General features: G+C 41.9%; 1 protein-coding gene across 1 annotated transcript; it reads left to right on the top strand.

Moving 5' to 3' along the window:
* Positions 1–9,285: 9,285 nt before the first annotated feature.
* Positions 9,286–43,718, top strand: LOC133131689 (homeobox protein aristaless-like 4). The gene is made up of 4 exons (XM_061247094.1): positions 9,286–9,631; positions 31,701–32,017; positions 41,221–41,349; positions 43,404–43,718. Exons 1-4 carry the CDS (start codon positions 9,286–9,288, stop codon positions 43,716–43,718), a joined length of 1,107 nt encoding a protein of 368 aa, XP_061103078.1.
* Positions 43,719–72,089: the final 28,371 nt, after the last annotated feature.

Here is a 72,089-nt window from a genome sequence, read left to right on the forward strand (position 1 = left end):
CGTCATTTTTTAATATTTATTGTATCCCTTTCATCGCAATCACCCCTCTGTCTATATGCAACATGTTTGTCCTCGATTCCATACAGCGCGAGGGCGACTCTGGTTTTTATAATACAACAATTACTGTGAGTGAGCCACCAAGACACGTTTTTTCTCTGGAATAAAACAAGCTGAAAAGGTGCTTGCGGCCAGGCGGAACCACACTGTGAACAGGCCTATATACCAGCGGAAATACAGAACATACGTTTATTTCATATATCGGCCGGGGTATGTAATGTAACGTGTTATTTAGCACAGAGCAACGCGTATCTAATCCTTCTTAACAGCAGCCAGCACAATAAAGGTTTCAATCTGAAGTAAGAGAGCATTGCCCATCAAAAGCCTTTTCGGAGAGTTAATGCATGCGATTGGCTGTCAGTGCCTGATTGGCAAGCATGTGTACAATATACCAGCATGGCACGCAAGATTAGTCAACAGAGACATCCCATTCTGTTAACTAATATGTTTCTGACGTTTATTGAGACAACAAAGCTGGCCCCTGGTGTCAAAAAATGTTGTGAACAGAACGCAAGTGGACCAACAATAAATGGCTAAAGCTGACATAAAAAGTTTTCACCTAATTTATATTACATTTAGAAATATGACCAGACCACCAAAGCGGCCTGAGAAGGGCCTTCTGTGGAGCCCCGAAGAGCGAACTGAAAACCCATGGCATCTCTGCCCAAAGAAGCCGTTAAATGGTGTTAGGGGCAGAAATTCGTACACAGTTCAAGCCACTATTCAGGCCTTTCGCGCATTTGGTATGCGAACATTTCGGCGCACACCCGGGGGAAATAGAGAGCAGAGGTGAGACTGTGCCTCTTTCGGTAGCAAGGTCAGGAATTAATGTCAGAAATGAACGCAACAGGCGACGTGGGTCGTGTTTTTCCCGCCTGTTTTCAATTGCTTTCACACTTAGGGAAAGTCTGATTGCTGACTGACTGTGGTATAGCCAACCTATCTCGCATCGGGCCTTTGATATGACAGCGGCACAGAGAACAACTCATTATATGTATTGGAATCAATTATTTACACTCACATATGATGACTAATAGGGAAAAACTGTCGTATTTTTGCTTATTTTGCTTAATTTGAAATCGTTTTAAATTATTTTTTAAATATCCTAGACGTTTTTGCTTTCCATGCCATAGGCCTACAATTTCTGTAATTAATATTTCCGTTAATGTAGACTATGTTATTTTTAAATATCAATTTCCAGTAGCCTTTTCAGACTCAAATTTAGACCAGTGACTTCCAGCACTTCCGACCAAGCTGAAAACACTCACGTGAGCTTACACATATAAGGATTATTTAGAAATAGACTAGGTTTAAATTATATTCAACCGATTAGGCCTATACATCATCTAATAGATAGCCAATGCTAAATCAGTTTCCGCACCGTTTTACACAACTTTGACAGAAACACAATACATAATATTTGCCTTAGTTCTTCACTTTGCAGCATTTTTAAATTCACGTTTTCATTCTTCTGCACTATTTCATTGAAATAATATTTGTCACTGGGCCGCGTGCTACAGTTTGTCCATCAGTTTCGGCTTTGCTCACTAAAACAGAACCATTTGCGATTAGCTACGTTTCACTGACTGTGGTAAGATACAGCAGACGAGGTCATATAGCCTAGATGGAGGAGTGTCGAAAATGCACTTAGCACTCTCCTCTACCCTACCCTATACCCCTAACTTCCTGTTCGCGCAATATGTCCACGTGCCGGTACAGAACATTTTACTCACCCCCTACGGTCGTCTGTCAATCAAATAAAATGTTCTCATACGAACATGAAAAAACAAGATTGTGTCCCTTGGGAATAAAACATTTCGCGTGTGAAATGAGGACTGTCTTTCACTGAATGTAATTAGCAAAGGCATACAGAGACAGCAACGCATAAACATGCAGGCACCTTTTTAGTTCAATGGCTGGCCCGTCATACGCAATCAGGGAGAAAGTGAGTCTGTGTGAGTCTGATGATGTGTGTTGAACTGCCTGGCTGGTTCGCATTTGTTCTGCTGGAGCGTGGGCCCTCCATGCGCGTCCCGTGTTTAATGTATACATTCATTCCCTGTCAAGAAAAGCGCTTTAGCCTATACGCTAACAACATGGCTACACCACCGTGCTGTGTATTAACACAACACATCCTTGACTGCGGTCAATAATGCAAGTGACATTTTATTTACCAATTATGTCCAGGTAGCAGGGGGATTAGTTAGTTGTCTGTCCCATCCTCAGCACATAGTACACAGTGCCACATAATCTTTATATCCTTCTTCGGCTTGAACACACATAGCCGAGTATAAACATCCTGTAGCATGGCGAATCCGCTCTTTACCACATAAGCTGGTGTTTCTCTGATAGTTCTCTTAAAACTCTCGGAGTATGGCGGCAGGATATGTTTGAGGGAGGCACATTTGTGTTGCACCATGCTTAGACCAAAAGGCAATAAACAAACAGTGTGGGCATAGCCGATAACAAAAACTACTGTTCAAAGTCATTTATATGGCCCATAAACCTGAAAATGCAACCATCCAGTGCAAATGTATTATGATACTCACGAAGCAAACACTCAACAAAACAGTGCAGAAATAAACTGTTCCAAAATGACTGTGTATTCCCAGTTATTTGCGAGTATCAGAAATGGGGAAAAAAAAAACACATGGATCTATGAAACAAGCTTAATTCAGTTCAAGGTTACATTTATAATTATTTGATATATTGGAAGCATTGTTTGAGGGTATTTGAAACATACTTATTTTCTCATCACAACTGAAGAGAGCTTGTGTATTACATATGTCAGGATTAAAAACTTTAGTCCTATATTGAAATAAGAAAATAATGGCATGTTACTACCATTCAGAAACCATTGAATCAAATATTTTCAGTTTTCCTATTGAACTTTACGAACATAGTTGAATGTTAGTAAATTATTATTATTATTATTATTATTATTATTATTATTATTATTATTATTATTATTATAGTTCTTTTTATTATTTACACGTAGCTAAATATATTGATTTCCCCAAACAAAAACAGTGAAGTTTAGCAAGTAATACAAAAAGATTACACTGCAAAACTTAAAATGTATAGTTAAATAGTTAAATAGTTTAAGAAATACATTTTAAAATACCATTAGCTACACATATTGTACTTATCATGACCAGACAACAACAAACAAAAATCAATCAACAGTGGGTGTTCAGTGAAGTGTGTAACTAATGCACGTATACACCTATCAATACAAAGACAGAAACATGCACCTTTCACCTCGGTGACCTCTGATCTATTCAACATATCAAGCATGACTTAAAAAACATTGCCTTGGGGGTAAACCTAATCTGATTTACTTGAGTATTTTATTTGTTCCTCGTGCTCAGCCTTTAACCTAACTTTGAGACCATGACAATAAGGTTGTTAAAGTGTATATCGACACGCAGTAATATATGCGTCTGCCAACATCACTCGATGACGGTATAGGCCTACACATAAAAGTGAATTAGAATTTTAACGTGCGTTCAGCTGGATCACTAAATATGCTTTTTCATTTTTCTTTAGTTGGCTATATCGCAGGTTATCGCCACTTAAATTAGTCGGTTCATGCAAGGACTGCCCCGTCTCAGCCGGCCCCATTCCGCATAGTACATGCGTTGTTTGAAGCTGATCTGTCAATGCATCTTTTTCTATGTAGCAACTATCTGAAAGTATTTTTCTCTTAACGTCTGAGACTAAATATTAAACAGCATACAGTGTGTATAGGCTAGCCATTACCTGCTGTTCAAATTCAGATAGCCCTGTGCACCAAATGCAGATTATGGTCGATATTGTATTTTTTATTAGTTTCATTTTGCATTTTGAAATAGTCATTTAACAAACACACCAATTTGCACCGTTGTGAAATAGCCTATATGTGAATATCACCTGGCGATGACCACTCCAATTTGCAGCAATGACTAAATCCTAGACTAAATGCCTAACTGGCATTGCTGTGCTTATTCGTAATCATTAAGTATCATTAAGACATGTAATAATATGTCTAATGATAATAAAAATAATAATATCAATGATAATGATAATTATAATGAGTAATTATGCATTGAATTTCTGGCTCCGTTTGAGCCATTTCCGGAATTGCATCCTACCGACGGAACAGATTTGAATTTATTCAAAATAAAAATCAAATGCTGATGCAGAAAAAAGACACAATCAAATTACATTCAAGTTCATCTTAGAATTGATAAGAAACCTAAATAATCACAATCACCATATACACTGACAGAAAACACAGACAGATATTATAGGCTACGCCACAATTATTGAATTATTGTGAAAAAAGAATTTAGGCGATTATTATTGATAATACGAATAGGATAACTATGAAATAATAACAATACGAATGGTGTTGTTGTTGTTATTATTATTATTATTATTATTATTATTATTATTATTATTATTATTGTTATATTATTATTATTATTATTATTATTAGTAGTAGTAGTAGTAGTAGTAGTAGTAGTAGTAGTAGTAGTAGTAGTAGTAGTAGGAGTAATAGTAGTATCAACAATAGGTTCATTCATAATAATTAAATCATAAAAGCGACAACAAGTGAATTATTGCTTGAATTAAGTTTGTGAGGGAAGGCTGTATTTGAATAAAATGCAAAATATTATTTATTTATTTATAATATAAGATATTATATTATCAGTGAAACAGATATGTAATTTTTTTGGTAAAGTGTATCAGAGAAGGAAATAGGCTATCAAAACGTACATGAATGGAAGTTTTTGTTATTTATTTATTTTACAATTTGCGGGCTCCATTTTTAAAAAGATGATCCAGTTTTATGATTTTATTTCCTGGGGCAAAGAGTCAACGACAAGGGCTGAGAAGTAGAATGCAAAAAAAGTAGACAACTAGCGATTAGTGAGCATTTACGGGAAATTTGAAAAGCGCTCGTTATAAATCTACAAGACTAAAGGGTGGGAGTAAAGTCAGCACACAAATCAAACCCACATAAGCACCCAGAAATCGCCAGTCCAAGGGTGGGATACACGCAACTGATATTTTCCGATATTTAACACGTGCTAAAATGGAAATTGTAGAATTAGTTCAATTTTAGATTGGACATTCCCTATGGTTGGACTTCTGCGGATTATCAGGGCATGCAACAAATCAAATTAATCAAGCTGTCCAATTATTGTAGGCTATGTAGAATAGGGCATACAGGCATACTTGCATTTGTGAATTCAAACGTTATATAATGCAATTCTCATTACGAATAGATAATTGACTATTTGGCCACTGGGCGTTTCCATCATGAACACGACAGATATTGAATTAAACGGTCCAGACGTTTAATACAGTGCAAGTAGTACCAGATAGTGACGTTTTAATTTATTTTCTTTAGGAAATTGAGGAAGATTGCTGCGCTAAAGTCTTGTAGATACACTTTGTAGATTAGGTGCAGGTGCTCGGAGCTGGACACTAGGTATAGTCAAGACAATAGAATGCTGTCCACGCGCTGTTCAGGGGTGAGTTCGCCCATGGCGACATGTCTTGGAAATGCACGACATACTACTTGAGAATCTCTTGAGAATTTCACTTGCGTTTTTCTCGAGTAACTCGAAAGAGTTCATTGGAAATAACCCTCGCTTCAGTTAACTCTAGAGGTGTGTTTACAATACAGAATCAAAATTATATCAAGATTTGTTAATAAATTGCACTTTCTTCAACATAATTGAAATTAGACAGGCTACCAAATTTACTGAGGCAGTTCGAATAGCTTTTTAATCAACACAAATTAAACATGCAGAACCAGTTGAACATAAACTACTGCTACGAACTATGAACTACGGCTACGAAATTCTTCGGGAAACTCACCCCAGCCTGACCAAACTGAAATTGCCATTATCCTCAACAGTGAAAGAAGAAAGAAATGGTGTTCTGTGACTTTAAACTGCCTTTAAGTGCACAAAGCACCTTTTCACTGTTCCACTTCATATTCAACATTCTTTTCTCTTGACATTTACATTTAGCCAGTTTTATTACTGAGGTATGTAGCTCACATTTTAGGCAGCAATATTGCATATAACTTGTCGGCATGTTGTCTAAACAAGACAACATTGTTTTCATTGTTGGCGTCTGGTTCTATCGTTTTATTTCAGGCGGTTATCTGAATCAGTACAGTTAAGAATATATAGCTAATTATTTTATAACAGCTGACAGCTGGCGCTTATTGGGGAACTGTGCCATCGATCACCTGCTTGTCCAAAGAGGGAAGTAGGCCTGCTCACTGGATATGCGCACACAAGCTCATGTTGCACTAGCCTCGCCAGAAGATTACACTCAAATTCTGCCGTGACAGCACAGGCGACAACTATTTCCAACGGCCAGGGGACACTATGGAACTTTTGAAATTGGATGGGGTGTTGTGGAATCAGTTGCCGTTGCAATAGCAAGTTTTTTTATATAGCCAACATCATGATATTAGGTACCATCATCCTTCATTCCGACTCTGACACGACCTCTAACGTTGGCTGCTATGACTTCTACACCGTACATAATCATCACCTCAGCCTCTCCAACGTTGCAAACTTAAATGTTGCCATTACACATATTTCAGATAGGCTACGATACATTTTGATAGTTTGTATATGGTTACAAAGTAATGCAATAGGATTGGTTTTATTTACAATGTAGTCAAATTAAAATGCTAATCAATATTAAATGGGAGCTGAAGAACTGTCAGTGTTTTAGCCTAAAACAATTACTGCATAGCCTACTATAGACCTATGCTTGCGACTGTGCTATAAAAACTGCTAATAGACCACTATAGGATACTATGTACAGGCATTGTAGTAAACAAATAAAAAAAACAGTTTATTTCAGATATTGTTATTGCTATCGTTTTTGATAAGTCAGTGCAAGCCTATATTGTACAGTATAGTGCGATATGGAAGAGGTAGTCTATATTTTCAATAGCCTATCTACGTTCCATACATTTTATTAAATGTACTTATCTGACCAAATGTACCATTTGGATGACAAAAGGTCAGTTTACCTTCACGCAGGGGATGTCGCAGGGAGAAAGGCAAGCCTTCGGTTCTGACGGACTATCGAATTCATATGGCTTTCAATCAGTGAGTGAATTGGCTGTCAGATTATGTGGCACCATACAGGGTATTGGATATTCATGTAGGCACTAATTTAAAACTCAGTAATCATGTAATTTATTTTTTGTAAATGGCGCAGCAGTTCTTTTTCCTGCAAAGAACAGTTAACGGGCGATTAGGACAGTATGTGAAAATCAATATTTATCGCCCGGAAAGCAAAAGTAACATAGGCTATTGTTAATATTACACCAAGAGTCTAAGGCAATAAACCACGAATCGGCAAAAGACATGTCAGAGAGGAAAAGGTGAAATAACTTTAGAGCGCTTATGGTTACGAATATATGCAATTTGTTGGCGTTTTATTATTGTATACGTGCCGTGGTGCATTTAAAAACGCAACGATCGATTTAAGCAAATGTAAGGTAGGCTATTGCATAGGCCTACGCTATATATATGCCCACAATATACGTTAACCAAATTGAAATGATGGGATGTAATTTCAATGCAATTGTAAATGTAATTTCTAATCAATTTAAAAAACGATCCAATTGGTTTTTTTTTTTTATAATTCTGGAAACACGACAGTTGCAATGGAAACGCAACAATGAATGTACAAACGGAACATATTTCCCCCCCGTTTAAACCAGTGTTACCTATCATGGCTTCCTCTGATTTAAACCGAGACATTCTGTTCCACCTGTTCCATTGTTTCTGCCTCTCAAAAGGCAGTTGTTGCATCTTCAATTGATCTACATTCAACCATATGTGCAAAGGGTTAAACCTACAATATGTAATACGACTTGACAAAATAAGAATATTAGGAACCAAAAACACAAGAACCTTTAGAAAGCCACGTGTAATTACTGCAACAATCCAATCTATTACAGCCTACCATAAATACTTCGTCAATAATAATAATAATAATAATAATAATAATAATAATAATAATAATAATAATAATAACAATAACAATAACAAGAATACTACTACTACTTCGACTACTACTACTACTACTACTACTATTACTACTACTACTACTAATAATAATAATAATAATAATAATAATAATAATAATAATAATAAGAAGAAGAAGAAGAAGAAGAAGAATGCATTGCTGCTGTAGTCCTTACTACTACTGTTATTATTATTATTATTATTATTATTATTATTATTATTATTATTATTATTTGTATTTATTATTATTTGTATTTATTGTTGCTTTTGCTATATCAAAAAATTAACTGAATTCAGGTACACCAACTGAAAATGACATGGGGCGCCACGGGGGGTTTTGGGCCCCATGAAAATATCTCGCATGAATGGTTCTGCCTTTTGCATCGTTGTGAAGTTACTCTTTTATCCTTCTTAAATGCAAAATTAATCGTAGGACGCACACCAAGAACTGGTGATGCCAAATAGCCTAGCCCGTATATCATTAACGGTCGTTTTTCGGAATGATTTGTCTCATCAGGGTTCACTTTAATTTGAAGTGACGGAAATATATTTAAACAGCACACAGATAGACCATAGCCTTTTTAGTGCAGTTCAAATGATATGAAATATCTAGCACGGACAAAATCTCACAACAAGACCATCGTTAACTAAACATTAAATCAGCGGTCTCTTCAAATCCAATCAGTTATAGTCTATTCATATCCCAATTATAGGCATGTATTTCCCACATATTTACAACGAACACGTTTCTTCTTATAATCAGAGATTGATGAACGAGTTGTCCTGACTTAGGCTGCTAGTTATTTGTTATTTGTTTTCTTCATTACTCCTCTAAACCTTAAGGGGCATTTTTAGCATTTGGTCAGCTTGGGGGTTCTACAAAACACACGAACCTCTTTTATAATCAAGTGTGTGTGTTTGTGTGTGTGAGAGAGAGGGAGCGGGAGAGAGAGAGAAAGCGAGAGAGAGAGAGCGAGAGAGAGGGAGAGAGAGAGAGAGAGAGAGAGGGCGCGCGCGTGTGTGTGCGTGCGTGCGTGTGAGTGTTTGCTCGTCTGAGTGTGGAAGAGGGAGATGAGAGGAGGGTGAGAGCGTCTGTTTGCCTCACTCTACAAAAAAGGAAGGGAAGACAGAAAAAAGTTTGGACGTCTTTTTCCCCGACTTTTTTCTAGGAATGAACGCTGAGACGTGCATTTCATACTGCGACATGACATCCATGGATACATATTATAACCCGTCTGCGCCGCAAGGTAGGGACCACCAAGCAAACCCCTTTCGGACATTCCAAACGAGTGACACCAAGTACGGCCCTACTTTCCTCACCAACAAAGGTCAGGCTTATGGGGAAAAGTCGCGGAGCCCGTTCCAGCAGGAATGCCAGTCATTGGATGCCACTTCTGGGGAAGGCACCTTTAACAAATACCACCTCTTCATGCAGAGATCCTCTTGCAAAACTCCCCCCGAAGGAAGCAAACTCCACCAAGAAAACGAGCACAACGGAGCGCTCATCTCTTGCTATGGTAAGTTCCTACCGCAAAAATGTTTCAGGTGTTCGGGTCCGTTTTGTAGCTGTAGAATCTCCACTGCATTAGCCTTGAGCACAGAAAGTGTTAATTAATCTCTAACAGAATACAGACGAGTCCAACAGGCACCATATTTAGGCTACCCTACTAGAGCTTATTTAACACTGAACATTTTACTGTGTGCCGCGTGCATCCAGTCATTATATGCACCGCTTCTTTTAACGGAATATTCACTAACAATGTATGACACTGCAAATAATCGGCAAACGCGAGTAGGTCACTCCAAGTTATAATCGAAAAGATATAATTGACAAGAACTTTACGAGACTTTGGTATATAAATTACAGTAAAAAAACACAATAGGCTACTTGCGGAGCTATACGAGTATGCGTGTGATATCATGTGAATAACATTGATTTATCCGAGCAAATTTAAAAGCAAAGAGATGTAGGAGTTAGACTTTTAAGCGAGATTGTTTTAGGACGCCCGAAGTCGCTTTCATTTGTAGTAGGCTACACATCAGCCTACTTCAGTGTGTACAGATGCCTTCCCTGCCTCAACTAACTTAAACCGTAATTGTAAGTTTATTAGGTTCTTAAAATCTCCATATATCAGATTAAGGATGATTGTTGCTTTTAATGACCGTATTGCTACAGGTGTAAACTAATAGCCAACAAATGGCACCGAAGTCGTTGAATTATGTATTTTTATTTTGAAAGCTTAACAACGTAAGTTACAACCATTATGCTATTACAGTCATACGCAGTATAATTTCATGAATACAAAACGTTTGTACTAAAATGTCATTATCACGACTGAATTAAATTATGTTTAATGTGATAATCTACATTACAGTCCGTAATACTGGACGACAATTAACACTTTTACTGATGGCCGTAATACTCGGATCATCACATTCAGTTTGTCTCACATTTAAAAAGTAGATCGATTATTTACCCAGTAGTGTTTAATTACACTACATTACATCAATGTATTTACTCACTTTGTTTTATTTTACTGAAGTTTAAGGACGCAGTGAACAGCGATAAATTCCCTTTTGAAGCTAATTTTTGGGAAGGGGAAGGGGATACCAGCCCCCCACCCCCCCGCTTGGACAAGGCTGGGGTTAAGTTAACAAGCCATTGATCATTACCATGCATAGTAATGGCTGGCCGAAACAATCTGACACAAAAATATATCCGCCCATTGCAATATTAGACTAAATGCATAGCCTATTGACAAAATCATGGCCATTTCAGCAACAAAGCCAAAATGAATAGGCTAATAATAATAGTTATATAATTACAAATAAGAAACCGGCTCCAACTCCTTTTGAGGAACAGAAATGCTTACATGTCAGTGTTTTATCCGGTAATAACAGATATATTAAAATCATACATGTTAAGCAGGATTTATAATCAAGAAAAATATGAGAACTCTTGCAAGTGAAGTAGTCCGACTATTTTCTCCAAATAACATTCGCCACTTCTCCACATACTTTGTCCAAATAGAAAACAATTATAGGCCTATTAAAATCAGTCTATCTCGAACAGATTCACTGTAAGTGCACACAGTAATTTCATTATACACTTATGGTTTAACTTGTGTGGGAATAATAATAATAATAAACGATAGGCCTATATATGCAATCAGTATTGCACTATGGCAAGGATTGTTGGCCTACTTCATTATGATTCTATCGGCTACTCCCATACGCCTCCAAAGCACAAATTTATTTTACAATTTTATAGGCTATGTAATGGTAATTCAGACCAGATACAATATTTGGGGTGTAAATACACAGGCCCAGCTACAGAGCGTCAACGTGTGGGTAGCTCAATATAGGCCTACAACATTCAAAGACATAGGCCACGTTAACTTTAACGACCAGCACGTGTATTCAGGCTACATTTTGCTCCCTCCATAAATCTGAACCAGAATATGTTGTACTAATTTGTCCATTACGAAACCTTGTCTTTTATTAACTTTTAAATGCCTTCAAAACGCGACTGAGCCAACTTGAGCTGTGGAAAATCCATTGATCTTGCCATAAATCTAATACAACTGCCACAATATCAATCAATGCTTTCCACAAGTACTGGCGAGCAGATCGGTAGGGCGCAACTGACAGTGATATAATGGTGTGGTTTTTTATATATGGTGCAAGTGGGACAGTCAATCTAACCACAATAGCACGTTGTTCTTTATTTGGAGTTCACGGAAATGTACGCTTTTTTAAATTGACTTGCAATACTTTTAGACTTAATATTTTTCGTTAGGGTCACTGATCACCAAGCACACGATCATGTCCCTGAAAAATAACACCAGTTTTAAGTCGACCCTGCTCAAGTTCAAACACAAAGCGCCATATTAGGTAGATTGGACGCTCCAGTAGTAAAATTGTCAAAACACATTAATGTATCATATTTATGAAGTATGTCATCGGAGGTACATAGCCTATTAACCAGCGACGGTTATCAATCTTCAGATTAAACGTTTTACAGACTATAGGCCTGTAAAAAAAATAACAATGAATATAGTGAATTTATCGATGGCAATATAGTAATTGTAGCAGATAACAATGGAACGGGCTATTAATAGCAGTGAGTCAACTTTTAAGCATACAAGTAACCGTTTGAGATCGTGGGGTTCTTTGGCACAAGTTTTGATCTCTGCTGCCAATGTCTTTAACAATTTTAACAGCACGGCATAAGGACTGTTTCTAAAATTTGAAAATAGGCTTCTTCCATGACTGCTATCTTCAATAGCCAACCATTAATTCCAAAAATAAATATAGGTCTAGACATTTACAATTGGTCGGAAAGTTAATCGAATACCCATTTATTTTTGGTCGCGCATTTTGTAAATTGATGTTTACTGTATACATATACATATTTGCTAGTTCATCTTTACAGAAGACAACTTCCACAGGTGTTTTGTTTTTCCTGATACCGGGAATTACGGCAATCACGTGGCAAAGCAACTCATGCAAACAAGGGAACTATAGCCAACAAATTAAGGGTTTCATCTGTTTTAATATATAACGAATAGGCTAGTTTATGTCCAAATAATTGTTCTTACTGCAACCGAAACAGCTAGGCTATCATTTACTGTGCGATTTATCCCTCTCCCTGTGTTAGGCCCACTTGTTTAGTATGGCTATGAGGGACAGCAAAACATATTTAATCCAATACAGTTTTCCTTTCAGTGAAATCAAAGCACCTACCTGTGTACTGTGCAAATGATAGCCTACACCAGTGAAATTAAGGTAACCGACTATACTAAGTATTATTATTGAATACATATAGCATAAAATAATTTATTAAATTGACACAGCATGTAATATTCGTCATATTATATTAATTTAATTGAGTAAATTTGGGTGCAATATTTTACAGCGTAGTTTTGCGATGTAATTACATCCATACACTGCATACCTATGTGATACATGCTGTTTCAAACGTTTCCGATAAATATTGAAAGCGCTCCGAACAATTTATTCCAATCTGAAAAAGTGAAATAGCTGAAGTCATGTATCCCTGCATTAAGAAAGCCGACAAATAAATCATGAATAAATGTGCAAATCCGCGGGGTCGCATGTTTTACTTCAACACTGAAAACTAAATTTACCATTTGCCATCCACGTGTGGAACAGAATGTTTAAAAGGAAAGTTTGATACCCATAGCATCTGGCGCTGAAATAACATCTTCCATGTGTTTCCATCCTGAGACCCCAAAATGAAGTGAATTCTCCCCCCCCCCAAAAACGCGCGCACTAAATGTTCAAAGGCTCAAACTATATAATAATAATAATAATAATAATAATAATAATAATAATAATTGCATGCTGATTTCAAGAAAGTACAATAACCAAGCTTGGAAGGCGTGACGCCTATTATAAAACTATTTTTCATTTAGGTTGAATCCCAAATAATTAGGCTAATTGATTCCTGTATCCACGTAAATCATAACCATAATCATAAACTTAATGAATCGCATAGGCTACTAATAAAACTGATATATAACTTTACTACAGACCATGCACGAATAAAGCATAGGCCTATAATGAATCATGATCAAGGTCGTGCCTCTGTTAATAATACAATGTCACTAACACCCGCAACATCAATATATCCACAAGGTAATTGGAAAAGTGTACCAATATAATAATAATAATAATAATAATAATAATAATAATAATAATAATAATAACAACAACATATATATGATGAATGCAATAAACAATGCAGTTTATTGCATAGGCTAATGCTTAATCGTATGTGGACAATGTGGAACCATTTGGTGAGAGATTTTTTTCCAATTGTCCACTATGTGACAGACATTAAATGCAACAGACATTAAACGGTGTCACATTTAATCTCACGTCATCAATGCATCTTTCCCTCATTCAGTATTTGTCGCAACGAGGCCGAGTTAGCGAAATTATTATTATCTTAATCGTCTTTAAATAAGAGAGCAAATTAAAAACCTCTAATACAACCTACTAGAACGCCTACTAAAATGTTCAAACTGAATTTAGTTTGCACTTTGTCCTGAAGTAAAGGAAAAAGTGCAAAGCGATTAGATTCAATCTAGGTCTACGTTTTTGTTTTCAGAGCTATGAAAGTAGTTTGGTAGGTCCTGAAATGCAACAACGCAAAACCTAAAACGAGCCAGTGCTGGGTTTCATTTAACTTTAATTAAAACACAAGGCCGTAAACTAATCGAGGCTTTCTGCGCTTTTGGCTTTCTTGATTTATTGAAACGGGCGGCTCATTTAAGTATTTAAATGAATGAGGTTTAATGACTGCCTGTTGTACAGATGTTATTAAACGGTTTAGGTTTATTCAACAAATATACTGTAATCCCTTGATAACAATGCGCAAACCGGCTCGTTTCAAATTATTTTGAGCCAATGGGCAGGAAACAGTAGAAGCACAAGAGTGCTGTTATTCAACAGAGAGGACCCAGGGACTATATGACACGTAGATTATTATTTTTTTTAGTTGATCAGTTATTCGATAAAACAAGGCTAAACTACAGTAAGCAAGGAGTGTTTTGCATGATGATAATAACAATGGTGATGGGCCAAAACACAACAGAAACATAAAAAAATAAACATACAACCTTGCAGGGGTGAGTTTGAGTAAAATTCCACAAACTGCAGGCCCTTAAAGGGGCAGTTCGCTTTCTGGAGTTTCTCCATATTATTTCAGTTCTTTCATGTGTTTTCGATCGACCAAGACAGTTTTTCTGCGCAATTAAAGCTATTTTAGAGACCCATAGAAATGTATTTTGTATTTATGATGATGGGTAGCGTATCGGGGCATTCATGGGGTTCGTTCTCTAAATCAAGATAATTTCAAGTAACTCAAAAACTGCGTGTACAGCGATGTTCTATGCCTATGTGTCTTTACATTGTAAAAATAGTTTACGCGTTTTAATTTTAATTTTAATTTATTCCCAATTGTAAACATCATCTGTATAAATATCGCGCTTGTACTTCTTTCCTTCCCACCTTCTCTGTTCCCAAGCAGCACAATCTCTTCACTCCCAAGGACCCGCGTATTAAGGGCGGTAGGACGCCGTGACAATTAGGCTACACTGAGCACAGGATGCATGGCAATAGAAAATATGTCCAACCAAAAAATATTAAAAAGGGGCTGGGTTGAGACCTTCGCCTAGGACTGTTTAACGCAAACGCCATACATTCGCTTTATCTGATAATATACACTCAGTGAGTGCTTTATTAGGCACTGATTAGACTTATTGTAGACTTATTAAGTTTTCTGCTGCTGTAGCTTATCCACTTAGAGGTTTGACGCGTTGTGTGTTCAGAGATGCTCTTCTGCATACCACCGTTGTGATGCGTTTATTTGCGGTACTGTCACCGTTTTGACAGCTTTTACCAGTCAGGCCCATCTCCTCTGACTTCTCTCATTAACAACCCATTTCAGCCTGCGATACTCAAACCATCCTTCCTGGCACCAACAATCATTCCACGGTCAAAGTAACATAGATCACATTTCTTCTCCATTCTGACATTTGATCTGAAAAACAGCTGAACCTCTTGACCAGGTCTGCATGCTTTTATCCATTCAGTTGCTGCCACATGATTGGCTGATTAAATATCGCATTAACAAACTGGTGTACAGGTCTACCTAATAAAGTTATCAGTGGGTGTAATGGAGTGGGCTAAATGTGAATATTGATTTATGTGGTTCTCATTTCTCATTAACTAGGGGGCACTGAGAGCAATGTGTTTGAATAACAACACCTATTTCAACTTCCTGCAGCCAAGACCAGCCTAATAATTGTGCATTTATTATGAACCTGACTGTAGGTCTGTAGGCCTTTCTGAATGGGGTTATAAGTTTAAGTGGCAGAAGACTTAAAACAACTTGGAAATATCAGACAATAATAAGCCAAAAAGATGACAATGTGGCATACAATTAAAATAAGTAAAACGTGTATTTAAAAAACGAAAATATGGCATGATCCCCCTGCTTCTGCCCTAAGTATCAGCTTACTGCGACATAGGTCTTGCCGCACCAACTTGTGTCAGCCGTTGGGTATCAGGCCGCGAGCCATCCTTTTCCCCTCCTCAACTTTTATACGCGTCCACTTAGGCCTACTGCGGGCTACCGTGCAACCTCGCCACAGTCCGCTAACTCTGCCATAATATATTCGATAATTAACGGTCTATCATAACTATGATTTTTTTTCTCGCAATGCTTTTCTATAGCCTAGCCTAGTGTTTGTCACAGTTACATACGTTTAAATTATTAAAGATAACATACACTATTACATCCGTTTTAATTTATTAATATTATTATTATTATTATTATTATTATTATTATTATTATTATTATTATTATTATTATTAATAATAACAATATATTATTAATTAATTAATTAATATATTAATAATAATAATGATACTAATAATAATAATAATAATAAATACAAAATTGTATTCTTACAAATTAAGGCATAAAATCATGACTGGTCAAATTTTAGTTTGATAGGCCTATGCTAAATGTCGTAGGCTATAGTGTTAATAAACAATAGGCTACACAGTCAAAGGTTTCTGTCCCTTCCTTTATAAGCCCCTTATCTTTCCAAATTACTGTAGGTCAATTGAACTCATAGTTAAAAGCAAACAATACTTTCCTTAGTTTGGAATTAATCCAATAAATAATATACCCTAATTTGGCAGCAACATTCTAAGTTTAAACATTTTTCACAAAATAGTCAGCTAAAATAACTAGGCTGTATGTTTTCATTTTTAATCTATTTAAGTGAATGCACAAATTTGTAATGCAAGCAGTAGTCTATCTAATGTATTATGTCTAAACTGTGAAAGCTTGTGCAGCTGAACGACTGAATTAATTTCTGAGTAAAAATGCAGAATATGGCTGAGGGGCTAGTGCTGACAGCTAACATGGGTGAAGGATTCGCATCAGTGTGTTTCTGTTCCTGATACACCATTGCAAATTTGCACGTCAGGAAGACAGTGTGCGTATGCGATGACGTCATGTGTCCCTGTGCATGTGCGATGTCATTGGATATTGTCTCAGAGAATGACCTGGGACCTATCTTCAATCTTGGAGGTACTGTCGAAGTGTCCCTGAGTGAGACACCTGGCCCCCCGATTGCTCCTGAGCAGCTGATTGGTTCCTTGCATGGCAGCAGTGTCTGTGACCATATGAATGGGAGAAATCAGTTGTACAGTGCTTTGGTTAAAAGCGCTGTAGAAATGCAGTCCAAATTGTAGTGCTCTCCTGGTATTCAAGGAGTTTACATCACATTACGTCCCAATCCCATTTTGCAGCACCAGAGAAGATTCTGGAAGAATTTGGAAACACATTTTTCTAATTTATTCAGAACCTATAAAATATGAATGATGCAAACAGCATCATTCACACGCTACAAAAGTGAACTATATGACAGTGAAACAGTGGGTAAGTGTCTGGGTCACACCTTGCTTGGAACACATAAAAAGTAATTATTTTCCTCAAAACCAGGCCATGCTGGAGTTGAAAGGTCAGGCGCCTTTGTTGTATTTTTGAAATAGAATGGGAGTCGCGCTTTGTGCCACAAACTATAAACCCTCAATAGCTGTTTGTGGGCGTGGGTAACAAAGCACATGCTGTGTATTTTTGATAAGATATCAAACCATTTCAATGTAGGCAATGTACAACGACATGTACCAGATGTGGTTGCATAAGGCTGTACACATAAGGCTGTACACACACACACACACACACACACACATCGAAATGAGCTACGCTATGACTTCTTGGCAATATTATGTTTTGATATAAACTGGCAAATTGCTTATCTGCTCATTTCTTTGTCTGTTGTCCTTAGCAGAAACATTCTATGGGGGCATTCTGAGTTATTACTTCAATCAGCCTTCAGCAGGTATGCTGAAATTCCTAAAGTCATAAGAGTCTTTGCTTTATTTCCCACTAAGACCTTACAGCCCTTTGAAGATAATACCCAATGCTGCTTTGGGAGATTTCTGTGTTGACTTGAACTTGCCACTGACCCATGTATTACATCTCACTGTCCACTGATGTTTAAGAGAAGAGGCTTTACCAGTAAAAAACCAAAGCAAATCAACAATATAATGTTCAAGAATGTAGAACAATATCCCTTAATGACTGAGCTGATTACTGTCAGAAAGGGAAAAGGGAAGTTGCAGTATTCCCTCTCATAGGTCTTTCTAATTAAGTGTTTAGTCACACTAAACTACATAGAGGCCAAAATGCATGATTAGATGAACAGCATCGCTCCAATTGTTTCTAATACGAGTGAAACAATGTTCCAAACTGAAGGGAAACAGTAATACAATATAGATGAACCCCATTTGTTTCCCCTTGACATTGCAAAACATGCAGTGTCTGAGGTGGTCATTGGCAGGGCAGATATAAACTCACTTGTAAGTAATTTTGGAGTATTACAAAGGATTATGAAACATATTAGACTACAATGATGGGACTGGCTTTTAAGTAACTTTTTGAGTAACTTTCTAAAATAAATAAAAACAGTAAAAGGCAGACAAAAAAGATTGATGAACTGTTCCCATGGCACTCAGTAAATGTTTATCTATTTTTTCATTTCACTAAATGACTGATGACTGAACAAAGTACATTATACTTGACATGAAGCAGTTTGGGATTCCAAAAGAGGGGGTTTCTTCAGATTTTCAGATGCTGAATTGAGAACCACATTACACTCCTCAGCAGGGGCTGCGAAAGGACTAGCTTTTTACTTTGCTTTATTAGCAGATACTCTTTTCCACTGCCACTAGCACTGCATACAGTATCTTATACACTCAGTTTCACCAGATGGATTTTCCAAATGAATGGATCAATTCAAAATTAATCCTTACTTGGGATTTGAAGTAAAATCCAAAGTTCCCTCACTACTACTCTGTTATGCACAATGCTATATGTGAACGAATATTACATCACATTACATTAATGGCATTTGGCTGAGGCTTTTATCCAGAGCAACGTACAGTTGATTAGACTAAGCAGGAGACAATCCTCCCCTGGAGCAATGCAGGGTTAAGGGCCTTACACAAGGGCCCAACGGCTGTGTGGATCTTATTGTGGCTACACCGGGGATTGAACCACCGACCTTGTGGGTCCCAGTCATGTACCTTAACCGCTACGCTACAGGCTGTCAGACGAAAATGAAATAAAAGTGCCAGAGCCCCCAGCAGATCTGTATCTGAAGAGGACTGAGTGCATCATCAGAGAGCATCATCAATATAGTAGCCGGTGCCAGAGAATAATTAGCAATGAACTCTGATATATCCATGACAATCTATGATGAGGCTCTCAGTCCTCTCTAGGTAGGTTAGTGTGACCTCCCCGGATTCTAACTGGTCCTTGAGCGAAGTGAGCGAGGTTGGCCATTGGACTCATTAGATGCCCCTCCCTCCTCATTAATACAAGTCGGATGTATGTTACCATTTTGTGCTTTCAAAGGAGTATTGCACCAAGCAACAGGGAGTTCCTGAGTCAACAAGAGGTGACTGGTTTGTGTAACCTCGTTCTGCCTCCGTCCTGTACAAACATGGCAGCAGTCAGTGGTGTGGTGTTTGGGTTAGGTTGAGTTTCGGATGATTGAGGAGGTCCGTACGCGATGTCGAGGCATGGGGCGCAAACTGCGGGTGTTTTTGCGTGTGTGGCTGTTCTCATAAATCCTACCTCTCTAGACGGGCCTGGCTCGTGTGTTGCACTGCTAAACAAAAATTAGCAGTGCCTTTCTAGCTGTCAAAGCCAAGGCCGAGCATATCATAAGCACAGCATCTGCTAAGAAACAACACACTCTCTGAAACTACAAGAGTCAGACGGTAATTATTCCTGCAGAAAGTGGAACTGGTTGATGTGGATACTCAGTTTACAGGTCAGTTCTATTAATGCTTACATGGATGACAACGGTAGTCCATGTTCCTACAAATGTAATTCAACGATTACATACTATATTATTGGCAGGATGAACTCACAATGAGAACTGGAAATCTCAATATTAAATCACTTATTAGGGGGGTGAGCCACCACACGGGCCAGTTCAAGGAAGTGGGAAATGGCATCTCCACAATCAGTGCCCTTTCATTATTGGTAAAATGGCAGCCTGGCCCAGCACCAAGGATAATGGCTGACGCATTGAGACTTTGCACAGAAGTATGCACACAATATTAAACATGCAGTACCAAAGCATGTGACAGAGTGGTCACTCAGAGAGGTGTGCTCCTGCTGCTGACTTTGACCAAGGCTCTGGGCTCAGAGCTGGAGCTGGACTGCGGCCGGGTGGGTGAAATTGCCCCCCACAGGGTCCAATAAAGTTCTGTATGTTTTACCTTAAAGATAACAGAACAGAACCCTCCCCTTTTTGAATGAGACTAATCAGCGGTTTATGCCAGTAAGTGTACTGGAATGCTGAGCATGTGATTCATCTCTCTGAAATGTTCTTTTTGCGCATGCTATGTGAATTTGAATATGAGAAGAGTATTACTGACTTCATTTGATGTCTAAGCAAAGGAACTATTTTAATGGTCAAGTCCCATAAATTGTTACTACAGAAAATAAGTAATAATTAGGCCTAATTGTTCAAATTACATATGATTTGCTTCGGATATGGTAAGATCATATTAAGCATTTTCAGAGACAGGAATATTGTCAACAGCATGCTAGTGAAAATGTCTGAAAAGTCATTAAAATACTTGTCAGTGTTTTAAAAATACTTTAAATGACACACTGATAGTATATGTGTCAAAAATACTTGGGGGATGATATCACTATTTACATATCCACTCATGTCTAACACATTGGTTAAATAAGTGTGTGTGCCTGTAAACTTGTGTATGTGTCTGTGTATCTGTGCAATGGACTTACCGGTGCCTAAATGCAATGTGGACAAAGGTTTTCTATATGATCCTGAGTGCCTTTGTGTTTCTTGTGCATGAGCAGCAATAATAATAATGATAATAATAAAATACTACTACTACTACTACTACTACTACTAATAATAATAATAATAATAATAATAATAATGAGTAAGCCATAAAACCGTATAATATTGATTGAAACATCCCACCCAACCAAGCCCATTCAAAAGAACATCTCATCACTAATTCATCTGATGTTTTTATCTACTGACATACAATGCAGATGAACATACACTCACTGAGCATTTTATTAGGAACATGTGTACACATACTTATTCACGTCATTATGGAATCAGCCAATTGTGTGGCAGCAGTACAATGCTTAGAATCATGTAGATATGGGTCAGGAGAAAATTTTTTATCTAAGTGACTTTGATCGTGGAATGAATGTTGGTTACAGACTGGGTGGTTTGAGTATCTCAGAAACTGCTGATCTCCTAGGATTTCTATGCACAACTGTCTCTAGAGTTTGCAGAAAAAAAACCATCGAATGAGCAGCAGTTTTGCAGACAGAAACAGCTTGTTACTGAGAGATGTCAGAGGAGGATGGCCTGACAGGAAGGCGACAGTAATGCAAATAACCACACATTACAACAGTGGTAAGCAGAAGAGCATCTCTGAACACAATGCACCAAACCTCTAAGTGGATTGGCTACAGCAGCAGAACACGTAATAAATCTAAAAACTAAGTCTAATAAATACCTAATGAAGTGTCACTGAGTGTATGTGCATTCTCCTGATAAATATAGGAGTTCATATAATCATTATAAGAAAAGAACTGGGACAAGACTTACCCCCGAGACAGTGATCCATACACTGAAAACAGAGAACACAAGCAGTGAGTGTTCTTTTAAACCCTGGCCTGGGGAACCACATCTGTGAGTGAGGATTTCTGCCTGTGCCCAGGTCAGGAAAAACATTCCAAAAACTAACAAAGGGATGAGGACACTGAGCCCCTGGGTCAGACAGGGCCACAGCAACATGCCAGCAGCCCAGATCAGTGCAGAACCACACACGGTCCTCAAGCAATGAGCCAACGGCCCAGTCTAGGTCAGAACCACAGAAGGTCCTCAAGCCTGCTGCCACTTCTGCCACGGGATGGTCAAATGCATGGTTGTACCTTCTTGGAATCACAGCCTCTCCCTGTGGTTAGATTCTTCTTTGGCATCTGGCACAGAGCTATGCTGTTTTGGATAAGAAGAGAACAAGAGATTTGACCCGGTCTAAAACCTGCATTGCAGCAACTATTCTTGTGCAGTTGGATTAGATAGGAAATGTCTACTAACATAATAAGACAGTCTAAAAGCCTAGTCAAACTCATTTTCTCTCATCGGCTTGGTGTCTTAACATTTCAGCCAGGTTTTGCTTTGGTTATGAAGAATTTGTCTCCAGGCTGTGGGAATGCCATGTAAAAGAGCATGTATTGTTTATACAGTTTGAAGGAAGGCTGCATTGAAAGGATGAGGGGTTTCCAGAATCTGCACATTGTTTAGAGTGGTCTTGGGTATCTGGTTTCCAACCCTTGTGGATGTCCTGGTTGTCTATATTCAGCTATCCTTGCTGTCGGCTGATTTCAGTCAAGTAGAAGCCACTATAAAACAGGATGACCCTGTTTTATATCCAATTCAATTTTCGGAAGGTTGTTGACAAGGGCTGTGTCTCGTCTTACCCAGTTTGCTTGGGGTTTGGTGCCACCATTAACATCAATATCAGAATGCCTGTGTGTGTATGATATGGCCACTGCAGGGTCTGTGTCAAGCCAAACCTTCCCCAAAAGGAGAATGTGGGTCTCTCATCTGGATTGCCAAGGTGTAGGTGTAACCTTTGTGTAGGTGTGAGGTGTAAAGCACTTATTCTTTCTGCAGAAGTAGGCTACACAAGTCTAGATTTAATTATGACTATACCAGAGCAAACTTTGGGCAGTAGTCATACAGGGCATTGAACATAGCCATAGTGCCATCTAGGGATGGGACATCTGTAGTAGGTGCTTTGGAGGACTTGGGTGCTAAGCCTGCAACTTTGCAAATTTGGATATAGCAGTGATATGACTGTTACACTGACAATGTGGTGATGGGACTGTTACACTGACACTGCGGTGATGTGTCTGTTACACTGACACTGCGGTGATGTGTCTGTTACACTGACACTGCGGTGATGTGGCTGTTACACTGACACTGCGGTGATGTGTCTGTTACACTGACACTGCGGTGATGTGGCTGTTACACTGACACTGTGGTGATGTGTCTGTTGAGGAATAGGGCATCTCTCTCCTCCCTTCGGAATTACACAGATATTTATTATTCCAGTCCTGCTTATACAACTTAGAATGAATAAATGCAGTTTGAGATTTCAAATTCAGGATTACAAAATATTGTAACAGGTGTCCCCCCTCAGTTCTAGATGATTGAAATAAGGCAATTAGTGCATACTCTGCTGATGTATCATCACAACCAAAAACAAAATCAATCACAATGCTGTCATCAGACAGGACGTGTTACTAAATTTGAAAAGTAGACTAGTGTGTATATGCACATAGAGATTTCTATATTACACATGCACACATTATGCACACACAAACACACACTGCTCTTGGGTCGGTGGAAAACTCACCGGGTTCCAGGACCTGTGAGGAATACCAAAGTGTCACGTGGGGGCAGATTTATCAGCAACCGCTGCTTTGAGGAAATACTCTCATAGTTTCCTATTGCATTCGCATTCTTCCGCTGCCCGGAGGCACAAATCTTCTGCTCCCAGAGCTGTCTGTGTACTCTGCGTCCACCAAGGCACCTACCGGTCACTCTAAAGAGGGAAAAGAAAAATGATAATAAATAAAAAGATAAAACTGTGTTGTTGCATCTACCGCAGGTAACTCATAATTGTCATTATGTTGCCTGATGCTGATATTTGGTATATAAGGTGGTACTGGATATTAGACCAGCTATGATTCATAGCTGCTTATTAATCATAAACTCAAGTTTACAATTAATTACAGCTGCAAAATTTTCACTTTAATCATGAGTTCATTTTATTTTCGGGTTCCTTTCAGTGCAGTATTCATTAGTGCTGAGAATGTTGTTTCAAGTGTGTTGAACATGATTCAATTGTGTGTTATTCTAACTTTGTACTTGGAATCTATCGTGTCATTGTCTGTTTTGGTTCTTGGGGTTACCATAGTTTTTTGCATTTAATAATTACATTTGCCAATTACTTTGACATTTTAAATATGTTGATTTGGCAAAAACACTTGTGAAATGAATACATGTATGTAATATCACTAGTTTGAGCTGACTTTGGGCCGACCTCGTGCTGTTCCCACCACACAGGGCCAGAGCCTGCAGGACTGCTGACATTCAGAAAGGTATTCAGTTCCTTTTAGACCAGGGGGGTATTTCAGTTGCTTTCAGACAAGGGGGGTATTTCTGTTGCTTTCAGACCAGGGGATATTTCAGTTGTTTTCAGACCAGGGGGTATTTCAGTTGCTTTCAGACCAGAGGGTATTTCAGTTGCTTTCAGACCAGGGGGTATTTCAGTTGTTTTCAGACCAGGGGATATTTCAGTTGCTTTCAGACCAGGGGGTATTTCAGTTGCTTTCAGTCCAGGGGGGTATTTCAGGTGCTTTCAGAGGGAAACCTGGAACAGGTCTTTTTACTTCAGTCCATATTTCAGCTTGAGAGTTGCAGGTTTTACTCAGTGCACTTATCCAGCTAACACAGTAATTCTGCTTTGTGAAACAGGCCCTGGCCCCAGCATCACTTCTATGTAGGGGACAGACTTCATGTGGGATTTTTCATGTGGGATTTCAAGACTATGAAATTTTGCTTTATCATTGGTGCATAATTTTACTATAAGCAATGATGGGAATGGGCAGAGACAAAAAATATCATTTTCACTCAGAAGGAGGGAATGGTGCCTATGTTACCCAGCCAAATTCAGACTCCTCCACAAAACCCCTGAGCCAGGAGTACAGCAATGCTTCCTTCAACACCTCATTCCCTACATCTGCCTTCTCATCAAATATTTGCTCTGGCTTAGTGTCTGTGATTCACACAGGTTTTGAAAAGGCAGTGCAAGAGAAAGCCTGCTAATAAAAAAAAATAAAAAAACAGACAACAACAAAAAAATACCATCTTTTTGCATCATGCTGAGAATTAATCTGTGTCTCTTAGTGAAATCAGGCTTGGCAATCTTCATATCTGAGCCAGTCGCATAGTCTGTACATCTCTCAGCCTGTGAGTCAAAGCCTACACAACAGTGAGGACAGTGACAAACAGTTCCAAATGGGTTGAACAGCCAATTACAGTGTGATACGCGCTCTGAGAACAGAAGACAAACCAAATCTAAAATCAGTGCGCTCGTGAGCTCAAAACTGGTTGGCCACAAAACTTTCTTTTAAATGTTTTGTGCCCCGCCAATTTTGAGCTCATGAGATGCCACTATCTAAAATGTAAAATGCTAATAAATGCTTCAAGATAATATTTCTCAGCATCTAGCCAAAACAAAACAGGCAAAAGGAGACAACCCAATAATTTGATTAATGTATTTTTTATTGCCCTCTGTCTCCTAATATTTTCTCCTCTTTTGGAGTTTTTGGTTATGAGCTCTTAACAGGGCCTCTGTGGTAGCTAATTTATAATGTTTCTTTTTGTTGCTTCTCCCTGACCCGTCCGATCACATTCCTTTAAAGAGCAGAGGGGGCGCCCTGCCGCTTAACAGCCAGTAAAATGACACTTTGATGTTTCTGGCTTTTCAGCAGTGATGAAACCACTGCCCCTAGTGAGGATCTGACCCTCACTAACACATGGAGACTGGTGCTGACATATCACAGTCTAGGAACAACGCGGCTTTCTACACTAGATCATTCACAGCTTTTGAAAAAAAAAACACGCTAATTTTTGTCCTTTTAGAGACTTCTATTCTTTTTAGCCCTTGCGCTATCTTCATAGCACGTATGCACCGTGGGTCCACAGAGCCGAAAATGACCAACCCTGGCCAGACCCACTGTGATAAAGCCTGAAACTCATCAGTAAATTGAATAATAATCTATTATCTTCAAACACGAATTATGACTTCTGATTTCGTAACTGCAGCGTTAAGAAACAACAGACAATATTCGCACCCTGATAGCGTACCGATTTTATTTAGAATATAAAAAAGGTCAAACTCAGAAAGAGAGATTTTTTAATTGAGGACAGCAGGAAGGTTACATTTTGGCACTCAGTGGATATATCTGTAAAATGCTCACTGTTAATTCCACTCAGTGCTAGAATTTAAAAGAGATAAAAGACCCACGGCCAGGTTTAAAATATTCATTTGTTTGATGTTGTACAGAATCCTAACAATTGTCATGTTTCCTGCGAAGTCTACCTTCTCAGCTGAAACAGATGGTTGACTCATGGATTGTTCTTCTTGCACACTTGGAAGCACAAATATACACAGCAAATATAATATACATCAATATACACAGCAAATATAATCTACACCAATATGCAGAGCAAATATAATATACACCAATATACAGAGCAATTATAACATACACCAATACGCACAGCAAATATAATTTACACAAATGTACACAGTAAAAAAATTGGCTGAACTTACAGGAAAAAAAAGATTTTCTTGTCATTAAAAATAATGGGCAGCGTTAACTTTCTTTACTAAAACACAAATCTGATTTTCGAGGCAAAGTCCCTTGAAGTGATTCTTTTTGGTGCCAGGGAAAAATATAGATGCAGTTAAACCAGTTTACAAGCCTTTCACTTTGAGGCCAGGTGTGAACACATTTAGGGTTAAACTGCCAATTAGTCCTCAGCCTGGACCCTCACCCATCAGTGAACTTCTGAGAGTCCTCTTGAGAGCAGCATATTACTTGGCTCACGATGGACCATTAGGTTGAGAATGAAAAAGATAAAAGCCGGGACGGTCCAACTGGCAGACTGTCTGGAGCTCACAATAACGGTGGAAATAATGGTAAGACCATAATCACACACCGAGGCACTGTGGATAACAAGCCTTGGTCAGAGTGGGTCAAGCATTGAGCATCCAGCAGTAGTCCCACTGCAGTTACTTCAGTGCAGATCAGTTTGACATTTGGAGGTGTAAAGGAGGCCCAGGGTAGACAGTGTACTCTAGATTCCTGTTCTCCTGTCAGTACTATAATTGCAGCTGATGCAGAGGATCTTGGCTTCAGAGTAAAGAAAACAAAAAACAAAACAATGGCTTTGTTTCAATATATTGTTGCAGTGGAGATTTCGCTAAATGAAAACACACGGACACCATCCAAATTTTACGGCAGTGATTATAGAGTTTGGTATCTATTTCCAAGTGCTTGTAAAAGATATCCTCTAGGAAAACTAAAAAAGAAGGGAGATGTTTGTGCAAGGAAAATCTGGATAATCTTTACCATGGTAAAGAGCACCCAAATGGCAGAAATGAATGATTTATTCTGCCTGTTATTGTCGGTTCCCTGAGAACTACTGTAAATGCTTGTTAGCATCAAAGACCTGGGGCCTGTTCCACAAAGCAGAATTTCTGAGTAAGCTGGATAACTGTAAAACCCGGAACGGCTCTTTTTACTTCAGTCCATGTTCCAGATTTGGGGTGGGGGGCGTTTTTCATGATGGCTGACTTAGGGGTTTGACACATTGTATGTTCAGAGATATTCTTCTGCATATCACTGTTGTAATGTGTGGTTATTTGCATTACTGTCACCTTCCTGCCAGCTTTGACCAGTCTGGCCCTTCTCCTCTGACCTCTCTCATTAACAAGGTGTTTCTGTCTGCAGAACTGCTGCTCACTGGATGTTTTTCTGTTTTTTGCACTGATCTCTGAAAACTCTAGAGACTATTGTGCTTGAAAATCCCAGGAGATCAGTAGTTTCTTAGTTACTCACGGCATTCTGTCTGGCACCAACAATCATTCCATGATCAAAGTCACTCCACAACCTCTTGACCTCTGCATGCTTTTATGCATTTAGCTGCTGCCACATGATTGCCTAACAAAATATTTGTGTAAACAAGTATAGAGGTCTACCTAATATAGTGCTCAGTGAGTGTATTTCATCATAGAATAAGAGATTCATAAAGGATAAATAAGATAGACAGGGATTTGTTTTTATAAAGAAAGATACATATTGAGTGTTCGGCGATCACTCGTCATACACAAAAAGTTTTTGCTTCTTTGCCAAGTACTTGCAATTTCCTCCAGCAAGTATTTTTCCTGATAATGAACTTGCCAAAATTACACTTGCATTTGACAATGAGTCAACATTAAGGATAAGACACTGTATTAACCATGGCATTAACCAAGGGAAACACAAAAGTATGTTTTTTTTCGAATATCCGTACAAACACACAATGCCATGCTCCACTTTAGCACACCCACACAAAGGCTTTGCCTTGAGACTCTGAGTCCCTGCAGCATGGCAACACTGCTGCTTATTGCGCAAGGACAGATCCTGACTGTCAGACCCAGTTGCCCAGACAACGTGTAAACATACAGAAGAGTCAAAACACCCTCCCTTCTAATTCTTCTTCAAAAAAGATCAATGACACGGGATGTAAACGCAAGTGTTTTTGACCACTGGGCCCCACCTGACTCTTAACAGTCTCTCTTTTGTAGGGAGGAAAGGAACGATTTCAAAATATTTACGACTGGGCACGTATGTTTGTTCCCTCACATTGAACAGGATGTGTCAATCACAGGCCTGGGGGCAATGTGGGAGCCATTACTGGCCCTGAGCACGCCCAGCGCAACAGGGACGCCGCCCGGGGAGAGGGGGTGGGGCACCCCTGGATTTGATTGTGTGCAGTTAGCCCAAGAACCAGCGTCTCTGTTGTGTTTATTTATAAGGCTGTTTGTTTACTGAAGAAGGTGGCCTCTACCTCTATCCTCTCGTCTCTGTTTACATAAAAAGAGAGCGAGAAAGAGGAAGAGAGAGAGGTCAGCCATTCTTGTCTTACACTGCTACACACTCCCCAGCTGTAGTACTCAACTCCTTAATTGTGGTACTACATTCCCCACAATCCCCTCTGCTGTATTACTGCAATTGGAGATCCTCCTTTACTCTGCACTCCCCACCTGCAGCCCTCAATAACTCTTCCCTGCAGTCAGTCTTCCCAGCACGGCTGCCGTTGTTGAATAAAAGGATTTTTGGATTCGGTTACACCAACCAAACTTGGTAACACTATTTTAAGGTATGCTTATAATCTATAACTAAGCCTTTATTAAATAGTTTAAATCAGTATTCGGTATATCCATAATTGATATACAGTATATAGACTCAGTGAGCATTTTATTAGGTATTTATTAGACTTATTTTTTAGACGTATTAAGTCTTCTGTTTCTGTAGCCTAGGTTTGACACGTTGCGCGTTCAGAGATGTTCTTTTGCATACCACTGTTGCAATACATGGCTATTTGCCTTACTGTCGCCTTACCTGTTCAGGTCTACCTAATAAAGTGATCAATGAGCGCACATTATTTTGTATTTATTATATATTTATTGATTGATGTTAGTACATGCAAATATAAGGCCTATTGTGATTACCTAAGTTACACATACATCATCATAATAATAAATATGTTTTACATAATGTGTAGAAGTTCAATCAAAAGTCTGACATATTACTAATACTAGTTACTCCCCTTATTAAAGGTGATTTAACATCTTAAAATGTTAAATTAACAGCATGTAAGCCAATACATAGTTTATTAAATAGTTAGAATGCATCAAAACTCAAAAATTAACAAGCAACAAATTATTAAGCAAATTGAACAAATTATATGGCTTCTTTTGAGCTTTCTTGCAAAGGGTTGATGAAGATTGGAGCTTGCCAAAAAACAACAAAATCCCAGAACCCTTTAAATAAGTCATTTATAGTTTATTAGCAGTGTTACCAACACCTTTCCATTACAAAGTTGCAATAATGCTTTTTGCCAGCAAGATCCCCTTAGGCAGCGAAATGGTCCATAAAGAAAACTGAGAGTTTAAATGTTGTACTCCTGATTGATGGCCATGAATATTTTACAAAGCACTTGCTAAAAAACCCATTAACTTTGGTAGTGTAACATGCGTCCCCGGGGATAAATTCCATGCATATTTTAAAGGAAGTGAATTTCCTGCAAATGTATTCACTTTCTAGGTTTTTCAGATGGCATAATGTGCTGAAATGGGTCCTTAATGATTTGTTTATGCTCACCTGTTCTGTTGAATTCTGACTCTGACTAGTCTGAAACACCTAAAATGTTTTTATAATTGTAGAAAACTGTCTATTGAGGGCCTGCAAGTGATAGTCACACACAACAGCAGATTACACACGATGTTAGCCAAAAGTCTGCTGCTGAAAATGTGTATCAGAAACTTGTTTCCAGGTATAGTTTAAACCAGAGGTGGGCCGTATCTGTTTCTGCTTTCCATGCCAACCTCTGGCCTTAATGAATTAATTAGCTCTAACATTTCTGTCATCTGACATTTTAGCTACATCTCTTGATGAATGCATTAATGCCAGTCAAAGACTGTTCTTGTGTCCCTGTATGATATGTTTTTTCCTGTGATCTAATCTGAGTGAACTAGTGTTGGTGTATACGGACAATTAGCTAATTTAGCCAGAGTAATTGGTGGAAACAAAAACCTGCATACACACCGGCCCTCCAGGACAGGAATGGCCCGCCCCTGGTTTAAACCATACTATAGCAGACAAGCAGAATAAAGTAGAGATGTAGGCACCTTGGATGTGAGTAAGCAACAGACACCGTTGGCTTTGCTCTCTTTGTTGTTACATATAAATATCAGAGCTCCTCTGCTGTCTGCATTTGAAAGGTTTAACCCATAGAACAATCAAAGGCCTATTTTATTATCCTCAATAGCAAGCAGGTGAGGGATGTGACCCATGTTGCACACTAATGTGCACTGCTCCTCCTCGCTCTATTCCTCTTCTACTCATAATATTGTAGCAGACAGTTCCAGCTGGAACAACCTGGACAAAAAGAATAATCATAATGGGTTTCCTCCCTGTGTGGTTTAGCAAGAAATGCTGCTACTACTACTACTACTACTACTACTACTACCATTAATACGACTACTAGAGAGGAAAATATAAAAATAACTTGCTTTCTCATGCTCACATTCTTACCTTTCCACTTTTTTTACACAAGAGGGAGTCTCCCTCACAGCAGTCTTGCAGAATATGTTCACATTGGTTTATAGCTACCACACTCTCCTTCCAGCTCATTTTCACTGGCAAGCAGCCCCATAGCAAAAAAAAATCTTTCTGGTCAGCAGAGTGTTTGTTCACTAATGACCATGGGCTTGTTTCTGCCAACTCTGAACATCAAACAGTTGTGTATCAAAAAAAAGAAAAGAAAAAGCATGGTTTTCTGGTCAACAACGTTTATGTGCTTTAATGATTACGAACTATAGGGGTGTAGGACATAGGCCAGAATTAACGAGGTGCAGACTAGCAGGTTTTAACTCATAATAAGGGCAAAATAATGAAAGTACACACTTGCCTACTTCCTTGTACACTAATGATTACCCATAATCCCCTTGGCATGTAGCACCATGGCAGCATAATGACACGCTCTCCCTCTCTCCTCTCTGCAGCCAAAGACAGTGCCGGGCTGACAGAATCCGAGTTGCCCCAGAACACCGACCCAGCGGGGATGGATGGCACCTACCTCAATGCGAAGGAGGCTGGGGGGATGAAGGGACCCCAGGACCGGCCGGGCTCCGAGCTGGCCAGCCCCATGGACAAGGGCGAGGGCGAGAGCAACAAAGGCAAGAAGAGACGCAACCGGACCACCTTCACCAGCTACCAGCTGGAGGAGCTGGAGAAGGTGTTCCAGAAGACGCACTACCCAGACGTGTACGCCCGCGAGCAGCTAGCCCTGCGTACTGACTTGACCGAGGCCCGTGTGCAGGTACGTCATTCCATCGGCCATTTTGGACGTCGATCACCTTTTGGTTGCACATTTCATTACATTACGGAGGTTGACGTGTGGCTAATACTCGCTGGTGTCAGCAGTGGGATGCGCTTGGCTTAAAAGGGGAAAAGTGTAGCAATCATGCCTGTCAGGCAGGCTGATGCTGCGAGGAAAAACATCTGCCACTTTAAAAAAACACGCAGAGCAGATTGGTGAGGTGTCAGCAGTGGATTCACCGGTGTGAAGGTGTGTCCGGGAGGGCGGTGGTGATTATGCATGCCAGGCAGGGTGATGGTGGTGCATGTTCATTCTTAGCAGGGATGCATCAAAGTTAAATACAACATTTAATATTTGTACACACAGTTTTCCTGTGAATGCTGCTCCGTTTAACTATTTGTCCGTGACACAGCTGTGCACAAACTCTGTTAGATACAAGTTCTGTTAGATGCATGCATTTTTTAAGGTTTCAGTGCCTGCACTGCAAAAGAGACAGATGGAGAGTTGGATGGAGAGTTGGACATTAGCTTCCCACATCTGTGCCTGTGAAAGATTCACAACATGCTAATAGAAATACCTCTGGACCGATGTCATCACCCCGCTGGTGGGGGGGAGGGAGATTTATCTGTGAGCAGAGCATGTGTGTGTGTGTGTGTGTGTGTGTGTAGGGGGTTGAGCCAGGCCTGGCCCTCACATGTGTGCTGTCGAGAGGAGTACAGTTTCATCAACACACCACAGAGACAGGCTTTCATCTGGGGTATGCCTGAACCCCTGAACCCCCTAACCCAATGCACCAACAGGCCCTTCCCACCCCACCCCCTATTCCCATTTGTCTGGGATTGTCACATTCCTGCACTGATTGACAGATGGAGGAGTGGGGGGGGGGTCAGGGATTGAAACCCTCCCTGGTTTCAGGGGCAGGTGGCAGAATCCCCTGTTCTGCCTTGGCCTTTATCCCCTGTAATCTGCGGCCTCTTGTCCAGTGTGGCATCACGGACATCATTCACACGCAAGCAGCCTGTGACATGCCAGCTGTTTTTCTCATGCCTGTTTGTCAGAAGCTACTTGGGGAAACCACAGTATCTTTTAAAAGAAGAAATAACACTCACTTTTAGCATGATAAGACAATTTCTGTGGAATTAAGTGCAGTTAGTTTGAGCCCCAGATACCGTATATTATATTCTTGTTGGTCCTGTGATATTAATTGAATGAAAACATACAGATATATACACTCAGTGAGCACTCTATTAGGTATTCATTGGACTTAGTTTGTAGACTTATTGCTTCAGCTGCTGTAGCCTATTCGCTTAAGAGGTTTGACACGTTGTGTGCTCAGAGATGCTCTTCTGCATACCACTGTTGTAATGTGTGGTTATCTGCATTACTGTCACCTTCCTGTCAGCTTTGACCAGTCTGGACCTTCTGCACTGACCTTTCTCATTAACAAGGCGTTTTTGCCTTGTTAGAAGTGCTGCTCGCTGCTTTTTTAGTTTATTGCACCATTTTCTGCAAACTCTAGAGTTGGCTTCCCCATTCTGACATTTGGTCTGAAAAACAGCTGAACCTCTTGACCATGTCTGCATGCTTGCATGCATTTATTTGCTGCCACATGATTGGCTGATTGAATATTTGCATTAACAAGCTGGTGTACAGGTCTACCTAATAAAGTGGTCACTGCGGGTATATTTGGTGTGCGGTTTTGCCCTCAGGCAGTACAGAGCTGGGCAGATCTAAAGGTTGAGATGGTTCTAGATTTCTTTCTCGTTTTTTGACAGTGGCACAGAACACAGCGATGAAACACAGGAAGCCAATGGCTATAATTCAGTCTGGATTTCTGGAAAGTAGGCCCTCCATTCTGGCTCCAGTGTCTGTTTGAAGTTGTTCTTTTACTACCTAAGCACTCCCTGTGGATCTGGTAAAAGATTTAAGACATTTTAGCAGTGATATGGAAAGGGCCTTCCACAGTACACTTACTTAGAGCATATTATAGGCTAATGAAAATTATTTTACAGGACAAATCCAATTTGGATGTGAGCAGACAAATTAACATGGGCCTTAACATCAACATGGGGCCTTAAATTTGACATACAAATAAATACAACACATTTTTTTACTTTTTTTTGTTTTCAATCTTTGTGGTTATCCTTTTGATAAACTGTGCATGTGAAAAAAGACACTTCTAGAACTAAATTGTGAATCAAAGTTGAGAACATACATTGACTGTAGTTGTCAGTTTTGTGAATTTTAATAATTTATTATTCAATTTCTTTTTCTTCTGATCAATATGAAAACTGCTCCTGGAAGCTGGTACATGCAGCCATTTAATTTCTCATTGTGTGCTTTTGTGTGCATGCTCATTTTTGTTAACATCAATTACAGTTGTTCAACATTCCCATAAGTGACAGTGAAGACTTTGCTGCAAACCAACACGGTTTCAGTGTGACTGATCATTTAGCACACACACTGTTACTCAAACTATTTCTAATTGAGTTTCTGGTACAGAAAAGTTGTCACATAGTCCCAGATATCCAGACCATCGTAGCTTAGCTGTTTGTCCACCATGGGAGACTGATTCAGAGAAAATCTCAGAGCAGGAGATGCTGCCCAGCCACTGCTGCTTGCACTTCCACACACAGCCAAGAGGTCAAAGGTCAAGGGTTTTTCAAAACTTCCTTCTTATGTTCAGATGGCCTTGCAACACAGCATTTTGGAAAAGGAAAAAAAAAGAAAAAAAAACCCCTTATGGCAGAATAATTTGGTTTGGGAATAAAACCACTTGGAGATGCCAGATTCAATTTCTGAGTTTACCCAAAGACAAAGACAGGAGACAGAGCAACTGGCCCTCTTTAGAAGCTACAGTAGAATACCTGCATTCATTCAGAGCACAAGCAGACCCATCCAGTCCTCCACACGAACTTCATTAAGACCCAGCTCTGAAAGGGCAACACTGATGCAGTTTTGCATCTGCAGTCCATGGATCCAGCCTCCAGCTAAAAGGCACAAGGGATCTAGAGATCATTGATTTACTTGTTAACCACAGCAAAAGGGTTACATAGTCTTCTTCCAAGCATCCCCTTTGCTTGTGATTAAGAGGGTCTCATTTACAATGCTCACAGTCCAAATAACGAACAAATGAAAGCTGATTTCCACAACTGTTGCCGTTAATGTTGTTTCAAACCAAAAACGTTTTTTTTTTTCCAAAACATTTTTAAATGGAACTATGTAAAACTAAATTAATTTAGTTTCTTAATTTTTGTTTTACTGTACTAGAGCATGGTTTGTATTACATCAAAAAGCATTTGTTTCTAAGTTCTTTACACCGTTTTGGGTAGATATGTGACTAGCTTATGTGATTAGCATATTCATTTGGACTGTGAGACTCACGGAGGAGTTAGTCTTGGAGCAGCGAGGCTGAGTTTGAGTGACAGGGCATGCAGAGTATGAACCTTGGAGCCCAGAGGAAAGAATCTTTGGTGGCTCAACTTCAAAGTGGCTCTTTCCCTCTGCTCCGTCATCTTGAGTTTCCCTGCTCCTGCACTCTTTCTCTCCATGCTGGAACATAAATAAAGACTCTTTAATAAGCCCGTAAGCTGCTTTAGCTGTCAACATCTTTACCAATTACCGTGTCACTACTGCGTGTGTGGAACACAAAGATATTTTTCTCTGCTTGGAGCCACCTTCCCTGCAGATGTTTGCCCCGAACGACGCAAACAAACAAAGCCCTTCAGCTGGTCAGTAAATGTTCACGCGTGTGAGCGTATGTGCGCTGTGGAGAACCGCACAGACACAGAGGAAGGAAGAGATGGAAGGGATTCTTTTAGATAAATGCGTGATACAGCCCTCAAACGGCCGTATGTCCGGCCAGGCTGAGAGTCTTCAGAGAGTGGAGCAGAAGGAGCCAGAGCGCCAGTCGGCTGTCTCCCGGATAGGAGGGGGCAGACTCATAAGGCCAGAGGGCTTAGGCGTCAGGAAATTAAACATGAAATGAAAACAAGCTCTGGTTTGAGCACTTCTCCCATCTAGCCGTCCAATTTCCCAACTTCCCCTTTCAGGTTTAAGGGGTGGGAGGCGTGGGGGCGCGGGTGGGACACACTATACCTTGTGTTTGTCATGCCAATAAAGGCAATTTGAATTTGAATATGAGAAACAGAAGGAGGGGGCAGGGAGAGAGGGAGGGAGAAAAGGGTAGGAAGAGTGTTTTCTCCTTTTAACCCCCAATACCCTTCTGCTGAGCATTTCATTGCTGTAGAGCTTCGGTTGACCAGAATAGCACATTCACATTGCAGTAGAGCTACTTACACCCATTGAGCACTTTATTAGGTATTTAAAAGACGTTTACATTTAACATTTTTAATCCAAAGCGACTGTTTCAAACTTTTTAGATCACCAGTCATAATACTTCTTCTCACTCTGTTGAACTTTATCCTGTGAGCATCCTTTGTGAAAATCCTTTGTGAAAATCCTTCCTACCATTACAGTTCTTATGAGCAAAGTGCATGGTGAGGTTATTCATCAGGTAAGTGACCTGGCTTTGTACTGACCTGAGCTTTGTCCACTTTAAAATATGCATTTCATCTTACGGTTAATGAAGAAAATAATAATATTAATATGGTGAAGCTTCATTCCCGAAACAATCAGGTACATTTCCAGATGATAATAAATTAAATAAGCACATTTTCACCTGAAGCTTGTATCAGGTTGCATGCATCGTTAGATGGGTTCTCTTGCGTCAGTGAACAGCTAGATGCCAGGCCTAACCACTTTGCCTCCTTACTTCAGTTTATCACACTTTTAACATGATAATAGTTGCAGTTAATGTCTAAAAATGACAGTTTAGCTGACATGGTTCTTGATATGTTCACTTTTCCTGTGTGAAATTATCTTGGTTCTGGTCAGTATGCAGCACATCCCCCAGAGAGAGAGAGAGAGAAATGACATTGTTAATCAGGTTTTGTTAGTCATGTGGTGGAACAATGCTGCCATCTCTCCTAGCTGGAGAGAGAGAGAGTGCCAAAATTTTTGATGAGGGCAATTAAAAAATATATAAACAAGACAATCAAAAAATGGGACTGCAGCGGGACACTATTGTCTTCCCTTTGATAGAGTTAATGAGAATCAGAGGCAGCAGTAAAACTGCAGTCATGTAGAGATTGTTCTGTCGCTGACACCAAACAGTGACGTGTGCACCACAGCCTGGAACTGAATCCTGACTAAGGACATGTTTACTGTTTGGTAGAAAGGAGCAGCAGCCGATTGCACAGACAGTGGAGGAGCTGATGCCAGTGCGTGCTTTTCCAAACTTACAGAGGACGCTGCAGGGGCCTATGGATATATTTTTGCCAAATAAGGAGAATGTGAGAAACTAAGGAAAGGTTACACCCTAAACTGGCTCTTGTATGCCGCTGTGTCGACAGGCAGGAAGATGTACAGATTAATACTTTTCTCTTATATGTTATACATACCAATGCCATTGTGCAATGCAAAAGATTAAAATTCAGCAATAACATTGTATTCATTTGAAAGTCGACCGAGGCAGTATCATGGTGAGGGCTTAACCCTGTCTGTCACTGATGACCTCACTATTGAGTGAAAGCAATAGAAGCTAAAGGGGGGTGGGGTGGCAATGAGCAGGTGTTTTCAATTTGAACAGACACGCATTAATACAAACACAAGGGATGTGCTCTTTCCTTAACACAACTTTCAAGGGTATTCGATGAAAGGTTTGAAAAAAAAATCAAAATCTGTACAGTCATTGGTCATGACACATTGCAGTTTGTTGTAGCTAGTGAGAGGAATTTGTTAAGTATCTGCTTTCACGTCTCACAGTGTTGTAGACAGTCAAGTCACTTAACCCCAGGTCTTAAGTTACCAGTCCAGAACCCAAGTTTGAGTCAAGTCCAAGTCATCAGTGATCCAGTTTGGGTCAAGCTGTTAAAAAAAAAAAGTTCATAGCTCCCACAATCAGGGATGAAAAGGGACATAATTCAAAATGTTGTCTTTCTTTTTTAATTAGATTGTATTGGATAGTGCTACCAGTTTATGTGTTTGTATTTAAACAAAATTCTTCATGTGGTTTAAAATGCCAGTGTCTATAAGAAACTTTCATTTTAACTTACATTTTAAAACCAATGACTGTTGAAATGTAAAGAAATATGAGATGAAAAAGGACAAATCAGGTGAGAAGTTCAGAGCCTGGGTTTTCCACAGGGGGTCCATGGGGGCCTTTGAAGGTACTGTAGGGGGTCACCGAACAACCTTGATGTACAATGACTATATATAGATTTGAGAATGTTATTCAAAAATATGTTTTAAATATAACCTTTTGAAACTTATGATAGGGGTCCCCTGGATGGCTTTGAGTCTGGGAGGGGGTTGAAAACCCCTGAAACAGAACATAAAGTTAACTCAGTGAATAGCAGTAATACACAGGTCTTGTGCAATAGTCAGGAAATGTGTAAGAGAAGAGCCAAACTACCAATGTTTCAGAGCCCGATATGTCTGGAACAGAAAACTCACTAACTTTTCCCTTTCAATGTCACCGGGGTCCTCTCATTATTATTGATCGAATTCTCACAACTTCATGTAATAACACATTTATTATTTGTTGATAGACGTGCATTGGCTGACTTGCAAAACTTTAGTCTGGTTAAAGTCCAAATGGACTTACTTCAGGATGTTGTTCCGAGTTTCCCTTCAATTTGATGCTTGTTCAATTTTCACAGTGCTGACATTATGATGTCACGGACGGTATAATTTCAAAATGCACATTGTTTTGCTCTTGATGTGTCATAGGCATTTTGTGTGGACAAAATTAATGTAGACCTTGACAGAATTAATTGATTGTCCCACTTCACTGACGCTGATAAATGTTGATCAGGGAAGATGACATTGAAAATGATTAATTCCTATATAATGAGTTTAAAGTGTTTTAAACTGTGCAATATCTCATCTGTTTTCAATGAGTGAATGTGTGTGTTCTGTAATCTCTGAACAGAACTGTCTTTGTCTTAAATGCTTCGAAAAACAGGGATCTGCACAATTGCAGTAGTTAAACTGATGAAATCCTATATTTTTTACAAAAGGTTTCACATAACTATAGAATTCAAACTGCATGTTGCTATTGCAATAATGTAAGAAAACTTACTACATTTCCCCTGTATCCAGGAGAGTGGCATTCATGTCAGTTATCCCCCGTTTGAAGCTGGGGTGGTAACTGGGATCTGTAGTCCAGTCTATCTATGGGTTGGGTCTGGTCACCAGGAGGCTGAGTGCAGCTTGCATGCCAGAGAGGAGAGGGGGAGTGGGGCACATGTGGACCTGTGTAGGATTTCCTGCACACCTCCTGCTTCCCTCCTGGTACTGCTGATGGTGTGGATATGAAAGCCTGTCGGCTCCCCACACATCAAACAGAACCAGCTTTCACTCTTTCTTCCTTTTCTCCAGACACACACACGCACACACATGCACACACACACACACGCACACACATGCACACACACGCACGCACATGCACACAAACACACACACACGCATGCACGCACACACACACACACACACACACATTATCACAAACTGTGAAATAAAGCAACAAAACAGAAAGCCTGTATGCTCCCCAAACATCAAACAGAACCACACACACACACACACACATACAGAAGAAAAAACACAAGCACAGCTAAGTCCACATCACTTCTTTTGGGTGGATTGTGTGTGTTCAGAAGTAGGTCAGTATGTGTAACCTGGTCCAGTAAGGTGATCTGAGATTCCCCATGCATGTTCTCTGGTTCGGGCAGCACGGATGGTGCAGTGGGTAGCACTGCCACCTCACAGCAAGGAGGTCCTGGGTTCGAATCCCGGTCTGCCGGGGCCTCTCTGTGTGAAGTTTGAATGTTCTCCCCGTGTTCATGTGGGTTTCCTCCAGGTACTCCGGTTTCCTCCCACAGTCCAAAGACATGCAAGTTAGGCTGATTGGAGAGTCTAAAATTGCCTGTAGGTATGAGTGTGTGAGTGAATGGTGTGTGTGCCCTGTGATGTACTGGCGACACAGTCCAGGGTGTATTCTTGCCTTTCACCCAATGTATGCTGGGATAGGCTCCAGCCCCATGCGACCTTGTTCAGGATAAGCGGGTTCAGATAATGGATGGATGGATGTTCTCTGGTTCAGCAGGGCATGGGTTTGACAGCGAGATTGACACACTTTTACCAGACCAAATGAAACAAGAGAAAACTGACCAATGACATGTACCAAGCATCTATGACTCACCATGACATAGGGCAATTTCAGCATGAGAAAATCATTTTCTGGAATACACAGTATACTACAACAACAAAAATGATAATAATAATAATAATAATAATAATAACACAATTATACTATATACATATTGAAGGTAATAAAACATAAACAGCATAATAACTATTACAGTGTATGACGGGATAACCTCAAGCACCTTTAAGAACATTTTAACGCAGAAGATGCACTTGCCCGCTCATGGTACAGAGTGAGAAGTGAACTTTATTCAGTGATCTGCATGTGCTGGATATGCTGCACAGCGCATTAAAGGCATGACAACCAAAACCTACAACAGGGCTTTCATGTACCTTATAATTTATAGATCTCTCCGTATAATCCCTCTCTCCTGCCCTCTCCTGCTCTTTTAGTCTGTCTGTGGTGCTGTGATTCAGTTCTGTTTCAGATTTAAACAAAGATCCATCTGAATGAATTTACTGCCAGGGCAGGGCATTACCCAAGGCCAGCAGCTGAATCAGCTGCCTTCATAAACGGGCCGCATGCTTTCTGAATAACGCCATAAAGGGTTAGAACCTTTCTTACTATGTGGATATTCATCGTCTCTCAACTGAAGCTAATGGGTTTCTGCCTATTTTTACTTGTTCTTATTATTTTTAATGGTTTTGTGATGGTCATATTGTGTGTCATTTTTGTGTCTGACTCTGACTGGTAGAGGTACATGACTGGGACCTGGAAGATTGATGGTTTAAGCCCCGGTGTAGCCATGATAAGATCTGCACAGCTGTTGGGCCCTTGAGCAAGGCCCTTAAACCCACATTGCGCTAGGGGGGATTGTTGCCTGCCTAGTCTAATCAAATATAAGTCGCTTTGGATAAATAACAATTTATTATTTATTTCTAGCAGTAACAGGATCGCTGTGGTTGGGTCTTGACCTTTTTGTCTCCCTCCAAAGGTGTGGTTCCAGAACCGAAGGGCCAAGTGGAGGAAGAGGGAACGGTTCGGTCAGATGCAGCAAGTCCGCACACACTTCTCTACAGCCTACGAGCTTCCTCTCCTCACCCGGCCAGAGAACTATGCACAGGTACAGGAACAGGTCAAAGGTCAGGGCTTATGGATGACTATGGAGGCAGGATCTGGGGGGTTCTCTCCAGTAATCAGAAAAACATAATTTGCCATTACCACTGTCTTTGGTCATGCCCTCTTCATAAGATACATCAGCTTTATTCAGCTTCCTTAATTGGGAACTTGCAATGCTGAGAAAATGAGAACAGAGAACAGACACGTCAGATCTTATTTAGAAAAAAATAAATAGACTGCAATCCACAGTTCCCATTACTGCTCTTGGTGTTCAGTTTTCCAGCTCCTTTTACACATCAGAGGAACTTTAATGGCCACGACAAGACTAAGCTATTCCTCAATATAGGTGCATCATTTACATGTGCTGCTGGGAGTTTGTGATCAGGGTTTCAGACAGAGGACCATCTCCCAGGTAACCGTGCTGGGAGTTTGTGATCAGGGTTTGTGAAGACAGAGGACCATCTCCCAGGTAACCGTGCTGGGAGTTTGTGATCAGGGTTTGTGAAGACAGAGGACCATCTCCCAGGTAACCGTGCTGGGAGTTTGTGATCAGGGTTTGTGAAGACAGAGGACCATCTCCCAGGTAACCGTGCTGGGAGTTTGTGATCAGGGTTTGTGAAGACAGAGGACCATCTCCCAGGTAACCGTGCTGGGAGTTTGTGATCAGGGTTTGAGACAGAGGACCATCTCCCAGGTAACCGTGCTGGGAGTTTGTGATCAGGGTTTGTGAAGACAGTGGGCCATCTCCCAGGTAACCGTGCTGGGAGTTTGTGATCAGGGTTTGAGACAGAGGACCATCTCCCAGGTAACCGTGCTGGGAGTTTGTGATCAGGGTTTGAGACAGAGGACCATCTCCCAGGTAACCGTGCTGGGAGTTTGTGATCAGGGTTTGTGAAGATAGAGGACCATCTCCCAGGTAACCGTGCTGGGAGTTTGTGATCAGGGTTTGAGACAGAGGACCATCTCCCAGGTCATGGTGCGGACAGAGACCTCGATGAGGCCCAGTAGCACAGTGTGAACCTGGGCGGTGCCTGCGCAGCAGGGTCAGGGGTTTCAGGAGCTCCGCAGCCCTGATTGGAGGGCTTGGGTGGAGGAGGGCGAACGCTATTCTCTCTCATTAGCAGATCTCGTTCCCTTCCTTTATCACTCCACTCCTTGCTGTCCTATTCACAGTGCAGGGGTGCAGGGTGCCCAGAGACTGCAGTCAGGGCAGGGCTGTGAGCTGGGGCAGCCATGTTTGCTCAGGTCCCTCAGATTTATTATTAATCTGCCAGGGGGTCAGAGGTCACGGGGGCCACAGCTGTGGAATGTGGCACATCTGGGGCACCTCCCTGAGTAGACTTTCATCTGGCTGCACAGCCCTGCCTAAGCCCCTCCCCTCCCACAGACTCACACCTTTCAGACTCATCCCTCCCTCAGACAAGGCCCGCCCCCCGCATGGACACACATGTCCAACACTCTCAAATCCTCCCCAACCCCCACCTATCTTCACCAAACAATACTACTCGCAACCCTCACCAAACTCCAATCATTTTAAACAAGCCTTCTCCTCTGACCAACTCTGCACCATTTTGCAGGCTTCCCCCTGATTCTCATATGTTTTTGACACGCAATCCATGTACCCCTGGGGTTTTGGGATGGGTATTTGGGACACAACTCACTTGCGATTCTTCTTTTTGAGGTCTCTTGCAAAAGCCAGCTTGTTGTTGCAAATATCAGAGTTTATGAATGATTTCACCCCACAGTGAAAGATGACCTCAGAGCCTCAGCTCTGTCTCATATGCCAAACAGAACAGTATGTCTGTGCCAGGAGTCTAGAACTTTCCCACAGTCAATACTGTTTGTACGACATTACATCCAGGCACTAAGATCATTAAAATCTGGAATGAATGATTTCAGACTATCGTGTATGGTGCATGGTGTGAGAACTCAAAAGTGCTTCAGTCAAATGCCTTAGTCACTGTTAATGCTGTCCTTCTTAATTACTTTACCCCTATGTGAGGGTTTGTTTTGTGGGGTGAGACTCACCATGCCCCTTCCTGCTCTGCTGTGTTCCAGATCCAGAACCCCTCTTGGATAGGGGGCGGCAGTGCCGCGTCTCCCGTGCCCGGCTGCGTGGTGCCCTGTGACACCGTCACCCCCTGCATGACCCCGCACCCCCACGCCGGCGGGGTGTCTGACTTCCTGGGCGTGCCGAGTCCCGGGGGCCACATGGGACAGACGCACATGGGTGGCCTGTTCGGGGGCCCGGGGATGGGCGGCGGCATCAACGGCTACGACCTCAACATGGACCCCGACCGCAAGTCGTCCAGCATCGCCGCCCTGCGCATGAAGGCCAAGGAGCACAGCGCCGCCATCTCCTGGGCCACATGATCCTCTGCAGCCTGCAGGGGGCCCCCTCACCACCACAGTACCCCACACACCGTGAGAGGAAACGCATGAGTTAGAAACCCGGTACCAACCCACAGCAACAAGAAAAGTCTGTTACATATTACGGCAGCAACGACAAACTGAACAGAACGGACACGGAGAAAGAAGAAACGAAGAACACAACTCGAGCAACTTGAAAATCTTACGCAGCGAATTTGTGCCACAGGCTTCCTGAAATGCTTCCCATCCTCCACTTGTCCTATGAAGGACCAGAGAGGGCGGGGCCAGACAGGATGCCAGTAGTTGATTGAGTACGCCATCTAAAAGCAACAGTCAATTAAGTAGTTTGGCCTGGTTAGCACAAAAGAAGAATGCACCAATCTGGAATGTTTGCAGCTTTCAGAGTGTGACTGTTTTCCTGGTGGCATTTACAATTTATAATTAAAATGAAGACAAGAAAAGTACACATTTACCTTTCAGAAGAGATCAAAATCAGGTTCTCAGCATTTGGACTGAAAGCTCTCCAGGTTTGCTAACAAGGCGGATGGATGGCAACATCGCAGCTTTGTTCCTGAGATTTATTTCCACTTCCTGTTTTACTGTATTTATATGATTAACATTATTTTTTTCATTCATTGTTCCGCTTTAGTTCCCTTGGTAACACTCCAAATTAAAAATCATGCTCGTCCCCCCCACTCGCCCCTTCCCCATTATAGAGACAGAGTGACCCAGTATCCCTCCCACGCCATCCTGATAATCACTGCAGCACAGCAGTGAACATGACGTCCTGATGTCTTTCATCTCTCTCCTGCATCTCCTGAACAGGAGATTAAAGTGGTATAGAGCACAGGGACACCAGAAGGCTAGTAGCACCATGCAACTCTTCTGCAAATTCAAGGAAAGGAAAAAGAATAAAAACAACTATGCCACTATTTGCTTTGTTCTCTCATCAGATATTTCTACCTTTAGGAGTAAATTCATGGTGGTATTGGCTGTTTTAGCAGACTCAAAGCTCAGACCCAGGGGCTACAGGGGCTGTATGTTGGGGTGGTGCAGAGGGCCTGTTGACTTTGGTGGTGGTGGCAGACGGGCGCGTTATGACTTTGAGGGTAGAGTTTGGCAGGATTGCGGGATGAAGTGAACTGGCAGTGATTTAGAGTTGACATGCCATTTCCCCCTGGTCCATTTCCACAGGTAATACCCCTGTCTCTGTGGGACCCTAGTGTGTTGGATTTGGGGAGACAGGAGGGGGCCCAAGCTCTCAGATTACAGGAAAAATGTGTTACCCCAGCCTGAACAGGAATAACACGCAACAGCAGCCATCATAGACGCCTGCAGCACCACATATACACGCCAGTTAAGTTTCTCCCATGGCCTGTCAATAAGTCAACAGCAGGCAAACCACAATACAGCACAAATTATATTAAGTATGGTTGTCAATCTAATAACATTAAACATTCATATATTTACATGATTCACATTGACAACCTTGGTCAATGTTTTACAAATCTTTAGTGACTGGCATAGGGAAAGCTGCAATTCAGTGTGGATTACAAAGAATTGGCTACGGTTGTCAATACAAATCATTTACTTTGTATTTGAGCCTTTACACTGCCTCGCCGGTTGAGCTATCAAACCTTTCACTACATGCAGGCATGAAGGCAGTCTTCCCAAATCCCACCCCTCCCACAGTCAGTAGGGGCACATTTTTGGCATGCTGACATGCTTGGCTATTCAGAAAAGGGGTCGCCAAGCAGGCGTAGGGAGGGGGGAGGGGGTACTAACCTCTCCCTCAGTTCAGGTGGGCCTCTCTCCAGCAGGTGTGGGGGGTTATCTTGGAGCACTTTCTGGTGAAAATCATCATCAACATGGAGCATCAATCTCCTGAAAGGGCTGCCCTGCTGAACCTGAATGAAAATGGGGCCCTTAGTCTCACACAAACGGTGCAGCTGTCCACTGAAACTAAACTACAGAGGGAAGGGGAGGAGGTCACACATCAGGGCAGTGAATTCTGCTCCTGGATCACTGAGCATTTCCTAAAACCTGAGGGGATGGGGATGTTGAGGGAGTGGGGGGCTTGTGAAACACAGAGCCACGAGACACCTGAGCACTTCTCCAGCCTGCCGCGTACCTGATCCTCCAGTGTCTCCAGAGCTTCTCAGACTGATCCAGGATCAGGCCTGCCACCAGGTGTCCAGCCTGCAGGCTGAAGTGTAATCCTCAATTCATTAATTTCTTTTGGCACTGACCTCTACGGGGCCAATTCAACACAAATGCTCTGTGTGCCAGACTGTGTGCGGATCCTGTTCCCCCACCACTGCACAACGCCTATGTGCTCTCGGTCCATTCGCTAGTGCTGGCTCGTCCCCACTGCGATGTTGGGCTGGGATGTGGAGCTGCCGAGGGCGAAGTTTGCCGTGACCCTTGCCTTGACTCCTTGCTTCATGGCTGAAGGTGACATGGTCTTTGCGAGTGGTTTTCATTGCGATTTCTGCTTTGGGCTTTTTCGTGGGGTGAGCTGTTTTTCCGGAGTCAGATTTTGATAAAGCCCAAACAAAGCTGTTTTGAATTTGGAGCAGAATCGGATACCCCTACCCCTTTTGGACAAGCCATTTCCAAACTCCCAAATAAAAAACATGTTCCTTCCAGTGCACTGGAAATTCCCTTAGAATCCCAGGTTTCAGGATGTGAGCTAAACAGAGGGAATCCGTAATTCAATCAAACATTTCAAATCGATTGCAATGGAAAGGGCTTTGCTCTTTCCCCTTTCATCCCGAAAAGAATGGGCACAATTTTACTTTTTCAGTTTTGACGACCCGTTTTCCCATAATCTGAACCAAAAATTCCCTCTGCACTTAATGAACAAAGTAGGGGAAGTTGTTGAAGGTATATTACAGTACACCGCGTGGTTCAATGCATTGCTTCACGTGCAGTACGCCGCATGGTGAAAAGAAAACACTCCTGGTGCTTCAGGTCGAGAACTACTTTCAAATAGTTTTTTTTTTTACTCCAATTTGCCGAAATTGCAAGGCTTCTGGATAAACTGACCTTTTTGTCACATAAACCAACAGAATTTTCCTGTTTCACTTAAAGTAATTCAGATAATCACTGTTATTCCCAGGAGACCAGAAATTGCTTCCACTTTCCATATTAATAATGACATATGAACATTCTTTCCTGTGCAGTGTTCCCTGTTCCACACAGATCTGTGGAACATCAAAGTATCCCTCTAATACCAATACCCCTTAAAATTGTGTTTATTACATATAGGGCCAGTATCTCGGACACAGATTAAGCTCAGTCCTGGACTAGTTTCGTATGGAGAATCTCAATTCAAAATGAATTTAATGCGTTTTGGATTGAGCTACATTGTTGTTCTGTCTTGCACCTGAATCACTGCTTTGGATGTGTGGGTATTCATATTTTTTGTTACCCTGAAGATAAAAGCCCCATAGCTTTGTACCAATCATTGTAGACCTTAATCCTTAAACAGCAAGCAATGATTACGCTTTTCAAGGGAGGACTTAAGGGAGGTATACAGAAAGGCACCTCCTACAGGAAAGTAGGAATTTGGGACTTGGCTTGGAAATTGAGTGACCAATTCCAGAACAAATTAACCCACGGGGTTCAATAAAGGATATCTTATCTATCTTATCTTATCTTATCTTAACAACAAGCTTTGTGCAGGCCTAGATCCGGACAGCTTGGAGTCAGATATAACCATCTTGTCTCTTTCCAATGCACATTTACTGAGGCTCGCACTTGTACTCCGTTATTGAAAAGCGTGAGGCTGTCAAGTAGAAGTGTGAGCGGGTGCATCAGTGCTCATCGCTCATGCTAAACTAACACCACTCACGTGCGCTTATTCTCAGCTGTCAGGCTCCTCTTACAGAGTGCTGTGCTGCCCATCTGGGCTGCTCTCACCACCCTGCACGTGGACGCCAATTCAGGCAACTGTTACTGAACACTCCACCCGGCCCATCTGGGGAAACGGATTTTGTGACAGATTTCACAACTTTGTTTGTGAAGTTTATGTTTGCTGGAGGCTTCTTTTGATTGAAAAGGCAACACCGGTGCTGTATAAACTCACTTACACCACATTTACACTGTCAGCGTATTCCGTACTTTGAAATGTGGCTTTTCACTACCCTTGCTTAAAGATGACATTCAGAGCAGAAAGACGATAGTCAGAGCAGAGAATAAGCCCTGGTCATGTATTATTTATATCGCATGAACACACAGACCTCTCACTGCAATAAACAGCCAAACATTAAATTACATGTTATTTCATGTAACATCGCCTTTCTAACCCAGATGAAGATGAAGCTGGCATCATAGGTAACCAGACTTAATATTAAATATGCTAAAGATGTGAGCACTTGAAATAGGGCAGTCATAAAACCTTCACTTCCACTGTCTCCAGGGTTTGTGTGTCTCAAGCTTCAGTGATGACAACCCTCAGATCCCATGTAGGTGTTGTTCCTATACCCCATCCTGCGCCCCGGTCCCGCATCCCCCGTCCCCCCTGCCCCTGACCCCGGTCCCCCAGTTAGCGCCCCCTCTGATGCCCCTTATTATTTCTTATACTACTGAAGCAGGGCAACAGAAGTTCAAAATTAATAATATAATACTTGTGTTTTTATTTGTTTGCCAGTGTGTTTTTTTTCTTTTGGTGAAAATGCATTGATTCCCAGTGTTAAACAAAGACCCTTGAAAATGTTACTAATTTGTTGTAAAGTATTATTATGTCCTTGTAAGAAATTTTAAGGATGATGTGTGTTGTTGTTTGTTTGAATTTTACCCAGGCTTAAATAGCTTTAAATTTTGGTTTTGAAATGTGTACATTAAAAAAAAAATGTCATGGCTTTAAGCTACATTGTACTGCTTTAAAATGTTATGCTGTTAATATGGTTAATCTTGTTCATATTCTTATATATGTCTCGTGAGTTATTGCAATAAGTTATTGCACTTACAAAATGTTTTAGAAGATGACATGCATTGCGGCCCAACTTTTGCAAATTGACTAGTAATTATGGCCAAGAAGCCGTTTTCCAGTTTAAAAGTAAGACATAATATATACTTGTAAAATGGAAACGTTCACATTGCATTGAGAAACATACTGATTTCAGGCAGTGGACAGTAGCCTGAACTGCTTAGCTCTGTGCATTTGAGAAAACTATTTCCAGAATCTGTCAGTTACCTGCAGGGCACCCTCTTCAGGTTGGCATGGATATTATTCAAAAATCAAGGAGGATTATAAATTATTAAAACAACGGTGGAGTGAAATCAAGGTGCAGTGTTCTCTCTAAAAAGGTCTGGAATTAGTTGAAAAAGTTCCCATAACTTTCCCCATAACTTAGTAAAATGTTCTCATTGTATTTCCCACTGAAGCTTTGTAGGAGAGGAACATGCATGTATTCATTTACATGGATGTGCAGTGGGGAGAAATAACATTGATATTCATGAGGGGATGACACATTTTCTGGAATGCTCATCTCTATTTGGGAGGCTTTTTTAGTTTTGGAAATGAAATGGTCGAGGCACATTCAGCCCCATACTCATCCTCCCTTCAGAACCTTTTTGGGGAAATATTTAGCCAAACTCTTCTAAAACCTGCTGCGGTGTGGTTTGTGCTCCTATGCTCAAGATTACAACTGAACATTTCGCAGAGAATCCTCTCTTAAGGGGTGTTGTTTTCTTTGTACTGACATTTTATTTTGTGCTGATTTTTGGAAGTGTTTTTTAAATGTACCATCATCAATAAAAAAAAGTGAGATAAAAGTAAAATATTGTGTTTCTGATTTCTTAAAAATGGGCTAAACGTGTACTCCCAGTGGAGAGAACTGAAAACCCCTCAGCTTCTATTTTCTTTTGAGGAGGTGGAGTCCAGGAACGAGATCGGAGAGCCTCCAAAAATGTCACGCTAATTGAATTGGACAAAAATACCTACAGCGCCCTTTTGAACCACTGACATTGTGCAGGGTGGATTACTGAGTGAATATTAACAACAGGTGATAGCCAATGCTGAGCAACAGAAAACACCCAGTGGTTCTCACAGAGCCTGAATAGCAGTGATGAGGGTACAGGCTGGGGCAGGGGATAAAGGAGCTGAATATAAACACACACGTGCATGCACACACACGAGGATGCAGGCATGCCTACACACACACACACACACACACACACACACACACACACACACACAATATTAGAATTTCAGTTACTTTGCACAAGGTTACCAAACATATGTAACCTGTTGCTGACTCTGTCTGACCAAATTTCCTTTATCCTTTGCTTGACAGATTTGGAAGAGTGATAATATGCTTTCTGCTCAGGTTCGGCGCTCCTTTAAGATGCATTTATTTCTCAGCCAGTTGTTGACTGCATTCACCAGCTTTACTTTGTTTCAAAAACTCATTACAATGTTCACGGCAACAGAATAATTTGTTTTAGTGAAATCTGAGAAAGCTAAATAAAAGAACATTTTAAATTGTTTGACACTCATTAAATGACTTAAAATACTGTGTATGAAAGAACAAAAAGGAAAACTACGATGACATCATTTAAAACAAATTAATACAAATGTCAAGTGCCTGCTGGGTAAATTGTCTTTGTGTGACAGAATACTGTGAAAGGTTCTATTAGGATTCTTTTCAGCTTATGTCAGCTAAAGTTTTGAATAAACAGCACAGAAAATCTTATGGTTTTACATAAAAAAATTACACAGATGTACAAGAGTTCATGTCGAATTTAAGGAAATGCAAGCTGGAAGAAATAATCACAAAATTGAATTTTTTTTTTTTTTTCATATTTACTTTCTTTGATTTCCTCATGTTTTTCTGGAACACCCCTTGATCAGTTCAAGTTCCTGACAGTTCAAAACTGCTTCAAGAACGGCTGGTGATCTCAGCCTCCAGTCAGGCTTGACGTATGTTCTGCTTCAGCTATGGGAAGCATTGATCTTCAGTTCAGACAGGGATAAAGTACAGCTGATTATAGTTCTGCAGTAACATGATTGACACTTTCACATGCAACATACTACAGATGCCAAGTTAGCTCGCTGTTTAATGCATTTTATTCCTAAAGCTCAACCAATGAGGGCCATCAAACCCTTTCCCCTAAATAAACAAGTGCTGATTTTACAGTAAGAAATATTAATACAGTGTTGTCCCCAGCTACAGAATGCAGCACTAGAAATTATTCTTTGTTTGGGAGCTTTTCGGACTTCACACCTATGATAGAGGGTTCCATAAAGACCAAAAATGGTTCCTCAATGGAGCTAAATAAAATAGGTACTCTTGCTCCTTCACCTGCTCTGTGGAAATGGAGAAGCTGTGGAAAGGCTGAACAGTAATCCCGGGTTTCCTGGACTAAATGAAAAGCAGTATCAGAGAGGTGAGTCTGAAATGGAGAGCGGAGAGGCTCAGGAAGACAGCGAGGGAGTGAATGCTGTTTCCTGAGCTTTTGTGGGTAAGTTGGCCTTGTAGAGAACGGGGTCAGACTGGTGCCCAGCCTTCAAACGCACGGCTCTGAACGCTGAGGGAAACCTATTAACGCACGGCGACGTGGAAAGAGAATGGGTTCAGTGCAAGGGCACCAGAATATATCCCAATACAAAGACACAGACATATACTGTACAGTTAACTTACACATACGAATGCACAGCACTGTTGCCATTGCCAAGTTACCATTCTACCAATAGCCACGTATTACTTCAGACAGTTTTGAAATTCAATCTCTCAATGCCTTCTACTAACAACTCATCTACAATTAATCAGTTGGTTCATACAGTACCATCAGTTAGCAACATTAATGCACTTAAAAATGAACGCAGTGAAATGCATTAGCCACCCTAAAACTGCGTCCTCCTGGGTTTCACACTGAAGCCCATTTGACATGTCACGCTTCATCATTCTGAAATTGTCCATACTGTGCTTTGACGTTCAGATTATTAAAATTTGACATTGGGAAGAAAGATTTTTTTGAGATTGGGGTGGGCTTGCCAGATCAATGGCTGCTCATAAAAGCGGAGGATGGCTGGGGGGGGGGGGGGGGGGGGGGGGCAATCACCCTGAATTCCTAACTTTCCACTGTGAGGCACAGCACCCACCTTTTATGGCAGGAAAACAGTACAAGTACAGGAGAGAGGGTGGTGCCAGGATCTCCCATCAAACCATCAGTCTTCTCCACCCAGCCTCCATCCCACCCTGCCCCGCCTCAATCTCTCATAGGGCGAGGCTTACGGGCTGCTGGTGAACCCTTCACCCTTTCGAAAAGCTTTCTTGCATTTTCTTACACCTGTCCAGAATGCAAACAAATAAGGGATTCTTCAATGAAGAAACTTGACTAGCAAACTTGAATTACAAGCTAGCATAATACAAGGTTAATAAACACAGTATCAACATTATAAACAAGAAATCCATCCTTTAACAAGAGTACAAATATGTCATGAAGTCTATTCACTGTTAGGATAAAGCAAGTAAAAGATAATCTTGCATTGTCAGTGATGCACAATAGGGAATGAATTAAACCCACTGTAGCACTGACCGTCACCCTCAAAACAATAAAGAAGACGGGAAGGAGAAGCATGTTTTATTCTGCTTTGATGTCTTCTCAAAAACAATACATATGGGACAGCTAAAGCTTTCAACAAGTTTGCTTTATTTCTAATGTTATGGCGATTCACGTTTCTTTAGATCTTGAAACTTTGTTTGTAACTTTTCCAGAGTCCATGTTGCAACAAATGCATAAACAATACATTCCTATTATTACACTGCACACTTGCAATTGTGAGACTGTGATTTTCACATGTGAAAATAAAAATTTCACATTACTTCATGTGACCCATTTTCTGTTCACATGTGGAAAAGTTCATTTACATGTGAAAAAGCCAAATTCACATATTTTCACATTTCACATATACGTTTCAATAATTTAAATCACATCTGAAGATAGCCGAGCACATGTGAAACATGTGAAATTCACATGTGAAATTGTGATTGTGCGTGCCAGGCCAGTGTGGCATGTTGGTGGTACTCTCCAGTGGTCTCATAAAGTCAATGAGTTATTGCTCGCCTGCCAGCCTGCCAAACCACTGCCCCACACTCCCCTGCCTCATTACCCATGAGTGCCCTGTCAGATCAGAGGGTCAGGGAGGTGAGAGGGAAGTGTGTGTGTGTGTGTGTGTGTGTGTGAGAGAGAGAGAGAGAGAAAGAGAGAGACTGAGATGAGTCTACGGTGGGGTGGAGGTGGGAGGGTTTGGGTGACAGCAGAGATAGCCCTCTCCAGCTGGTTTAGGTAAAGACATTTTATCGGTGGGAGGCATCGATCAAAGTCAGATAAAGAAGTCCATATCAGTGCTGTTTTATATTAGAAAGAGTCCACACCCTGACAGGGTCGCCCTGGTGATGTGGCTGGACTGACAGGGGAGGACCTGGTCTGAGTGAAGGGTAGAGATTGGACGCATTCTTGAACAGACAGCTGCCCCCAGTCACCTCAGGGGACAGCACACTCAGCACCTTTCTGGCCAAGGCTGGTAGCCTTGTTTGGTAGCCTGAATTTATTGTTGAACAACTCTTTTAGGCAGCTCCCTGAATTACCAAGATCAAAGATGGAGAATGTACACAATAAAAAGGCTGGGCTCACTGATACAATTCAGCAGTATTGGTTAAAAAAATAGAACTGTATTATACACAATTTAAAAATCCATTCATGTATTGTTTACATTAACAAATACTGGTAAATGTGATCTTCATGATCACTAGGAGAATTATTGAGAAACTCCACACAAGGTTACAAACACATTCTTGAGATCAGAATATTTCAGTACTCTTAAACAGATGCAATTAATTTACTAATTAATTAATTTAATTTGCTCCTTATGTATCGCCTCTTTTTTGACACAAGCTTGAAAATGAAATACCCCAAATAAAATGGTTACTATTCTTGAACCTTTTTGACTACTGGCAAAACAAAGTTACAGAAGCTCAAACACCCCTTTTATTCTCAATTAAAAGATTTGCTGTTTTTGAATGGTTACAGATTATTGTGGCTGTGGCTCATGTGGTTAGAAGCATAATGGAGCCACAGCCATAACACTGGACAAATCTCGTTTCAAAATGAATGACAATATCACCAAAAAAAGATGTTTGGAGACCCAAAAAAACGATACTTTTTATCATGAAAAAATGTTTTTACAGTCCCCCCCCCCTGTTACCCTCACCCTACCTCCCTACAGGTCAAGATGATCATAGAAATAAGTACAATAATCACAATAATAGCATCTTGTATACTAATGTATGCATTGAGGTCCATTGATTGAAGTTTTTGTCAAATACCCACGCCCCATCAATAACTCATTTCACAACACACTTCGCATGCTATTTATTATGCAAAAGCAGGCTGGATCCTTGTTTATAAGCTAACTGAATAATGATTAAATATTTTGAGAACGTATTTAGATGCTCACCCCATACACTATGGGCTCCCGTCACAGAAAATGCCCTCTATTTTGGAGTCAAAAAAGATGTTGCTGTCTTCCTCGGAAATATTCACTCAGAGATTGGAAGTCCTCCAAAGGAAAGCATTGCAAAATCAATTTTTTGTTGAAAAACGTCAACCTTTTTGGCATAAAATCTCAAGAACTGCAACAGTATCTGCGTGTATTGAAGAGACTGGAAACATAATGTCCTTAGCTAAAATTACTTCAATAACATGCGCATAGTCGGTTCTTTGCTGGACAGAAGTTATATTGAGGTTAATTGTGCACGGATGGGGAAAACGCCTTTACCTAGCAATTGCATTATGGTTACTGGCCAGAGAAGCTTGTACTTGAGCTCACAGTGTTCAAGAGCGCCAATATAAAACGTAGATAATATAATTTGGCATTACTCAGAGTTAGCACCTTTCTAGAATGAGAAACTATTATCTTTTTAGTTTGCTTGATCCTTGCCAGTCAGGTTTGCCATTAATATGTATCTGTACTTTTAGAGGAGAGAAGGGTCATTAAAATGATGTATAGAGGGGACGGGGAACTACTGGAGCACTTGAGAGTCAATCTCTATCATCAGCACACTTTGCAAAAGAATTTACTGTCCTGCCAAAAATTAAGCTATCATGCTTCGCATTGCCTTTTCAGTGAGTCAGTAAGATCTTGCTACCTGCTGTTATTTTTTCACAGGGAACACTGATTGACAATTAGAAAATGATTTAGTGCATTGGGGTATTGATTACACTGGTATGTTTGTGTGAGTGGAGAGAAGAGAGGACAGGAATGTGTAGGGTTAATGTTAATGATAACCTCACCTCACACACACACACACACACACACACACACACACACACACACACACACACACACACATGCAGGCACGCACACACACACACACACATGCATACACACATACATACTGCACATACATTCCAAATAAGGCTAATTTGATCACTTCTGAGAGAGCTTAATGATTGATACCATGCTTCCGCCACCCAAAAAATATTAGTCTGCAAAAACTAGGAATACCCATGCATGTCTAAGGCATCAATCTACCATCTAATTCATCTGTCCATTTTAACTCCTACACCTTGTGGTAGAAGCATGCCCCAGTCAGCAGCATGGACACCTCCTTGATGCATTCCAGATCATGCTTCCATTTGAAAGTCCATCTGGGCAGAATAATATTTCGGGAACAGGGCTTGGAACTCAAAGATTGTGGGTCTCTGATTTCCACCTATGCCACTGTGGTTGTACTTGAAACGCATCATCACATACATCTGTGCAGGGAACCAAATAAGCAATCATCTGTTTTATTTCTGGTGCCAAAATCTCATAAAAAAATAACTTGCTGCAATTCAGACTGTTGCTCCTTATTCTTCTTCTGAAAGGAATGGCAACAAATCAAACAACTGAAGAACTGCACATTAACAACAGAGCTGCTGGGCCTTTTATTGGGCACAAAGCCAAGCTGTAAACAGAGCAGTTTGAGCCATTTCAGCGTCTTATAAAAACAATGAATGGACTGCGGATGAATGGACCTCCAACTGCCTGCAACTCGTTACGCTCTTTACCTTTCCCTGGCACTGGGGGTGATACTGACACACCTGAGAAGGGTGAGACAGGTAGGGCCAAGACTGCGGACGACAGTGTACTGATTCAGGTCCCTGAACCCCGCCCCTGTCAGCTCTCTGTCCCACAGGGCTCAGGCAGACCCCACCCCACAGCCACCCCACCCCACCCCACAGCCACCCCACCTCACCCCACCACACCCCACCTCACCCCATCCCACCCCTAGCCACCACACCTCACCCCACCCCACCCCACCACACCCCACCTCACCCCATCCCACCCCTAGCCACCACACCTCACCCCACCCCACCCCACCCCACCACACCCCACCCCACCACACCCCACCCCACCCCACCCCTAGCCACCACACCCCACCCCACCCAACCCCACAGGCACCCCACCCCACCTCACCCCACCCCACCCCACAGCCACCACACCTCACCCCACCCCACCCCACCCCTAGCCACCACACCCCACCCCACCACACCCCACCCCTAGCCACCACACCCCACCCCACCCCACCACACCTCACCCCACCCCACCCCACCCCACCCCACCCCTAGCCACCATACCTCACCCCACTACACCCCACCACACCCCACCCCTAGCCACCATACCCCACCCCACCACACCCCACCCCTAGCTACCATACCCCACCCCACCACACCCCACCCCTAGCCACCATACCTCACCCCACCACACCCCACCACACCCCACCCCTAGCCACCATACCCCACCCCACTACACCCCTGCCAGCTCTCTGTCTCACAGGGCTCAGGCAGACCCCACCCCACCCCACCCCACCACAACCCACCCCACAGGCGCCCGGCAGCACGCTAGCTCCCCTTTCACATCATTATCCCCAAATTGCCCTCAATCGTCTCAATGGGCCTTAAACGCCTCCAGGTGAAGGCAGCTAATCCCGCTGCCATGGACAGCGTCAGGCTGGCCTGTCATCACACGGGCCCTGCTAAAGCAGGCCTGGCCTGGGCTGGGGGCGGACTGCTGCTGGCTCTCTGGAGCTTCCCGGAGGACTGGATGGGAGGAGGACTGCTTTTCAGCTTCTTGCTTTCATTTTTAACAGGGAGGGAACAGGCAGGACTGCAGGGCGACCGTGGTAACCCCTCCTGTCTGTAAGGATTGTGCGTCTCCCCTCTGATTGGTCCAGTGACCTCCAGGGGAAGGTGAGGGATTCTTTATCGGACCGGGAGGTGCCCGTGACTCCAGTAAGCACCAGAACCCATCAAAGGAAGCCCACATCACACAGTGCCCAGCTGGTCTGAATAAAACTAAAGCCCTGCACAGATTTTTATCAAGCCTTAGATATTTTGTTATTTTAGTTATTTTTCTTTCTTGTCAGGGCAGTTACTGAGGGGGTAGTTGTGGATTAGTGTGAGCATGGGGGGTCTGTGAGTTGGGGCTGTGTCTTTGCAGCTCATTGGAGGTCAGAATGATGATGTCAGAATGGCGTCTGGCTCTGTAGAGTAAGAGTTGATTGCTCTCTGTGATGCACATGACCTTCTCTTTGCATGATGGCGGTCTCCTTGACAGGTGAAAAGGGAAATAGAGAGCAGAAGGAGAAAGCAAGAAATGAAGGAGGAGAGAGGCCTTTGATTCCCCTTTATTATAACAACTATAAAAGGAGACATACAATTCCTGTCACCCAAACAATTGAAACATACAAAATTGAAAAGACAGCCAAAAAAACAGACCTAGAAACCCCCATGCACAAAAACCAACCCCCGCCACAGAGAGAAAGAGAGACAGAGCAGGATGATACGGCCACAGCAATGTTAATCAGGTCTCGTTAGCCATGCGGAACAATGCTGCCATCTCTCCTAGCAGGGACACAACGATATTCTCAGTGAAGCCACAAGAGACATAATGCATGCCCGCAGGGGTGGCACTCACTGTGGAAAAGAGAAGGCAGCCAGCCAGCCCCAAATCAGGGCCTGTTCCCACTGCCAGACCTGCTCAGAACCCAGACCACAGCCCTCCAGGCATCCCAGTCCAGGACTTAGAAAAAGACAAGCAAAGGAATAAACTTAAATAAACTCATATTTAAGTTGTGCAACGGTTTGGAAGCCTTGCGCAGCGGCATGGAGGGACAGCTGGCCGAGGGTTCGTCACCCAATAAACTCACTGCAGGGACCTGACTCTCCTGATGGGGTCTGAGATATTCCAGATGCATCTGTCTGGATGAAGGACCAATAATACCATTTGGTTTGTTCTTTTTTTCCCCTCCGTCTCTTTTCTTTTTCCAGAGGCGAGGTGACGGTTCAGTGCAGAAGCAGATCCCCAAAAGGCGGTTATTAGCTGGAACCTGATTGCGCTGCGAGAATCCCTCTCTCTGGTTCGGCCCGGGAGTCTGTAAAACTTCACACAGGAAAGAAAGGACGATTTTTCCAAACTCCACTGTCCCCAGATACAAGAGAGGCTCGGTAATTAAGACCCAGAGGCATGGCAACTGAACCACGCTGCCAGGGGGTAGGGGAAGGGTTCCAAACCCAAACTTGATGTGGTGGTGGTGGACAGAGTGGTCAGCTGGAGAGGGATGGCATCGATGTGCCCAGGGAGGGGGGTATGAGAACTTTAATTTGGTACATGAGAGAATCTAGGAGTTCCTGAAGAGAAGACAAAGCATCCCAAAGTATCTCAGAGAGAGGATAAAGAGAAGTTACCTCCAGGGTTTGAGCTGTTAAAGGCTCCGGCCTGCACCACCCTCAGCCCCTTCGGCAGTTGAATGCCCCTCAGGAGTGTCTGAGGGTCAACTGTCTGGCTCAGGCGGTATGGTTGTGGTATAGAGACGTGCAACATCCTCATATAGTGGGAACATATATCCACCAACATGCCCACAAACCTCACCCATTCCACCAGCACATACCCAATGTGGAACGCAACCTTAATTTGGGTTTCCAGCTAATTCATCCAAGGTCCCCACTTTGAACACCAAACCACCATGGTGTAAAATCCAACTATGATCATCTTGAAATTACCAGCTACCAGCTGTTTCAAAACATGGCTTGAGATTTTGTCAGCATTTTGGCCGACTCAGGGTGGCTAAATCGACAATCAGGGGCAAAGAGGAGGAGGAGGAAGAATGAGAGGAAGAGGAAATCATCGTGACTGATCTCTGCCATAAACCCGAACTGACCCGTAAGCAGCCCTTGTTAACTCTAATGGCTCTCACAGTCCCAGCCAGGCCCTGCTGACGTCTCTAATCAAAGGCGACGCCAGGCTGCTAGGCCACTTCAAAGCACGCCCACGTGTTACTGCGACGCTAAAAAGAAACTCTGCAGAGACGATTCCTTTAATTCCTCCCTTCACTCTCCTTTCTGTCCACAGGCCTGTCAGTCAAAGCTCTCCATGAACCAGCGCTGGCTTAATTACCCTGTTAAGCGGCATCGTTAGGGTGAAAGGTGCCATAAATAACCACCAAGTTCAGGTTTCCTTGACACATCTTAAACGGGTCATAAATTACCTGTAATGCTGTGAGAGAGATGGGGAGGGGGGTCGGTCAGTTCTGCTCAATCATAAAGCAGATATATGAATATGAATCTGGCAAACAGAGCCGGTATATCAGGCCAGTTTGCATCACTGAGCAGCAAGACAAAGGGGTAATGATAACAGAAACAGATTACAGGGTCTGGAGTGAAAATGCAAGACTCTACCACTTAAGAGCGGACTCCCAGTCAGAGTGGCTATTTGGGTTGGCACAATAGCCATTTCAGACCGTAAACATGCCAATCATAGAGCCCCAGGTCTATGACAACCCATGACTTAGCTCCATTTAAGCAGCTATGCTGTCAGCTCAGCTCCAAGAGTGAAATCCCTTTTCCCAACATTCTTGCTCTCAGATACTTGTGGAGAAAAAAATATTTATTTATCTTAATGGTTCTGAAGTGTTGCATGTCTGTTTCTTCTTCTTTCTTGTTTCACAGTTTTTGTCTAACGTCGTTTAATCACGCAATCTGCTGGTTTTATATGTTGGTTTGTTTTTGTTTTGCTGATTGCACAGCCCTCAGCTTATTAAAACAAAATGCTGAAAGTGAAACCTACCTTTATACTTAAGAAATCAGATTTGTCAAAAAAAGAAAAATGTGTGTTTTACGTTTACATATTGCATAGTAATTTTACCTGTATTTTATAAATACTAATTCATGACAGGTATCATTGTCTCATTAGGCATAATCACAGCTAACTGAACCTGATAGTGCTTACTGTGAAGTGGCAGCAATTCCCGACTTCCCATGGACCTCACCTTGCTGAAGGCAGAGCAAGTGAACAGGCTGGACATCCATGAGATCTCTGGCCCTGGTTAATCCATAGAACCACCAGCTTGGCCAGGCTTGGCACCTCAGGGATCTCGGTTGTGACCGCACAACCATAGCAACTTCTACAGGGGGATAGACCGCATACTGACAGACCCATTTACAGAGGAAGAGTGCAGACAACATCATGACCACACAATCATGACCACTCCAACAGAGAAACGATGACAACCACCTTGACAGGGACGGTTTTAACAGTGAAGGAGAGGAGAAGACATTGCATCGTTAATGTGCAACCACAAAGTCTTATGACTCATCTTTCTATCTCCACATCCCAAATAAACACACGTTCCACAGCTCTTTCACACTTCTCTTCCTCTGTACTGAAAATCATTTCTGTCATCTAAAAAAAAAACCCTGCAGTGTCTTCCAAGTGATGTTCCCGTTAGTGAGCAAGGAATCCGCTCTTCACATCAGAGATGATTACTTCAATGCTTCAGGGAGTTTAAATAAAACAAAACAAAACAAAACCGTAATGGCAAGTACTCTGAGCGCAGGCTCATGTTGGAAAACAAAAACTACTTAAAAGAGTGGAAAACAATCCTCATTCCCAAACAGCTTGCAGTGCGCCGTGACCTTTCAGACTGCCAAAGAGTTCGCCTAAAACCTCTATAACTCCAACCGGGCTTACATTAAAGAGCTATTAACCCAACTGAGTAGAAAGCTTTGCATGGACAGATAAAAAGAATTTCTCCTCTGCAATCGCTGGAGCGGGGGGGTGGGGGTGGGGGGGGGGGGAGTTTTGGGGGGGGGAGGGGGAGAAGAGGTGGAGGGAGAGAGAAAGAGAAGGAGAGGGTGCAGAGAGAGTGTCTACTGTAAGGTTGATCTAGAGCCTGTCTGTGGTGGCAGAGGGGGGTGCAAAGAATAAGAAAGCGTTTATACCCCCAGCCCCTACCGTACCTCACCCCAGGAACACAGACCCACCAAATCTTCCTGCTGTAAACTCTTAAGCACTAAGCCATAAAATAAAGAATTTTCTTCAGAGGGATCACAATAATATCCTGTTTTTGGCTGTAAAGTTTGCTGAGCTGGGGGCTAGGTACTAAAACAGACAAAGATTCGGATTAATTTCAGATGACTTCAGACGATTTCAGATTACGCGCTCCCCATTTATGAGCCCTTTCTCAGTTACTTTGTTTTTTGTTTTTTTTTACACAAAAGTATAAAAGGGTTTAGCAAAAAAAAAAAAAAGTATTTCTGGCAAGGCCTTTAGAAATAATGCTCCTTGACCCAGACTAGCATTGGTGACGATGGACACCATCATGGTTTTGGCAGAGAACATAAAATAGAAAGGTAACTGGTGACAACACAATCTCAGGCAGCTGTGCAGGGACAGCGTGTTCCATGTTGAGGAGGGCTCTCGGTAAACTGCACTGAACTCCCCATCCGCTCTGCAGATGGAGCCTGGTCTGAAGTCAGGGGCGGGCGGGCGGGCGGGTGGGTAACAGAGGAGCGGGGTGGGGAGGCAGTGGCATGCTGGCACCATAGGTGGACCTCTCCTGCCAGCGTGAGGTTCGGCTCCCAGGTTTTAATGCAGCCTGTAAACTCCCTCTGAGACTGGATCCAGAGTGAATACAATGAATAAACCCACTGAATGAGTACAACAAATAAACCCAGTGACAGAGTACAATAAATAAATCAAGTGACTTAGTACGACAAATAAGCCCAGTGATTGAATACAACAAATAAATAAAGTTACTGGGTACAATAAATAAACCCAGTGAATGAGTGCAATGAATAAACCCAGTGATTGAGTACAACAAACAAATAAAGTTACTGAGTACAATGAATAAACCCAGTGACTGAGTACAATAAATAAATAAAGTTACTGAGTACAATGAATAAACCCAGTGACTGAGTACAATAAATAAACAAAGTTACTGAGTACAATGAATAAACCCAGTGACTGAGTACAATAAATAAATAGAATTACTCAGTACAATGAATAAACCCAGGGACTGAGTACAACAAATACACCCACAGATTGAGTACAACAAATAAATAAAGTTACTGAGTATAAGGAATAAACCCAGTGACTTAATACAACAAATAATAAAGTTACTGAGTACAATGAATAAACCCAGGGACTGAGTACAACAAATAAACCCAGTGATTGAGTACAACAAATAAACCCAGTGACTAAGTACAACAAATAAACCCAGTGATTGAGTTCAACAAATAAACCCAGTGACTAAGTACAACAAATAAACCCAGTGACTGAGTACAATGAATAAACCCAGTGACTTAGCACAACAAATAAATGAAGTTACTGAGTACAATGAATAAACCCAGTGACTGAGTACAATGAATAAACCCAGTTAATGAGTTCAACAAATAAACCAAGTGAATGAGTACAACAAATGAACTCAGTGAGTACACTGAATAAACCCAGTGACTTAGTACAACAAATAAACCCAGGGACTGAGTGCAACCAATAAACCCAGTGACTGAGTGCAATGAATAAACCCATTGTCTGAGTATGAAGCATGAGCTGGTGTGTGTCTGTGTAGCGATGCAGCCTGTTTACCCAGATGTCTGTGCACAACGCTGCACCAGGAGCAGAGACATGCCTGTGTCAGTCACAGTCACCTTGACCTTGAGGCATCTATGGAATGTGTCATGTGACACACCGTGATTAGAAGATCCCGGAGACTAAAACAGCAAATCAGTCAAGACTACACACTTCACCCATTACTCATGCTCTCATCAGAAGCCCCCGTGACGTTTCCCTAACATTACAGCTGTGATGCAAATCACTTAGTGTGGCAGCTGGGACTTTCCTGCACCTGAAGCCAACAGCAGTCACATGATGTTTCTCTTGCTGAGTTTCTTCCCTTGTGTTGCATACGTGCTATCGTCAGAGCAGATAGGAGCAGGATTTTACGTTTAAAACAAACACAACCTGAACCTCACACACTGTGTTACAGTTTAAAGAGAAAGAAAGCAGAGGGCTGGTGGAAATTGCACAACTGTGATTTTCAAGCACAGCTGGGCATTGCAGGCATCCAACAGGCCCAGAGCTTCACCAGTGTTCCCTTCTTTGGTTTGTTACCATGGAGATGTGCCTACAACCAACCGTTCATTGCTAATAAAACTTTATTCTGCTTTGTGGCAAAACATAAATTTTCTTTTGAAGCAGCCTTAAAGCTGGGGTAGGCAATGTTCTCAGTAATATTTGGTGAAATTCTTTTCACATTCCGACAGCTAGCAATAAAACAACTGCTCTGGACTGTCTCAAGACAGATTTTCGGGGACTTCCTTTTTTCATCGCTCCCTGTAGCTAATATCCAATGAGGGCGGCTCTCAGCCAGAAGGCAGCCTTATCTGCCCAACAAAATTGTGGCGTGCATCACCGAGAGGCTGACTGGCCACAGCAACGTCGACCCAGTGTGGGTGACAAAGAGGGGGTGGGTTTTTCACCGCCGCATACATCCAAAATCTTTCTTCTTCTGCCCAGATTCTGCTTGCGCCCAAAGATCGCCAACCCCAGCTTTAATAAACTCAGAGAATTAGATACTATTTCAATGCAGCCAGCTGCTGGAATCTTTATGGATTTGTGAAATAAGAAAATATAATCAAAGAAAAAAACATACTCTTTTCACTCTCTTTCTCTCTCCATTCTCTCTTCTTCTGCCAATACAGCCATAGACATTGGAACTGTATTGAGTGACTGGCAAATCACTGACATATTAGGTATATAATATTATAAGGGCTTGTAATAATGTCCCCTGAAGTGATGGTGGGGGGAGTTCTGCAAGAGGGACTGTTGCAGATCAGCACCATGAATGCAACATTCATTAATCCAATCCCAATCTAAATAAGAATGAAAAATGCATCTATGTTATACAGGCAGCCACAGAAATATTCCTGACAATGACAGATTATGAGTGATCCCAGAGTATGGGCCTGCTGAGAGCCAGAGGCATAGTCCATCAATGAGGGTGACCAGAAGCAGGAGTCCAGGAGTGTCTGAGCATCAGAAACCAGGCACTGCTCTCGTCTGTGTTTCTCTGCTACAGAAATGCATACAGCTTTGCTTTCCTTCCACCATCCTGCTCGGACTGTCCCTTCACCACGGCTGTTTTGGGGAAAACACGGAGACCCAGAGCAGGACCTGACCTCCAAATCAGCTCTGTCTGTAAACACAGTCTGTCATAACTTTCTGCGGAGATCCAATTCCCCACGACCACACCCGCCAGGGTCCGCAGTGCACTGCAGGGGACACAGCGCCCTGTAAACCAGAAGAGTGATCTTTTCAAAGAGGCGGGGGTGAGGGAGCGGGGCGAGGGCTGAACACCATTCTGGCAGGAGGCCCCCCTTCCCTCCACTCCCACGCAAAAACGGGTAGGAGGGATTCTCCCCTGAACCCCCTGCTCAGCAATGTGCTTTCAATTACTACCCCCCATGGATATAGCAAAAAAATCTAATAAAAAAAACGATGTGCTTTCTTTATGCCATGGTCCTATTCCACACAATACATTTTCCCTAAAGATGTTTAAAGTTTTCAAACTTTGTGAGTGTGTGTGTGTGTGTGTATATGTGTGTGTGTGTGTGTGTCTGTGTGCATGTGTGGGTGTATGTGTGTGTATGCATGGTGTGTGCGCATGTGTGCCTGCGTGCATGTGTGTGTGTGTGTGGGTGTGTGTGCACGTGCGTGTGTGTGTGCATGCATGGTGTGTGTGCATGTGTGCGTGTCTGTGCGTGTGAGTGCGTGTGTATGTGTATGTATGCGTGTGTGTGTGTGCATGTTGTGTGTGTGCATGTGTGCGTGCATGTGTATGTGTGTGTGTGTGAGTGTGCATGTGTGTGTGTGTGTATGTATGTGTGTGTGTTTGTGTGCATGTATGTGGGCGTCTGTGCATGTGCATGTGTGCGTGTGTGTGGGTGTGTGTATGTGTGCGTGTGTGTGCATGTGTGCATGTGTGTCTGTGTGTGTGTGTGTGTGTGTGTGTGTGGGTGGGTGTGTGCGTGTATGTGCGTGACAGTGTTGCTGATTAATAAGTCCCCAGTGGCTCAAACTGAGCCAGTCTGTCTGCATCCACAAGCTGCCACAACCACAGAGACACACACATAGGCACACACACACAGGCCAAGAGACAGTCACACACATACCAATTGGTTGTCGATGCAGTGCTGGCTCAACAAGTGTGAGCGCACAGGCACACAAACAAACACACATGGCGTGATGTCCCACTGTGGACGGGTTGTTACAATTTTTAGAGAGGGAGGTATGAGGGTAGATGCAGTTATTGATGTGTTCTCATGCCAATGGTCTTCATGGAGCAAAACTAGAGCCAGACTCAGAGGCCCCGGGGGAAGAAGATGGATGGAGAAGAAAGTGCATGTATGAGAGAGAGAGAGAGAGAGAGAGAGAGAGAGAGAGAGAGAGAGAGAGAGAGAGAGAGAGAGAGAAATTCAGAGAACAACAGCAGGAAAAGAGAGAGAACAACAGCAGGGATGGTATTACGAGCAGGGAAATGTTTAGTAGATCCCATCAGATAGGATCTGGAAGAAGGGAATAGGTGTGAGAGAAGGAGAGATGGACAGGGAAGGTATGAAGGAAAGGAAAAGAAACGTGTCCTCTGTGTTTGGGGGAAGCAGAAACCTCTGAGCACAGGAAGGGAGGCATGTGGAGTTAGCTGTCCGCCTACCTGACCCTTGATCATAACGTAGCACGCAACTGCCTCTCTACGGCCGTCCGGCCCATTACATACCCAGGCTTCAGACAGAGGCCTCTGGCAGGTTACCCAATCCGCCCTGGAGGTCGCTCTCTGAAGCTCCGCAGACAAACCTCCCGGTGACCCCAGTTTGGAATAAGTGCCGGGGTCAAGTGTGCTCGCATCCCTCCAGTGCTCTGGGCCTGAAAGCAAGGCTTCCACTGGCAACGTCCCCATCACGCTGCTCCTGATCCAATGAGAAGGTACTTAGCCCTTTCGTACATTCATTATTATTATGTTATCAGAGCAGGATTTATTTCAGATCATTTTTATTCCTCAAAATGACATCACAATATAAAATAATCTATATACACAGTATATACACGTATGTCTACTGATGCCATCTTATGTTTATTAAAAATAGCCTTGGATTAACTGTCCACACACCGCGTGCGGACACCATGCATGATGTTTAAGGGCATTCATTCCCACACCATGGCAATCTGTGTTCAGTTGGAATCATGTTTTGGGTTGCTACGCACTCGCACATTCTTTATCCATGTCTCAGGTGCATCTGGGGGATATGTAGCGTTTCCAATTGCAGTCAGCCATTGTTTCCACTTACCCTCATCATGCGGTAGCCAGTAAAAATAAATTCCTTCCTTTGCCAACATTAAACCCTTGCAATTTGCTACACTACCACAAAGCAGTATTTTTCTTTTGGTAGAACTTCAGCAGGAAAGTAAACTGAACTAACACCATAAACATAGATTTTATTTCTTCGGCGCTAAGCTTGCTAGCAAGTAGAAGAACAGCTTCCAGGCCGAGTGGTAATGTCCAGCCCATTGGCTTTTATTCAGGATAGGGGGGAAACGGTCTCCAGTAAAGCTCTATAAGGAGCATATGTGTTAGCTTGGAGCTATATCTCTGCACTCCCTGCAGGTTGAAAGAGTATAGTAGCATTATGGTCTCATTGATTATTCTTCATGTTATGTATATTTATGCATATGGTTCATGTTTGCTTTGGCAATATTTACAATGTTTAGTCCCTGCCAATAAAGCTCATTCAATTGAATTGAATTGAGCATTGGCTATGAGTTCCTTTTAACCACGATGACAGCTACTCTTCAATAAATAAAAGTAAAACCTAGCATGGAATTACCCTAGTATGTATCTGTGGCTGCACTTCTCTCAATCTCCTGAGCACACAGCTCTTTCTCCCTGTGCTGATGAACTGTTCACAGCTGTATCAGAGAGCAGTCTGAGGGGAGGAGCTTGCAGGTGTTAATCACCTTCAAGAGGGCAGTGTGGTGTAGCTCCACCCATGGACAGTCCTAGTGCGACAACTGGGGCAAGTCAATTAGAACTTACCACCAATTACCACCAATACCATTCCTACCGCTTTAGCCCAATAACCTGAAACCTTTTGTGCAGTCCTGTTGTGTGTGTAACTGTGTTTTACACACTTACATGCTGTATGGTAAGCCGCCATGGGCTCGGTCAATGAGTGTAATATAATGATCAAACGCACGTGCGCTGCATGTTCAAGCCCGTTTGCCCCTTGCCCCTCGCTCTCTTTCTCCCTCTCTCCCTCTCTTGGGGTACAGAGAGTACTGAGCTGTCCGAACGGAGGACTCCAGGAGAGACATCGTTAAACGGGGCGCTGTCTCTTCACCTCTCAACCTGACAGGCAGGCTAAATAATGGAAACCCGACCCAGCAGGTTTCAAATGCAGGGCCAGAGATGTGATTCAGAACGGAAGATTTGTTTTTTGGGGGAATGCCATTCCCTGGGTTCTATCTACACCCCCCCCACACACACACACAACATTGGGAAACACACAGATTAAATCACACACAAACTCTCCTCCAGGACTCCACCATGGACAGAATCCAACGTGTGAGTAACTTTGAATAAGATAATTTCACTATTAAACCTTTTGGTCTCACTCAACTTATCAGGCCTCACAAGGGAAGAAAACTGCTTTTTGCTGTCACCACCAAGACCTGTGGAGAAAGGGCATACATAAAGATGTACGATGACACATAAATGAGCATGGCAACTTGGTGAAATGGTGAAATGTTTATTAAATATCTGAAACAAGTCACTTTTGTATGTGTTGAGGATGCTATGCCCTGATCATGCAATGCGGCCATGCCACACTACACTGTCATTGGACCGTACTGAATTCCTTTTTGGGACCCTTCCAGAATTTGAAAACCCTGCCATAACCAATTAGTTGCTCGGACCCACAAAGTCATTAATATATAATGAATGAGTCAGCGCACTTCCTCTGTTAGTGTGCAGTACTGTATATGTACTATGCTTGGAAAAAAACCTAAATACACATTGTCCCTGCAGGCATGTTGTCACCAACCCCTGATGTTCAACAACAAATTGTACATTTATGAAAACCATAACACCATGTTACCCCACATTTATAGTCATGTCAAACATGTCACTCATAAAAATGTTTGGGCTTCAAAGAATCCGACTTCAACTGAGTCCAATTACTCCCACTACAGAGTATGTATAACAAATATCACCTGCATGCTAATATATATTAAATAATGCTAATATTTGTTGTGCCCTGCGATGGACTGGCGACCTGTCCAGGGTGTATTCCTACCTTTCGCCCAATGTATGCTGGGATAGGCTCCAGCCCCCCTGTAACCCTGTTCAGGATAAGCGGGTTAGGATAATGAATGAATGAATGAATAATATTTCTGCTATTGCTATTACTTAGCTATCTGTGCTAAGTTGTGTTATTACTACCAATGGAAAGGACTGGCAGAGAGTGTCTCAATCTTGGTAGGAGATATCTGTGGGTAATAAAATTTGAGTGCTTTTTTGGCCATAATGCACAGAAACCCATCATCTCCATGTAGAACAGCAGCCAGCTTAGAGTATACCACTGTGGGGGTGTATTCACAGAGCACTGCCGTGGGGGTGCACACTGTTCTGTGCAGATTTAGGACAGGGGTTCTGTCTGTTCCCCGTCCTGGAGTGACCCGGTATGATGGCATAGTCGTGGCTTGATTTACAGAGGGGAGTGTTCATCCCCCACCCTGCCCAGCGGAAATCCCCAACTCTGCGAAAAGCACAACAGAAAAACAGCCTTTATTTTTATGGTGGTGGTGGTGGGGGGGGGGTAAATATATTGAAAATGTCTTTGAGATCCCAGAGGGCTCAGCTAGCCTGTAAATCAGAGGGTGATGAGTGTCCTGTCCAATGGTGGGGAGAGAGGGGGCCCTCCGCACCAACCCCCAAACTTCTATGTTTTTGTGAGGAGGGAGGAGCCAATGGGGGTGAAATTTGGGTTTAAAATGTAAATCTGCTTTAAACCAAAAGTATTCTGATCATATGCATACTGCATTGGCACAGTAGCCAACACTGTAAAAATCCAGTTAAAAAACTGCTAAATGCATCGCAGCAGAGGTGCCAGTAGATTAGCATAAACTTATACTAAAATACAATTAATATGAAGATTCAGAAAATCTCTGACATTATTGGAAACTTCAGTACTTAAATACAGTTAAAATACTGATACTGACATAGTATATTTTAGTGTTGGGAAGTTTGACTCTTTAAACTATTAGGGCCTACACTCGAGTCAGTAGCCTACATCAAAATTAATCGTTTGATTTACTTTGATTTAATCACCATAGCCTTGCTTTGGCAAAACAATAGGTTAATAATTACTTCCTATTTATGCCTGGCTCAAGCATACATTACTAACAAAAAACACGGTATCACTCTGTTCTTACTTAAGTGCTGTTTTTTATTTTATTTTAAAGAAGTGCTCTTATGATATCAAAAATTGTGTCCTGATTCAGTACAATGCAATGTGGCCTTTCCCACAGACAGCAAACACTCACATGGTGTGAATTCACCCGAGGTTCAATCACTACTGCACAGAAGCCACGGCTAAGCACACTAGACTGTACTATACTGTAACACATTTAGCAACTGTAACATTTTGCAATATCAGTCTTAATCTTGCTGCACTGCCTAGGACTCTGGGAAAGTGGGCGCCTAACTCTCAACATTTTTAGAAGTATATATTAAATTCTAATTATGTTGCATCCATTTTGTAACTGTCAAACTCAATCATTTTACTACATTTCTCCTTACATTTAAAAAAATGTTTGGCATCAAAGGTTTGTGGAATTTGCATTGTTTATCTTGTACAATACATATTTTCTACCATATTTCACTCCATAAATCAAAAATAAAATAGTAGCGAGACAGATCAAATGTCTGCTCCTCAGTTTGAAGAGTGAGACGTGTCTGCCAGTCAAATTCTCAGGTCATTAATCTTGTATTGTTATGGTATTGGACCAATGCAGCCCAGATACCCCCACTTACACTATACTGTCAGCATTATGCATTGCATGACTTTTTAAATTTAGGTTTTCTCATCCAGCTACCCTACAGTATGTGGTGTAAATGTTTTGCGACACAAATAAAGTTGGCTTTGAATGGTCATGTGACAAAATTCCATGCAAGGGTACTATTCCCGGGAAATCAGCCTTTGGGACAAACAAGGTTTGCACTATGACGTGCAGGTCAGCAGATGGAACAATAGCCCTGTTTTTCCTTCTGTCATCTTGTGTGTATGTTCATCAGCTGCCAAACTAGAATTATGTTGTACAATTTGGATTGTTGTCAGCCCTGAAGAACAAATAAACTCTGGCCTGCGCTTCCAATAACAAACCGAACATATATTTCCACTCCTCAGCAAGCTGAAAGCGTCCCAATCTCTCATAGCGGGCTGTGGGCTGGGTTTGACAGTTACATTTGCCTAACATATTGAGAGGTAGCACTCTAATGAAGCGCTCGTGCATTCTCTTCCTAGGTCCTGACCGAAACAGCACTCAAGGGAGTGTTTAAGTGCACAATCTCTATGACCAGGTTCAGAAGCGGCTGTTGACCACTGTTAACATTTAGCAGCTGTTTAGTGCCTAAGTGAGCAGTGCTTTTAATGCAATCACAACAGCATAGAGCAGGGAGCTGTTACTCCAGTAAAAACGATTTGTATTATAAGGAGTAAAAGAAATAGCAAAATGGAGACGTTCTCTCCTTTAGATATGTGAATAGTAAGCAAATAAGTCCAGTGTTTGTCAACGACTAGTAGAACACCCCATTGTTGTTTTCTATTTTCAAAAATTTGGATGGGGGGGGGGGGGGGGCAATACCTTAGTGTTTGATAACTGAGATGGAAAGTGTAGTGTACATTTAGCATATGGACAGTTCAGCAGTCTGTTTATTTAGATTTTAGAGTAATTGCTGTGCACAGAGAGATGCCCCCCTACTGGAAGTGTGACAACATTGTCCCAACATGGAAGGACAGGCCTGTGCCTTGAGCGCCCTCTGTTGTTGGAGAAGGAGTACTACACCATTCCCAAACTTGGACCTAATGCATACTGACAAGTCAGACTATTTAAAAACAAATTGTAGTTATATGTTCAGAGTAAAGTTACAAGTGTGGTTTCCCCAGGTGGTTCTGTCAGTCAAATGGCTCACCACAAGCTGGATAATACAGCTGCAGGTTCAGACACGGGCGATATGACTAAGCGACTATATGTGGGAATATACGGCTGAGGGCTCAGTGCTGCTTCTAACGAGCACATTCATGGAACATACAAATACATTACAAAAGGCTCCTTTTGAAAACTCCTTTCAAGCTAACAGCCTTTCTCAGTCACTCTCAAATGCAATAAACCTGGTTGTGATTCAGATTAAATTCTACATGTACCCTCTTGCCAGACAGTCTAAACTCACCAACAGTCTGTGAGACCTTTTAACTCCAGTTCTACATGCAATCACATACCAGACAGCCACAGACTTCACTCCCCAACAGCAAACCAATTAACCCAGCTTGATGATTATGCAGCCTGAGGTGTACTTTAGCTACAATATCCTGCATGGCTCATAAGACCGGCAGGCCACTGACAAGAAAGAGAGGAAGCTGTTTGCGAGGTGGAGACGTTTGTGCTAGGCAAATTAAGAGCAGTTTCAACAGCCGCTCAGAATATGGGTCCGTAATGTACTGTTTGTTTTCTCTAATTGGCAAATGGGCTCCAGTTGATACAGCACAGGGAGATTGAGCTCAGCGTACCGTAAGGACTTCTGAAGGCTTTCACATTTGTTTGTTGTGAGTGTCGGGTAGTGAGGGAAGGCAGAAGTGTTGTTTGTCTAAATGGTGAAATTGGCTTGAGAGGTAGAGGAATGACACTGAGACAGTGTGTAAACACACTTTAACAAGATTCAGCAGTGAAAGACATGTACATAACACAGAGTCTCTTGTATGTGCTAGCACTCT

The sequence above is a fragment of the Conger conger genome, chromosome 6 (genome assembly GCF_963514075.1).
Source record: "Conger conger chromosome 6, fConCon1.1, whole genome shotgun sequence".
NCBI lineage: Eukaryota > Metazoa > Chordata > Actinopteri > Anguilliformes > Congridae > Conger > Conger conger.

Bases quoted from the DNA above. Each gene is read 5' to 3' on its own strand.
- LOC133131689 (XM_061247094.1), top strand. From the start codon at position 9,286: ATGAACGCTGAGACGTGCATTTCATACTGCGACATGACATCCATGGAT. The intron at 32,018-41,220 runs GTACGTCATTCC...CTCCCTCCAAAG, and splicing joins TGACCGAGGCCCGTGTGCAG to GTGTGGTTCCAGAACCGAAG. The intron at 41,350-43,403 runs GTACAGGAACAG...GCTGTGTTCCAG, and splicing joins GGCCAGAGAACTATGCACAG to ATCCAGAACCCCTCTTGGAT.